The sequence below is a fragment of the Nicotiana sylvestris genome, chromosome 7 (genome assembly GCF_000393655.2).
Source record: "Nicotiana sylvestris chromosome 7, ASM39365v2, whole genome shotgun sequence".
NCBI lineage: Eukaryota > Viridiplantae > Streptophyta > Magnoliopsida > Solanales > Solanaceae > Nicotiana > Nicotiana sylvestris.
In genome coordinates, this window is record NC_091063.1 from 5,321,629 (window position 1) to 5,389,135 (window position 67,507).

The 67,507-nt window shown below is 37.5% G+C and overlaps 3 protein-coding genes and 2 non-coding genes across 5 annotated transcripts in view; 4 read left to right on the forward strand and 1 right to left on the reverse strand.

The window, feature by feature from the left end:
• Positions 1–22,901: 22,901 nt before the first annotated feature.
• Positions 22,902–26,708, forward strand: LOC104233719 (uncharacterized). Its single transcript, XM_009787157.2, has 6 exons — positions 22,902–23,079; positions 24,276–24,365; positions 24,695–24,808; positions 25,626–25,752; positions 25,843–25,960; positions 26,356–26,708. Exons 2-6 carry the CDS (start codon positions 24,356–24,358, stop codon positions 26,410–26,412), a joined length of 426 nt encoding a protein of 141 aa, XP_009785459.1. The 5' UTR covers positions 22,902–23,079; positions 24,276–24,355; the 3' UTR covers positions 26,413–26,708.
• LOC138874280 (U2 spliceosomal RNA) lies at positions 24,822–25,014 on the forward strand. The gene has a single exon (XR_011401321.1). It is a non-coding gene; the product is annotated as a U2 spliceosomal RNA (small nuclear RNA).
• A 2,879-nt stretch (positions 26,709–29,587) lies between the features above and the next one.
• On the reverse strand, positions 29,588–33,331 carry LOC104233718 (UBP1-associated proteins 1C). Its single transcript, XM_009787156.2, has 6 exons — positions 33,037–33,331; positions 32,846–32,920; positions 31,375–31,505; positions 30,468–30,936; positions 30,180–30,293; positions 29,588–30,073 (listed from the first exon to the last, which is right to left on the reverse strand). The coding sequence occupies exons 1-6, from the start codon at positions 33,121–33,123 to the stop codon at positions 30,008–30,010; spliced, it is 942 nt and encodes a 313-aa protein (XP_009785458.1). The 5' UTR covers positions 33,124–33,331; the 3' UTR covers positions 29,588–30,007.
• A 23,067-nt stretch (positions 33,332–56,398) lies between these two features.
• On the forward strand, positions 56,399–58,315 carry LOC104233716 (formin-like protein 7). Its single transcript, XM_009787155.2, has one exon. The coding sequence runs from the start codon at positions 56,399–56,401 to the stop codon at positions 58,313–58,315; it is 1,917 nt and encodes a 638-aa protein (XP_009785457.1).
• Positions 58,316–66,587: 8,272 nt separating this feature from the next.
• Positions 66,588–67,507, forward strand: part of LOC138874297 (28S ribosomal RNA) — a 3,371-nt gene continuing 2,451 nt past the window's right edge. The window contains exon 1 of the ribosomal RNA XR_011401337.1: positions 66,588–67,507. This exon is cut by the window's right edge and continues 2,451 nt beyond it. This is a non-coding gene — a ribosomal RNA (28S ribosomal RNA).

Below are 67,507 nucleotides of genomic sequence, written 5' to 3' on the forward strand. Positions count from 1 at the left end.
TTAGACGCATTATTTCTTCATTTTTCAAACTCTCTCAAATCCTAAGCTCTCTTGGGCGATTTTCTAAAGAAAAGTTCATCTCCAAATCAATTGTAAGTCATTTCTAACTCATTTTCTTCAATCTATAACATCTTTTCACATGATTTCAATTCAAAATCAAGGGTTTTCATGGGGGAAATTGGGTGTTTTGGGTAGAACTTAGGATTTTTAAATTTTAAGGATTTGGACCTCGATTTGAGGTCCGATTTAAAAAAAACAAATTATATATTTGAGTTCATGGGTGAATGGGTAATTGGGTTTTGATTCGAACCTCGGGTTTTGACCATATGGGCCCAGGGTCAATTTTTGACTTTTTGGGGAAATCTTTAGAAAATCTATTTTCATGCATTAGAATTGATTTATTTAGCATTTATTGATATCGTTAAGTAAATTGTGGCTAGATACAAGCGAATTGGTGGTGGAAACAAGAGTAAAGTGATAGTTGAGGCTTGAATTGTGTTCGTGGCATTGAAGTAAGTGTTTGGTCTAACCTTAGCTTGAGGGATTAGGAGTTGTGTCCTATTTGCTATGTGTTAATTGTTGAGTACGACGTATAGGTGTGGTGACGAGTATCTATACGTTAGTGTCAAGCATGCCCGTGAGTCTTATACTAGGATTAATGTGACTCTGTTTCGTATTGTTCATGTTTTATATGATGATTTCTATTGTTGAACAAGGCTTGTGGAAGTATTATTGGTAATTGAACATTGTAGAGCGTTGTCTCAAGTTGAGAATTGAGTTGTGAAGTAATTGTGGAAAAGAAAAGAGGTCTATGATATTGTCTCCCTTGCCGGGATGTTTTTGCTTTTGATATTATCTCCCTTACCGGGATGTTGTTACTCATGATATTGTTTCCCTCGCCGAGATATTGTTGTTATGCTATTGTTCCCTTGCCGGGATTTTATTGTGATACTATTGATTCCCTTGCCAAAATTGCTTTGTGATTGTTGCTTGGGTGAGGAAGAGTGTAAAGCACGACGATTGATGTCGTGCATGATTTTGAGAGTGTTAATGCACAAAGGGTGATGTCGTGCCGATATTGTGAGGTAAAAGCACGACGGGTGATGTCGTATCGCACGATGTACAATGTCGTGCCATGATATGAGTGATAATTCATGAAGGATAATTTCGTGCCATGATTTATGTGAGGTAAAAGCATGAAGAGTGATGTCGTGCCGATTCTATTGATTTTTATGGTGAGGATGAGAGTAAAAGCATGAAGGGTGATGCCGTGCACATGTTATTGAGTTCTTGATTCTTGCTGATAATTGAATTATGGTTTTCTTTACATTCTTCTATTGGTTTTCTGTTGTTACCTGATATTCCCCGTAGCATGTTTTCCCCCTCCTATCTTTAATTGTAAATTTCTGGCTTTATTTTTCCGTTGTATATGATTTAACTGCACAGGTTTATTTGGTAGTCTTGTCCTAGCCTCGTCACTACTTCGCCGAGGTTAGGCTAGGCACTTAGTAGCACATAGGGTCGGTTGTGTTGATACTACACTCTGCACTGTGTGCAGATCCCGGTGCTGCAGCTTTTGAACCACAGTGAGGTTGCTGCCTTCAGTGCATCAGGCGACCCGAGGTAGTCCTACAGGCGTCCGCAGGCCTTGTCGTCCCCTTCCTATCTAATTTTTCTTCTGTTCTTTATTATATCAGAGACAACCATGTATCTATTTTGTTCGGACCCTATTTGTAGTATTCTTAGATAGTCTGTGAGATTGTGACCCCAGTTCTAGGTAGCTTATGTTTATGGATTGGTATCGGTATTATTATTAAATTGTTACATTTTATTCTTCCGCTTTATTACTTCCACTATTTATATAATGTTAATTTACAACTGTTAAAGGATTAAAAATGGAAAAGGTAAAATATTTGGAATGATTGGCTTGCCTAGCTTTCACTAGTAGGCGCCATCATAACTCCTGAGGGTAGGAAATCCGGGTCGTGACATCAAGTAATTCTTGTAATTGTTCCTTCAACTCTTTCAACTCAGGAGGAGTCATATGATATGGAGAAATAAAGATGGGCTAAGTGCCGGCAACAAATCAATACCAAAGTCAATATCTTTGTCGGGCGGCATGCCCGGAAGATCAGCTAGAAATACATCAGAGAAATCCCTCACTACTGGGACTGACTCAACTGTAAGGGTATCAATATTGACATCTCTCACATAAGCTAGATACGCGTCACACCCCTTCTCAACCATTCATTGAGCTTTAAGAAATGAAATAATTCTGCCGGGAGTGTAATCTAAGGTACCCCTCCACTCTAATCACGGTAAGTATGGCATAGACAGCATCACGGTCTTGGCGTGACAATCAAGATAATGGGGCGATAGCCAATCCATGCCCAAGATAATATCAAAATCTACCATACGGAGCAATAATAAATTGGTTCTGGTCTCAAAACCATTAATAACAACCAAACACGATTGATACACACGGTCAACGATAATAGAATCTCCCACGGGTGTAGACACATAAATAGGAGAACTCATAGAATCACGGGATACGCCCAAATACGAAGCAAAATAAGATGACACATAATAATAAGTGGAGCCTAATCAAATAAAACCGACGCATCTCAATGATAGACCGGAACAATACCTATAATGATAGAGTCAGAAGCAACTGCCTCTGTACGAGCAGGAAGAGCATAGTATCTATCTTGGCCTCCCCCTCTAGGATGACCTCTACCTCCCTGACTCCTATCTCGAGCTGGCTGAGCAGGTGGAGTGGTAGTCGGTGCTATGATCATAGCCTGAGAACTCGGTGGAGCACGTAGTTCCTGAGAAGTCTGTGGAGGTGCACCCCTCCTAAGTCTAGGGCAATCCTTCACCATATGGCGAGTGTCGCCACACTCAAAACAAGCTCTCGGAGGGTGTGGCTATTGTGGCTAACTCGGTCCAGGTCTAGTGGACTGACCGCTAAAAGCATCTCATGTAGGAGGTACACTATATATTGGCAGTGCATAATAAGGCTCTTGGAGACTAGGAGTAGTCGAAATACCACTGGCGGCTGGAAGAGCTGAATGAACAGGGCAACTTACATAGCCCCTACCATGTCAAATTGTAGCTGGGGAACGAGTACTAATATAGGTTCCAGACTCTCGAGACCTCTTGGCCTCCCTCTCCTCTCTCTCCCGAGCAAGCATGCCCTCCACTCTCCTAGTTATACTCACAACCTGCAGATACGAGATATCCATCTCCAACTCCCGGTCCATGTTAATCCTGATGCTGGGATAGAATCTCTCGATAAACCGACGGACCCTCTCTCAAACTGTAGCAACCAATACCAGTGCATGTCTAGCCAAATCACTGAAATGAATTGCATACTCGGATGCAATCATAGCACCCTAGCACAATTTCTCAAACTCGGCACGCCATGCATCTCTGAGGCTCTAGGGAATATACTGCCTCAAAAACATATCTGAGAACTGAGTCCATGTAAGTAAAGTTGTCTCAGCTAGACTGTACAACTCATAAGCACGACACCACTGATAGGCTGCTCCTCTAAGCTGGACTGCAGTGAAAAAAAACCCCACTCGACTCCGCCACACCCGTAGTACGGAGGGTACAATAGCACTCCTCAAGAAAACCCTGTCTGTTGCCAAACCACTGAAAGTAGGAGGGTGGTACTTTTTGTACCTCTCAAGCCTACGCTGCTCCTCCTCAGAAACAGCTACCCTACCCTCGAACTGAACTGGGGCTACAAGTGGTACCGGTATAACCTCTAGAATCTAATAGACCTAAACCCGCTGCTCTAGGGTGCGAGAGGCGGGAATCTAAGCTTCTCTCCCAGCCTGATATGTGGCAGAAGCAAGGGGAATCAACCCTGCCTGAGCTAGAGTATCGAACATTCTCAGGAACTGTGCAAGGGTCTCTTGATGAGCTGGTGTAGTAGTAAGCGTCTTAGGTGCCTGCTCTCCGATTGGAGCTACTGGTGGATCCTTTGTGGCAGCTCGCGCGGGTGTTCTAGCTGCACCCGTGGACGTCCTCGGCCTCTACCCCGGCCCCAACCTATGGCGGCTCTAGCAGGGGCACGTATGCCTGGTCATCTGATCCGGCTGTACGTGTCTTTACCATCTATGAGAGAATAGAAGATAGGAGTTTAGAATTTCGAAGTCAACAATTTCACACGACAAAGAATCAAAAGAAGTGAAATTTTCCTAACAGTTCCATAGCCTTCCGAAGATAAGTATGAATGTCTCCGTACCGATCCGCGAGACGCTACTAAATCTGTTTGTGACTCATGACACCTATAAACCTAGAACTCTAAGACCAACTTGTCACGACCCAATCCCCCCTCTGTGGGATGTCGTGACGACGCCTAGTCTCTACGACTAAGTAAGCCTAATATTTGCAAAAATAACCAAAAATAAAAGCAAACCTTAACAAATATCAGTAGCAGATATTTAAATAACTGAAAGAAATGCCGCTCGGCATGTACAATAATAAACTGTCAAAATATATACAAAATCTTCCCGATTCCGACCACCATAAGTCACAAGCTTCTAAATTTTTTGTCTAACTGTTTCTATACATCAATAACTAGAACAAGTAAAGAGGAACAACATAAAGGGATAAAGGGGGACTCCGAGGTCTGCAAACACAGGCAGAAGTACCTTGAAGTCTCCGGAGCAGCAACAAATATGCAACTATAAGTAAGGCTGGTAGGAGGTACCTGGATCTGCACACGAAAACATGTGCAGAAGAGTAGCATGAGTACACCACAAGGGTACCCAGTAAGTGTCAAGCCTAACCTCGGTCAAGTAGCGATAAGGTCGGGTCAGGGCCCTACTAGTACATATAAATTAAATAAGGCAGAATAAAAATATCACAGTATAATAAGAGACTGAAATTTAACAAAAAAAAAACTAATAGAAGAATAACAGCACAGTACCATTCTTCTTCTTCACAAATATAGTCGATGCACATCCGCATAATACCATTCTTCTTCTTCACAAATAGAACCAGTGCACCCCAAGGCGACACACTAGGCCTAATAAACCCCTTATCAAGAAGTTCCTAAAGCTTCTCTTTCAGTTCCTTCAACTCAGCTGGTGCCATATGATACAGAGGAATAGAAATGGGCTTGGTGCCCGACATCAAGTAAATACCAAAGTCAATATCCATGTCAGGCGGCATGCACGACAGGTTTGTAGGAAACACATCTAGAAAGTCTCGCACTACTGGAACAAAATCAGTAGTAGGGGAATCAGCACCAACATCCCTCACAAAGGACAAATAAGATAAATAACCCTTCCCAACCATCCATTGGTCCTTCAAATATGAAATCACTCTGCTAGGAACATAGTCTAGAGAACCTCTCCACTCGATCCTTGGCAAACTTGGCATCACCAACGTCACGGTCTTAGCATGATAATACAGCATAGCATGACATGGAGACAACCAATACATACCAAAGATCACATCGAAATCAACCATACTAAGTAGTAAAAGTTGAACTCTAGTCTCTAATCCCCCAATAGTCACTACACATGACCGAATATACACGGTCTACAATAATAGTAGCGCCCAATGACGTAGATACATGAATAGATGAAACTAACGACTTACAAGGAATATCCAAATAATGAGGAAAATACGATGATACATACGAATAAGTGGAACCATGGTCAAATAATATAGAAGCATCCCGGTGGCACACTGAGACAATACTTGTGATCACTACATTTGAAGCAACAACATCTAGCCTGGCAGGAATAGCATAGAATCAGGCCTAACCATCACCTAATTGGCCTCCCTCTCTAGGGCGACTTCTAGCTTCCAGGGCCCCACCCCGAGCTGGTTGGGCGGGTGGTAAAGTAACTGGTGCGGAAGTAGTAGCTTGACTCCTCTGCTACACTGGACCTCCCGGGCAACGAGGATACTACCTCTACATATGCCCAAACTCCACGCACTCGAAGCAACTCCTCGGTGATGGTGGTGGGGACTGAAGGGGGGTCCGAGTACCAGGATAACTACTAGAAGGACCTGCCATAGATGAACCCTAAACCGATGGGGCATGGGACAAACTCTGAGCTGGAAGGGCACTGAGAGATGACTGACCCTAACGAGTACTGTATGAACTATGACTGGATGATGCACCAAGGTGAACTGGGCGAGTCATCTGAGTTGGCCTATAAGGACGACCCCTGCTGTGGTAGGACTTCCCTCTATAAGGAACACCATCGAAACCACCTGAACCTCGAAGCCTCTTGGCCTCCCTCTCCTCACGCTCCTAACTATGGACCATCTCTATCTGTCGAGAAGAATAACAGCACAGTACACAGGAATAACAGCAGGGGATCTCCTGAGATAATGTCTTCCCAAAAGTAAATGTGCTGGGGGATCTCCCATGATGCCGTCCTGTATTCCCAAAGTAAATATGCAGGGGGGTCTCCCGGGATACCGTCCCATAGTCCAAAAGTATATATGCATGGGGGATCTCCCGTAATTCTGTTCCGTAGTCCCAAAATAAATACGCAACTCTAACAATGGAAATGACAGTTACAACAAGAAATCCTACAGTTTAAACAAAGTACAAGTCAAGGAAGAGGCAGGAATCCACTAAGCATGCTGCATAGAGTTCAGATAAGCATTTAAGATACGTATACATGCTATTCTAGGCTAAGCATGATAACTACACATGCTAGTATAACTCAATTAAGAAGAAAGAGGTTATTACTCAGTAAAAATCGGATTTTACAACAAATAGCTCGTGTACGCACTCGTCACCTCACGTACACGGCACTCACATATCACAACAGTAGCAAATCCTAAGAGGAGTTACCCCACACAAGATTAGGCAAGTCACTTACCTCGAACCAAGGTCAATCAATCGGTAACAATTTCTTTTCCTCGATTATCCGACTCCCTATGGCCCAAATCTAGTCAAACACAATTGCATATCATAAATACAACTATAATAAACTAATCTAATTAATGAAATCAAGACTTTAACAAGAAATTCGAAATCGCCCTAAAAAGCCTCCCTGGGACCACGTCTCGGAATTGTGTAAAAGTCATAAAATACGAACAATCATTCACTCACGAATCCAACCATACAAGAATTACTCGAATCTGATCTCAAATCGCCTTTCAAAACTCAAAAATTTAATCTAGGAAGTTTCTACCATTTTCTCTCAAATTTCCAACTCAAATCCATTATCATATGATGAAACTAGTAATAGATTCATGAAATATAGTCCAATCTGGGTTAGAATCACCTACCCCAACAATTTCCTTGAATAACCCTCGAAAAATTGCCTTACACCGATATCTCGAAGTCCCAAAATTAAAAATGGGATAAAGCCCTTGAAATTCTCTTTTTCTTCCCAGGATCATTGCTTTTGTGAGGAATCCACCGCTTCTGCGGTGCCACACCTGCGGAAAAACCATCGCAGGTGCGTACTTAACTTAAGTCCTCAAAAATCGCTTCTGCAATCAAGGGTCGCTTATGCGCGTCCGCTACTGCGAGTTCGCTTCTACGAAACTCTGATTGCTTCTACGATCCCAGCTGGGTAGACCCAAAATCACATATGCGGCTTGATGTTCACTTCTGCGACATCACGCCTGCGGCCCAAAGTGCGCAGGTGCGATTACACCAGGAGCAGCAACTTCAGCCATTCTCCCAAAATCAAATTTGATCCGTTAACCATCCAAAATCAACCCGAGGCCCCCCAGACCTCAACACAAACATACCAACAAGTCCTAAAATAACATACAAACTTAGTCAAGCCCTCAAATCACATCAAATAACGCTAAAAATATGAGTCACCCTCTAATCCAAACTTAATGAACTTTGAAACTCCAAACTTCTACAACCGATATCGAAACCTATCAAACCATGTTCGATTGACCTCAAATTTTGCATGCAAGTCATATTCAACATTACGAACCTACTCAAACTTTCGGAATTAAAATCTGACCCTGATATAAAAAGTCCTCTTCCGATCAAACTTTCTAAAAATTTGACTTTCGCCATTTCAAGGTTAATTTAGCTACAGATCTCCAAAATACAATCCGGACACGTCTCTAAGTCAAAAATCACCCAACAAAGCTAACAAAATCGATGAAACTCCATTCCGGAGTCGTCTTCATACAATTCCGACTACGGTCAAAATCTTAGGACTTAAACTTCCATTAAGGACTAAGTATCCCAAAACACTCCGAAATCAAAAACAAAACCTCTCGGAAAGTCACATGTTCAGAAATGGATACGGGAAAAGCAGTAAATAGGGGATCAGGGCTATTACTCTCAAAACGACTGGCCGGATCGTTATAAGTTATGTAATATAAATTTATATGGACTTCTAATCTTAATCAAGTTCCAACCTTTTAGCTATTTGGAATATTGTGTCCTACATATTATTGACAATTCTAAAACCAAACCAATTCTACAAGGATGAAAGCAATTTGGACCACCTATGTAGAGTTATATTTACTTTGAACACATACGGTAGAAAATTGTGTAGGGAGTAAATTCTTCGGGTTTTAATCCTTCAAATATATTCTATATATCTTGTACTAATAATTAATTTAATTAATATTTGAATCTTTGAAATTTAATTTTAATTTTGTCTCTTGTCTGTTCCTAATCTCGATGGAATCTTTTTTATTATTTATTGCTGTCCAATTGAAGTCATCCCTTCTAATGAATTCGACTAAGATTAAAAGAAATTCAGAAACTTATGCAGACTATATTTACTCTATCCTAATTATACCCTCTCCCCCCTCCCCCATTTTTAGTTGTCCACTTTTGACTTTGCACGCCCTTTAAAAAAGTATGTATTTTATAATTTTAGCCATAATAATAATGGCATTTTCAAAAGTCTTGAAAAATGGTTTGGGGAATGAGTGGTTAATGATAAAGGTAAAACATAAAAAGAAAAAAAGAAGAAGATGTTTTTCTCTTGATTTAGTATAATAGTCAAGTAAAAGTGAATTTATTTTTAGTATAGTGAACAAGTAAAAGTGAATGGGAGAGAGTAGTTAACAAGTTCTAATGAGTAACAAATGATAAAATAGCTTACCAATAGTTTTTTCTTTTCAAAAGATAATTTCGTATAGGAAAAACTAATTAAATTTTGCCATAATTTATATTGGATTAAACTATAAATATAATTTATATTTAAACTTTAGATGAACTAATTGAATGACAAAAATATCCTAAAAATATTAACCAACTTTTATTCCTTTTTTTGTGAACTGGTATATATATATATATTAGAGCAAAAGGGAATTACAGCATTGTTTGGGAGCTGGTGCTCCCTAATGTAGCGTTACCAAAAGTCTTGACCTACATAATTGTTTATTCTTACATTACGGACAAATACAGTTTCTAGGATGTCTGCCCACAATGCTTTATTTACAAACACCGGAGGAACTGTCAAAACTACTATCCTATCAAAAGCCTTTTTCTCTTCTCCTTCCTTTGCGAGGAGGTCCGCCACTTGATTGTGTTCCCTATATTCATACTCCAGTGTTGTATTCCTAGCTGCTCCATCAAGGACCTACATTCATGAATGATAGAGTTAAAATGCAAATTACCTTCATTTAACAATCCGGTAACTTGTGCAGGGTCAGTGGAGATTATTAGTGGTGTTAGCTTGAGCTGGAGTGCTAAAGTTAGTCCCTGGTAAAGTGCCTGGATTTTAGCCTCGAGGGCTGTGGTATGGGGTAAGCCTTTCAAGTAGCCCATAACCCAGTCACCCCTACTATTCCTTACAACTCCCCCAATTCCCCTTACTCGTGATATTGGACATGTTGCCCCATCAATATTGAGCTTATATGTTCCATTAGGGGGTGACTTCCATTTAGTATGGATCCTCTGTGTATCAGTCTAAACCTTAAGATTCACCGCCACATGAGAGTATTATGTGACCCTAGCAATGGTCTGTTTGACAGGGACATTGTTCCTTTTATTATCAAAAAGGTTGTTATTCCTAGTTATCCATGTTCCCTAGAAGCAGAATGGTAGCAGAGATTTCCAAATGATAGCACTGTTGAAATGCATGTTGTTGATTCTGTGCCAAGTGTCCTCCCATTGAGACATTGAGAAGTTAAGGTAAGTGTTGGAGGATACATTGGTACATTCCTTAGATAGGAAGTTCCAGAACGTCTCAGCATTTTTGGATTCGAAGAAGATGTGGTTGATATCCTCCACTGTAGAGGCACATAGGTGGCACTAGGGTTGACATTTAAACCTATGTTATTCAAGAGCAATGCAGTAGGGAGTCTATTATGCTGCATCAACCAAGTGAAGAATTTGATCTTGTTAGGGACTCCTAGTTTCCAGATCTAGCTAAATGTATCTTCTTGGTTAGAATTGGGGGTAATTTCTGAACTAATCAGATTGTAAGCTAATTTTTAGCTGAAAAGCCCATTGTTAGTGAGGTTCCAGATGAGCTGGTCCTCAGAGTTGGAGGATAAAGGAATGAAGATGGATTGAAGTACCTACTTGATGTCCATGGGAATGGGGTATTGAATGGCATCAAAATTTCATTCCCCATTGCTTAGGATAGAATTTATCTTGATGGTAAGATCATTATTCTGCCAAGGCCCTGGATGATTCTATTGAGGGGTTGCATATTAGGGATCCAGTTGTTGAAGAGAATGTTGACCCTATCCCCTTTGTGGACAATTGATCTAGAATCTTTAAGGCAAACCTTCCATCCTTCTTGGATACACTGCCAAGTCCTAGTTTTTGGTTTGGCTCTACTTTGGTTTCCACTATAGTGTTTACCAATTAGGACTCTAGCCCACAAGGTGCCAGTGTTGTTATAGAGCCTTCAGCTAGACTGGTCATGTTAGCTTTGTTCTTGATGTGGGTTTGTTGGATTCTCAGGCCCCCACAGCTTTTGGGCTTGGTAATGGTATCCCATTTGATCATATAAAGCTTCCTTTTTTCAATAGTTGTTCCCTAGATAAAATTCCTGTGGATTCTATCTATCAGGTTAGAGATGTGGGATTTCAGCTTTATGTAGCTTATGACATGGATGGGAATGCTGACAAGGCTTGATTTAGCCAAAGTTGTACACCCAGCCATGTTCAGCATTTTGGTTTTCCAGCTTTCTAGCTTGGAGTTCATACTGTCAAGAATAAATTGGAAGTCTTTGTTGGTGGGTCTTTTATGGAAGATTGGGAATCCTAGGTACATACCAAAATCTTTGATTTTCCTAATTTCTAACAATGAGTTGCATGTGTTAGCCCAGTCCTCATGGCAGTTTTTTGAGAAGATAACCTTAGATTTCTGGAAATTGACCTTTTGGCCTGATGCATTATTAAATTCTTCTAAGGTAGTCAGGATAGTTTCACTGTTCTTTTTTGTAGCTCTTCAAAACAGTGTGAGGTCATCAGCAAAAAAAAGTGAGAGATTTTAGGGCTATTCCTACTGATGGTAATTGGGAGCCATTCCTTTCTTTGAACAGTCTGGTCAATGTTTCAGGAAAGCCTTCCCATGCAAATGATGAATAGGTATGGGGAGATTGGGTCTCCCTACCTAATGCCTCTTGTAGGGTTGAAAGGTTCAGTTTGACCACTATTGACTAGGATTGATATGGAAGAGGTGGAAATACAAGAGAGGATCAAATTTGTTAGCTTGAGTGGGAAGTTGAAGAAAATGAGTGAATCACTAATGAAAGACAAGTCTGTCAAATTTTTTTTGAAGATCAATTTTGAGGATCATGTTTGCATTCTTTCCTTTCATCTTTTGTAAATGGGTGGTGTATTCCTGAACAATAATGGCATTATCTGAAGCTCTCCTGTTAGAGAGGAAATTTGCTTGAGATGAACCTATAATAGTAAGCATAGGTTTGATCCTTTTAACTATTATTTTAGTTATCAGTTTGTACATAGTGTTGTACAACCCTATGGGTTTAAATCTCTTCAGAAGGGTAGCATTTTGGTATTTAGGAATCAAGCATAGTAGAGTTCCGTTAACCTCAGAAGGCATGGTTGAGGTGGTAAATACTTTGTGGCAGAAATGGCTAACTTGGGTTGATAGGATAGACCAGTATTTTTGGTAGAAGAAAGGATGCAGCCCATCAGGACCAGGTGCCTTGAGAGGTTTGAAGGAGTTCATGGCTATTTTAATTTCAGAGGTTCTAAGTGGTTGATCTAGGGCCTCTCTCATGCTGTCAGAAAGAATTAGAGAAGAATTCTCACTAAGAACTATCTTATGGGATGTGGTGAAGAGACTCTGAAAAAGGATCTGGTAGCCTTTTTGATGTGCTTAGGGTCTGTGATTTGGTTACCCACCTCATCAGTCAATCTAAGGATCATATTCCCCCTCCTTCTATTAAGAGTGGTGGGGTGGAAGAATTTGGTGTTTGAATCACCTTGACAAAGCCAATCAGCTCTGGATTTCAGCTTCCAAAAGTCTTCCTCATTTTGAAGGATTGCTGAGTATTCAGCTTGAAGATTGGATTCTAGGTTTTGCAACAAGGAGCTGAAAGGGTAAGCACTAGCTTTCTGTATGCCATTCAATCTAGCTAGAATGTGGCCTCTTTTTATGGAATATGTTACCAAACACTAATTGGTTCCATGCGGTGCATTAAACTTAAAAGTGTTGGTAGCTTCCAATAAGTCATTTGAGGAGGTGAAGCTGGTTTGAATTATGTTTTAAAAGTCAGGGTGACCACACCACATTGACTCTAGCCTAAATGATCTACACCGATCATTGTGTTGGGTATTAGAGATACTTAAAAGAAGAGGGCAGTGGTCAGAGTGGGTCCTAGGGAGGTGGGTGACTGAGGCTTCTGGAAAAGACTTAATCCAATCCACAGTGGCAAGGCACCTATCCAAACTTTCAAGGATAAGGTCCTTCCTGTTGGTGTACCTCTTATTGGACCACGTATATTTTGAGACTTTGAAATAACGCTGGCAAGTGGGTCGATCCAGGACCGGAACCAGCTCAGGTCCGCGGACAATGTGGGTAGTGGGCCTAATCGGTCCTAACCATTTAAGATCGGGACCTGGATAGGTGGGCCTAGCAAGTGGGCCGGTCTGTTGCTTGAGGCCCGCAAGACTGGACCGTTTGAGACCGAGACCAGACCAGTCCTAGCGGGCCTAAACGATCCCAACAACCATTTTTTTTTAAAAAAACTGTCCGTTAGGGCATTTAAATTATAGTCATTTCCTCTACCAAAATAGTTGTTGGCTATTTACAAAACAACCATTTAACTCCCCTCCCTCCCCCCCCCCAAACTTTGATTTAACCCCAAACTTTTATAATCACACTTTTTTCCTATTTTCAATTATAAATACCCCCTCATTCTTTCATTGTTCTCACAAAATCATAAATCTCTCTCTAATTTTCTTTTATAATTGCTTATTTTATTGTTACAATTTGTGAAAAATTGTGAAGTTGGTGAATTGAAGTCTTCAAGTCTTCAGCGATAATTAATTTTCAACAAGTTGTTCGTCAATTCGGTAAACTCGTTCCAGCTCTTAAGTTTTAATATTATAGTTTTATTTGTTTGATTTACTTTTTATTGCTTGATTAATTAAGATGGCTTATTCCTTAAAAAAATATTTAGTAAAAATAAGGAAAATTCTTAGAGTGGTGAATCTAGTAGGCAATTTATTCCTCTTCCATTTCCCCCGGCTCCCCAACCTAAACCCCATAACCGTCCTACACTTGTTATTCTTGATAGTGATAATAGTTTATTACAATTTACTAAGAGTCAATTTTTGCATAATGTTGGAGCTGGTGAATAAATAAACCATGAATATATGAATGCTCTTTATAGTAATCCAACTAATGATGAAAATGATGATGAAGAAATAGATTTTGATGAAACGCAACCGGATGACGATATACTCACAGTCTTGTTCCTGAAGTTAACCCAACTAATAATAATCCAAATGATGTCCCGTCTGACCCTTCTGTTAATACCCCTACTTTTTCTAGACAACCTTCTAAACGGACAGAAACATCTGTTGTTTGGCCATTTTTTACTCAACTAAGAGGAAAAAAATAAGTCTAAGTGTAAAACTTATGGCAAAGAGTTGGCTTTTAAATATGTTAGAGGTCGGGGGGAAGAGTTTGACTAGACACATATTGTTACACCCTCAAGGTAAAGTTAGATATCTTCATATGAAATCTTTGGCAGAGAGGACAAGTGTACCTAGTCAGACTGACCTTAGTACCGGGTCAAATCAATTTTAACTGGAAATTAACACAGTTACCGATGGTATTTTATATTATGATACAAAAAAAGATCGGGAAGAATTGGCAAAAATAGTTACTGTTATGTGCTTACCCTATAGTTTTCCTTATAACCCTCATTTTATGCATTATATTAGAAAAGTTTGGAATCCTACTTATAAAGGTTTTCCTCGCACAACCGTAAAGAGCGATATTTATAAATATAAACATGAATATAAACAATATTTGCGCTATTTATTTACTCATATAAATTATCGTGTTGCTATTACAATTGATATTGGTAGAAGTGGTAATGACTGTGATTACCTTACTGTTACCAGCCATTGGATTGATGAGGAATGGATAATGCAAAAGCACATTATTACTTATAGAATAATTAATTCATGTCACACAGGGCAGTTTATTGTTGGCACAGTTATAGATATTTGTAGATATTTTTATATTATTGATAAAATCATGTCAGTTTCAATGGATAATACTACTAGTAACACAAATGATGTAGCCTTGCTTACCACTACATTAAGTCCTGCATTTAGTAACATTTTTCATGTTAGATGCATTTGTCATATTTACAATTTAATTGTGGGTGGTGGTATGAGAATTTTAAATATTGAAATTGAAAAGGTTAAAATGGCTCTTAACTGGCTTTTTTATTCAAACCGTAGAAGTAGACTTAGAGAATATTTTAAAAGATGCGATGAATTTGGCCTAAGAGAAAGAAAGCTTCCTAAAGCTTGTCCAACTAGATGGAATTACATGTATGAAAGTTTAGTGTTGCATATGAATATAGAAACCTCATAAACTCAACGTTTAATGCTCATGTAAGTGATGATGATGAGCACCTTACAAATGCAGATTGGGTTAATGTTAAAATGCTTGTAGATTTTTTAGAAAAATTTCTTATTGCTACAAATAAATTTTCTGGGCAATATTATCCTACTATTTTTAACTGTTTAGTTTATATTGTAGAACTTGTAAATTTGTCTGCTCATTTTTTAGAGGGTGGGAAAATTTATAAACTTGTTATTGATTCTATGAGAAAAACTTTTAAAAATATTTTTTCCCTATTCCCCCTATTTATGGTGTTGATTCCTTGTTAAATCATACTATGAAATTAGGAGGTGCTCAATTTTTGTATGAAACTATTTATAATGGTTTAACACTTGAAAAAGAGGAGTTGTCTAAACTTTCGGAAGCAATAGCCTTAATTAAAATAAATGTTCAAACTATTTATAATGCTTATCAAGTTGCATTAGATCAGGCTAGACCAAATATTCCAACTCCTTCTTCTTCTGATTCTCAATCATCTAAAAGAACTGCGGGAGTAAGAGCACTTAGTGCTTGGGTCGGTTCAAGGGTTCTCAAGGTTCTTAGTACTAGTGATTTTTCACAACTAAATGAGCTTGAAATTTATTTGTCCATGGAATTGAGGAAGTGAATCCCGGCGGCTCCTTTAATATTTTGGAATGGTGGAAAGACAAAGAAAAATACTTTCCAATTCTTTCAAAGATGCCCGAGACATTTTAACTATTCAAGCTTCAACAGTGGCATCAGAGTTAGTCAAGCAAGACTTCAACTCGGTGATTATAGAGCATTTATGAGGGAGAGCTTGGAAAAATCAGTACTTTTCAGAGATTGGATCCATTCGGAAAGAAGAAATTTTGGACTTGTTGAATCACAATCAGAGGTAGACGAAGCTTACGAAGAAATGCTAGCTGAACTTGTGGAGGATTTTGCTTCGTCCGAAGCGGTGATGACCAAGTTTTTTTTCTGCCACCACCAATGGAAATTCATCCGGACCTTAATGGATTTATGAAGTTTGTAAGAGATACCATGTAAATTAATATGTAACTTGTATTTTGGCACATCTTGATTAGTTTCTTTTTCTTCTCAATGGTGGTATTAACACCTTGTTGTGCTCATTCCATAGGGTGGAGGAAGACTAAGAAAGATATTGCGATGTTTTGTTAATGCTATAATAAAATTATAACGCATTGTTTTGAATATCTTTTTACAATATTTTTGTCTTTAAATTTGAATTAAAAATTTAGGTCAAAGTTCAATAATATAATTTACAAGGAATTGCCTTAGATATTTTTATTACCATCTTTTTTTTCTAACTTCTATAAAATTTAAAAAAAATAGAAAGTATCTGTTGGGACCACTTAGCCCGAGACCATTAGTTCATGGTCTCGGGCTAGTTTCTACAAAAAACCCGCGAATCCTAGGCCCATTTAGGATCGGCCCCCGAAGCCCGAGCGCACTTAGGATCGACCTACTTAGGATCATCCCCCGAATCCCACTTAAGCCCAAGACATGCCCACATGCTAGCCTTACTTTGAAGCCCATGTCAGCTAATCTATAGTGGTTCAGGCAGCTCCAGAAACGGTTACTTCTATTAGTACTAATGTTATTACCCTTATGTTTATCTTTGGTTTTAGGACTTCATGGAACTCCCCTTCTACAAGCCAACTACCTTATAGATAGAGGCCATATCCTCAAGGGATTGCCATAACCTAATTCTATCATGTAAATGCGGGCTAGCATAGATAGCAGAGAAAAGCCACTTAGGTTGATTGGTGATTACCTTGATCATCGCATGCACACCCTGGGGAGTGGTACAGACCTCCTTGAGCATAACTAGGTATTTTTTCCATATCACTACAATTCCACCTGATTGGCCCACAACAGGGGATGGAAATTATGCTAAGAATTGAAGCTCAGCAGTTAAGTGTGTGTGATCAGCCATTCTTGTCTCCAGGAGGACAAGGACTGCAGGCTTATGCAATTTCACCATGGAGGTGCAGTGTCTACGGAATTCAGCACTATTGGCCCTTTCTAGCATTCCATATTAAGAAGTTCATCAGCAACTGATTTTGAGTTGGGGTCTTCCTCTTGAGTCCCTTCCCCTTTCCCACCAGGGTTGGTTTCACTCTTCCCATTACAGGGCTTATTGAAACTGCTGAGTTCCCTAAGCTTGGAGATGATAGAGGTTGGAGATTTAGCTTGCAACTTACAAGCTTTCTGAGGCAGAGAGCAATAAGCATTTCTCTGCACTGCTCTTTGAACTCGATCATCATTGCCTCCTGCATGAGGAGGACTAATGTTTTTGGGATTCCTAGATTTTTCAAGATGCTTTCTAGGTTTGCGTTAAATTCTTTTAGATAGCTCGTGGTTTGGTTCTTCTCCTTTATTAACAGGTCCATGGTTGCATTCTGATTTGTTGGGGGAATATTTTGTGGGTTCACTGTTGTGGGAGTGGGTTGGTTCACCTAGGGCCACAATGTGAATGCTGGTGATGGGAGGCGACTGCTCAGATCCATCAGAGGAAAGAAAGTCATTATTTGGTATAGATGGTCCATGAGGGAGTTGAGCTCCTCCACTAAGAGGGGTTGTTGAGAAATCATGTACTGGGCTTGGAGAAGTGTGGATTGCCATAGCTGGTGTCCAAAGTTGGACAGACCTTGATGCAGTAGGAGGTTTGCTAGTCGTTCCAAATAATAGGGGTCTTGAATTGTGATGGAGATGGGTACTGGACCCATCATCATGTGTAGGGTCTGAGAGTAGCCTTGCAGGGCCATCTCCATCCATGACTCTGGCATAGAGTTGGGTGGTATGGGAATGATGAACAAGGTCAGAGTGTGGTTGTACGGTGGAGGGTTTGGGTTGTTCGGAGTCGACATTTGGAGGTGAATTTTAGGGAGGTTCTCCGGTTGAGCTTTGGGAAGAAGGAATCTCTTCAGTTGCCTTTGTATAAACCGTTTTGGGGGCTGTTGGGATTGTGAATTGTCGATTGAGATCTTTGATCAATCTTGGGGGAATGACAACCAGTGTCACTTTACGGATGGGCAAATGAGAACGATTTCCCCTAGGCAATGTATTTCCTCTATTGAGAGGTGTACAACCTGTGAGGGTTTTATCAGCATTTGAGTGTGGGTATGGGAGAGAGAGTGTTTGGGTAGCTGGTCTAGAAGGGTGGCCCACTGTAGAGTGATTATTAAGGGGCTTTGATGTCAGGGTATAATTACCCAAATCTGGGTTAAAATGGAGATCAGAGATGCTACTCGATTTGGGAGGGGGGGCATTAGCCAAATTGCAGGTGGGCTATATCTCCTCCCCTTGATTCTAACCCACCTTTTCCCCTTTACCATTACACGCGCCTTTAATCCCAAGGAAGGGATCTTTGGTCAATGTTGTATTGGCATAGAAGTGCCTTTTTAGCCCAGAGATTCGAGAGCTTGCACTGGTGTGTGTTTGGCTTGTGGGTTGTAGATGATGGGCCACTGTGGATCATGCCCAAATTTTGTGGCCTCTGAAGTCCAGATTTGGCATCATTGTAAGAGTGCCCAGTGGGCCCCATGGAATCTGTAATTTGAGCTTTGTGGAGTTGCTTTCTTGGGCCCCATGGCATCTACTGAATAATTATGTTTAGGATTCCGGTTACCGGAATCTAAGTCTGAAAAACTTTTTGGGTCGAGGAACTTACCTAAGGAGGCATCAAACCTCTTTACCTGGGGGTTGCTTAGGGTGTCCTTATGGGTTTGGCGTCTGTGTTTTGAGAAGGTGACTGTGCGCCATTCAGAGATCTGCTCCTTTGGGTTGTCCTTACCGTTGGTGCCGCCGGTGAGCTTTCCTTGAGTGACTGGTGTTAGGAATTCGCAGCTTCTCAGGGTATGGCCAATTCTCCCACACCCTGTACACAGAACCCCTTCCCCTTCATAAACTAGTGCCTGGTTGTGGGTGCTGATAATGACTTTTGTTGTCACCGGGATATCAAGAGGAACCTGGACACAAATTCTGGCATATCTTCCTCTTAGGGTGGAGGAAGTGCAGGTATCAATCTTCAGGAGTTTGCCCACTTTATTGTCTGCTTGTTCCAGAATGGTTGTGTCATAGAATTTCGTTGGCAGTTGTGAGTGTTTGATCCATACTGCCATTATGGCAAGCTTGGATGCTGCCGGAACAAAATTTGGCTCCCATCTACGGATTGACAGGAAGTGCCCTGCTACATACCAAGGTCCCTCACTTAGAACCTTACTCGTGCTCTTCTCTGTATTGAATTTTGCGATGAACAACTCCCATCCTAGATCAATTAGGGTAAGGGGTTCTTCTAGTTTCCATAGACCGGAGAGCTTGGCCTTGAATAGGTGGTGTGAGATTTTTTCCCCAAACAATTTGATGATCAAGGAGTCTTTCAAGGTTTATAGAGTCTAATTTTATCCTCGATAGATAGAGGGATTGGTATGTTTCCCAGATTTAGTTCGAAAGCTTGCGTAAGACCACTGGATTGTGGCAGGTCATAGCTTGTTGAGGACGCAAGATTCTTGTCCAGTAGGACTTCTTTGAAGGAGATTAGTTCTGATTTGTCTTCCTCCATAACATTGGTTGACAGCATTTGTGGTATATTTGGAAGTTCCGGTGACTTTCCGATGGAGGGGGTCGCTGGAGGGGTAGGGATATGGCCATGCCTGGTTGGCTAAGGGTTAGTGTTTAGTTAGAAAGATGTTGGTCTTTCTCTTTCTTAAGTAGTTTTGGAGTGCTGGATACCTAACCTGATAAACGTAAAGATATTATCTCTACCAACTTTTATACCTTCCAAAACATAAATTAGTGTTCATATAGACAATTCTAAGATGCATAAAATTGTAAAATCGAAGACTTTGCCTATTCACTAAGTTAACTTTTAGTAGAATACACAATTAAGAATTATAGGAAAGATAGGAGTTACTAGAAAAAGGTAAAGTTAAGTAGGAAAAAGAATTTAAATTGAACTTAACGATTTTATATTGGATAATAAAAATAAAATTCAAAAGTATACAAACTAAAGAAGGCCAGACTTTATTTGAGAATAGAATCGTTTCAAAAAATTTGTAAGTAGTTCTATCTTTGAAACCTAAAGATATTTGTACATTGCACGAATATAGAGACTAGTAATTTAATCAATAATGTATGTTAAAATATTGTTATGTACTCACTAAAAGTATTTGCACACTACAATCAAGTAATAGGTGGTAGTATGCAAACTGTGAAATCTTTTGTCTATAACTTAAAATTAATATATACAAACGTCTCTATAACAACATCCCTATATAACTCTTTATTATAAAAGTCAAACTTTTCCGGAATTAAATTTTATATTATGTTATAATATATGTTCTATATAACAAAACAAAACTGTTATAGAAAGGTTTGACTAGCACAATCATCTCTTTTACATTTTTCTTTCGTTCATATTCTAAAAAGAGCCGCACTTCAAATTAATTAAAGAAGGAATTTTGGAAAGGATTTGGTTATTTGTGGGACACTCGGCAATAAATATTCACAAAAAATAAATTACAAGAGTCGAAAAGGAGAATTGAATGTATTAGAAAAGAAAAGCTCCATTCATATCATTTTTGAACTCTACCTAAGTACGTCGAATTCTTACTTAGTACTATATAAATAAAAACCAATTTATGATTTATTTATTTTTTAATACAAAAATGCAACTCGTGGAGCTCATTGACTGATACATAATACATGTTGATTGGATGATAAAAGTAAATATATCTGAGTTGAGAAAAGACGTAAGTCCATAAAGTTTTTAGGTACTTAAATATATTAAAACTTTTAATTTAATAAAAGTGAACATTACTTCAAGCTAACACAAGGAAAAGAATGACAAGTGTTTTTGCAATAGAGGGATTAGGAGTATAATATGGTAAAGCTAGACCAATACTTTTGGCTGAATAATTACAAGAAAAGAAAAAAGAATAAAAGAAAGTAGACTAGTCTCTTCGACTCTAAAAAAACTCTTAAACTTTACAGGGTGTAAAAAAAAGGAAAGAGTAGATTATAGTATCATTCTTGTATTCTCTTATCTAATAATTGTAATAATATTATTGTCGTATATTCTTATCCTTTAGATTTTTATTACGACTTATTGTTTCTCTTGTTTTGATTTTCTTAATATTTTATTATTGTTACTGTTATTTTTTTCATGACTTCTTGACTACTATAATTTATTTTGATTAGTGTTGAGTTTATGCTTTCCTTGAGCTGAATGTCTATCGAAAACATCATCTCTATCTGCACAAGGTAGAGATAAGATCTGCATACATACTATACTTTCATACTCCACTTGTGAAATTACATAAGGTTTGCTGTTGTTGTTACTTACTTTCTTTTTATGTATGTTATTTATTTATCCTTAATTACACTATTTTATATGAATGATATGTCCAATATGGTTTTTCCTTTTTATTCTACTTATTAAGATTTCTTTATTCTTAGTTTAACTCTAGGGCCCCACCTCTTCTTCCTCTCTTTTATTATTATGCCTTACTTTATGAGCAACTTTTTTTGTTAGGTAACTTAAATTGATTTTACTTAGCATATAAATTCTCTCTTTTTAATGACACGAAATTTATTTCTATATTGGAGTATAATTTGAACAATATCTTCTAGTATTGGATTTTTTTAAAAAATAAACTGGCTTGATTTATAGTTGTTTTGAGTTTCTTATCATAGATTAAACATTAAAGGTTTTGCGTTGAAAATAATTGTCTAATAATACGACAATTAACGTTGAAATATTAACCCAAGAATAATAAAGGTAAATTAATTTAGTAAAACTAAGAATATATAGTAATTAAGCTACTATTTAAGCAATTTTTTTAGTTGGAGGCGCTCTTTCATGAAACTTTATTTTTGTTTGCAATTTTTGTAGAATATATTTAAAATTTGCTTTGTGAGTGAAAGAGCTAATTCGAATTAACCATAAACTAAATGAATCGACCAATCTTTCCTATTCGGTGTAGCTAGTAGTAGGTATATTATATGCATAAAATAGTGGTACTTGCAACCTTCAAATTCCGAATCCGTCTCTGTATATAAAAGTAACCATTCAAGGAGAGTCAACATATATTACATATCGATATATAAAAAAAATTACCTACCTACACAATGCATTTTTCCTGCGAAGGGTGTCAGTTCTATAAGGTGGCTCCGCCACGGGATATGTCTAATATAACATATTTAAGAGTATTTTTAATATATTTTACATATCTTCAATTAAAACCTATAAAATTTTATATTTCTTAATTTTATGCTAAATAAATTAAGATATATAAAATAAAACAAATAGAATACATATCTTAAATGAATATTAAGAGGGGAAAAAAAGGATAACAACAAGTCATAGTTTACTTGCAACTCAATGCGGGAGGAAGGCGCAGACGTACGAGACGGCTTTTGGAATATGCTATCCATCAAATCATTATCATATTCATATATTCACCCATCACCTACTTCCATTGTATTTAATTTTTTGTTTTTGTTTTCCATTTAAATTTTTTATTATTCTGCGATTACGGGTTAAGCCATAGAATCAACAATTGATGTTTGTATTAAGGTAGAATTGATTACATTACATCGCTAGAGATACGATCCTTCTCCTCTGAATACTGTATTGACGCGAAATACTTTATGTATGCGGCTGTCCGTTCTTCATTTGAAATTCCATATTCTCAAAATAATATATATATATATATATATATATATATATATATATATATATATATATATATATATATGTTATATATAAAAATTATACAAATTTTATATAATTTTTCGGCTACAAAATATATTTTTTCTGACTCGGCTAGAAGAGATAAAACCCCTAAAAACTGGTTATTTTATTTCTTCAAAACATATGGATAGTTTTGGCTACTTTTCCAAATAATTCATTTCTAATTAAAACCCAAACACACTCCTATTTTTTTCATCTCCTTCTGCTCTACCGCTTACTTTTCCTCTTTGGAAAGGAAAAGACTCAAAAATTCTAAAATCTCAAGCTTAGCAGACTCAAATTTCGTAATTCAGCTGTAAGTTGCTATTTCATATTTTTGTTTGAATTTTACTCTTTTGCCTTTTATAGAATATAGTAGCTCATACATCAATATCAGGTTATGTATATCGTCTAGTATTTTTTTTTTTCTCTGGGTTTATATCGTTTATTCATTGTATAAGCAACAACTTTAGCTGTGGGTATTGTTCTTCTCCTTTTCTTTGAATTTTAGAGTAGTAATTTTAGGGATCTTCTTCTGTTTCTTCTTTTTTTGCGATCTCTCTACAAGAATAAAGGGAATTTCTCTCTTTTCTAGGCAATCCTTTTTCAAGAGTAAAGAGAGTTTTTTTTTTGGGTGGGCTAATCCTCTGTATAATTCTGGTAGTTGATATTTGTCAAATTTTTAGCTTTGTTCATCAGCTTAATTATAATATGAATATATTTTAGATAATTAAGCAAAAAGCTTATTAGAAGGTTATGCTGTAATCCTCATGTTCCACTTTTATGTGCTTAAATTTGACTGCTTTGTCCATTATTTGAGCTAAACTTCAATTGGAAAATCAACAACTGTTTAAATAATTTCTTGTTACACTTAAAATGATATCAAAATTATGGGCTAAATATGCTTGAATTGATTTAAAGATGGCTTCTAGTATTAGAATTCTCCCCCGAGGCTTTGTCTAGTGGTAAGAGTGCTAACTCGTGATGTGTGGGTTAGACACACGTCACGGGTTCAAATCCGACAGTAGATAAAAGCCTAATATTTAAGTGGAGAAGGGCTCGTTACCCACTGAGTTTAAAACCGTGTGCCACTAGCCGATAGAGATTTCTCGGTTATAAAAATAAAATTGGATTAGAATGTGGTGAGTTAAACCTCAGGTCAAGGCATGGGAATTTCTCAATGCTGAACTATGCATGGAATTTATTGGTTCAGAAATTACTCATTTTTATTATACGATGTGTGTATATAGGGAGGCTTATGATCATGTTGTTGTTTAGTTGCATGTTTATTTACGAGGAATTGATTAGTAGAGTAAAGATGGACCTTTCAGGGATATTGACATGATAAACGCTCAATTGGGGTAGAGTATTACCTAGCCTTCCTTCCTCAATTAATGAGATAAATTAGCGGCTAATTCCTTTTCCTATTTGCCAGCATTACTAAATGAGCTGAATGCTGATCACATGGTAAATTATTAAGGTTGAAGTCCTTTATTTGTTCGCGAAAAGCAGGTATTTATTAAAGGTCTAGCAGAGGGGATAACTCAAAAAACATAAGGCAGAAGCCATCAGCTTGAAAGAACGAACTACACATGGAAAAGAGTAAGCACTAGTCTACCTATATCTAACTCGCTATCTCATTTTTCAGATTTCAGACAGAGTTTTTAATGTGATTACAATGATTGTCGTATATGTTTGTTCGTTGGTGACATATTCTGAGATCAAGATAGTCAAGAAATCGTTACTGAGCGATGAAATGTTCCTGGATTGAATTTTGTACAGTTGTTTGCAATTTTGCGTCATGATTGTTTTTTAGGATATGTACGTTTTAAGGAAAATTTTGTATTTACCGTCCAAATTCTTGTGAACATAGAATTTCACGGTGAAGGATATTTTGTAGTCATAATTAATTGGGCATCTGGGTCTGGCAGGTGCTACTCTTGAAAGCGGAGAGGGCAGAAATAGCGTTGAACTCGTGAAATCGGTCTCTGACAAACAGCTTGACCTTTTGAGGCCATCAGCTCGGTATTATTCAGTATCTAAAGGTAACCATTTTCTATACCTTTCTCGGCCTTTTGCCTAAGATCAAATTTAGTATCTGTTTTTATGGGTTAAAGGTAACCATTTTCTTTACCTTTTGGGAGAACATGACTATTTTAGCTTCTTTTATCCAAGAGGCAGCATTTGCGTTTAGCTCACAGATTGAGTGCTCATTTTCTAAATGCATGACCCGTATGTTAGGATCATTTTCTTATAAAATTTTGCCGTGGAGTGAAACTTATTTATTCTAGATTCGGAAATAAGAACAACAAAAAGGTATTGATGCTGTTTTCTCACACTCCCCAGCAAATAAATGCGGAAATGCTTTAGGACATTTTGATGGACGTTAGAATACATCTTAATCTTTTCCTGTCACAAGTTTTATCTTCATTCAGTTACTTCTTAGAGGCCTTTTATGTTTCTTTCTTAGTGTAAGGATAAAATATTTTGATACATGTTTCATAAGAAAACTATTCTGATACATGTTTTCCCCTGCTTAAGCTTTTAAGTTTTTTGTTCCGTCTCTCTCTCTCTCTCTCTCTCTCTCTCTCTCTATGTGTGTGTGTGTGTGCGCGCGTCCATTAGTATTGTTCATAGGTTTACTTTCCCATTTGTTTGGGCTGTGGGACGGCGTAGAATCTTTTCCAACTGTCCTTAATTCTGTGGTATCTGTTGTAAACAATGAAGGCATCTATTATTGTAAATTCCCTTCAACTTTATTCAGTCTTCGTTACATCTACCAATTATCTGTCCGCACTGGTCACAAAAAGATGAAGTGAGAAAAGCAAACCGAAATTCTGAGTTGGATACTTGTGATTATAGGACAAAGAGGTGATGCAGAAGATCGTGATAAGGGAAAGTATACATTGATTAGAGATGTAGAGGACCTTCAAACAGGGTTCTATGATAAACCTCTTCCTTGCTTTGGTTGTGGAGTCGGATGGTTTTCGTAAGTACTGTTATACGTCTCGTTTACTATCTCTCATTCTCTTTCCTCTTCTTCCTTTAGATCTGATTGTTTATAATTGTTTACCAATAGATTTCTACTGGGATTTCTATGCCCGTTGTTGTGGTATTATGCTACAATACTGTATTTCGGAAACTACTACCGCAAGGATCCTAGAGAACGTGCCGGACTTGCTGCATCTGCTATTGCTGTAAGTTGATTCCCACCCCCTCCCCTCCCCCCCTGCTAAAACGTCAAAACAGTGGATCAATCAAAAGACGGGAAAAGGAAACGCATTACATTGCATTTCTCTACCTTTCTGGTTTTCTGTGACGGAAGGGAGCCTTGGCGTAACTAATAAAGTTACTGTCTGGTCACGTGTTCGAGCCGTGGAAACAGCCTCTTGCAGAAGTGCAGGGTAAGGCTACGTCCAATATACCCTTGTGGTCCAGCCCTTCCCGGGACCCCGCGCATAGCAAGAGCTTAGTGCACCGGGCTGTCTTTTTTCTGGTTTTCTGTGACAATTCAAAAGTCGTTTGCTTCTTTTTATATTATTTAACAGTGTTAACAGTCCTAACAACGTTTAGAATTTACATTCTTATGCAGGCGATGGCGTGTTCTGTTGTGTTGCTAATAATCATAGCAGTAAAACTCTTCTTGTAGCTTCCGTTATGCTAGCTCCATACGAGCTGTATCTATTGTGACCAAGATGTCAGAATTTGCTGTTGCTTGTTTTGTAGTCAAGTGAAAAGACACATCTCGAGTCTAAATTCTCCAATTGTAAATGCTCTACGAGAAGAAAAAACATCTTATACAGAACTATATACGTGAAAATGTATACCTGCTTAGGTATTCCATCAAGATTATTATTGAAATTCCTCTTGTTTGTATACATGTTTTTCCATGTTAAGAGTGCAACAATAATATTATGGATTTATGTGCAGGACAAGTTAAACAGACTTCTAATTGTGTCTGTTTTTTAGAAAAGAAAGAGGTTATCCATATTGCTGCAGTGTCTCATACATTAGGACCTCTGAATTGGCTCTAAATTGCTACCACTATGTTACTCGCATTGTTTATATTTTGTTCGACCAAGTTCTAAAATCTGGTTCTTTTAGGTTTTATATAAGCTGTAAGTAGGGGTGTTCATAAAAATCCGAAAACCCGAACCAAGCCGAAAACCAAACCAAACCGACCAAAAAAACCGATACTTTTTTGGTTTGGTTTGGTTTTGGTTTTGAAATTTAAAAACTGATCAAATTTGGTTTGGATTTGGTTTTAATTAAAAAAAATCGAACCAAATCGAATATAGGAGTAGCTATTTTAAATTTATTATTACACTTATATATATGTATACCTTTATACAAAGTTATAAAAAATTTATAGTAAATATTAACCGTTTGAACATTTAGTACAGTTCTTTACCTTTACATTCTAGTTTAATTGGTAGTTTTCTTTTGTTAAATGTAAGAATCTATTTCATGTTAAAAATAATACTCCCTCCGTTTTAATTTATCGAACCTATTTCTTTTTTAGTCCGTGCCAAAAAGAATGACCCCTTTCCTTATTTAGAAACAATTTACCTTTATACAATGATTTATTGCCACACAAAACATATGTGCCTCATTTTACACCACAAGATCAAAAGTCTTCTCTCTTTTCTTAAACTCCGTGCCCAGTCAAATGAGTTCACATAAATTGAAACGGATGGAGTATATTTTTAATTGAGTCCTTAAATTATTCATCACTATTTGATTCAATTATCATCAATATATCTTGGTAAATAATAGATTTCTCAAAGGGCAATTGATTTGATAGTGTTACGTTGAAAATGTGGTCACCGAAATGTGTGTTTGGTAGTGTATGTCTTATATTTAAGAAAAAATCGACAAATAACCGACAAAAACGAAAAACCGACATAAACCGAATCGAGAAAAAATCGACTTAAATGATTTGGTTTGGTTCTAATATTTAAAAACCGACTTACTTGGTTTGATTTCTTTTTAGGGAAAAATCGATCCAAACCGAACCATGAACACTCCTAGCTGTAAGCAGTTTATGTTTAGTCAATCATTTCAAAAATGAGTTTCAATGTCAAATTATGACAAATGGACACTTAAAAATCTCTTTTTATAAAATTAGTATTCTTTGAATTGATATTTTTTGATGAGTGATTAATTTCATTTAATCAAAATGTAAAAGAAAATAACAAAATAGAGGTCAGGATTACAATACTTCGGTCGTGGATGTGTTGATAATGCAAGAATGTAATCTTGTCGGCACTTGAGAATGGCTCGGTAGATATAGAACTTTTTGTAGTGGTATTTTATAAAAATTGCACACTTATTTAACTTATACCCATTTTTTTTAAAAGTTTTAATTTGTACCCACTTTTTAAATAACTTCAGTCCCCTTTCTCCTCCTCCTTCGTTTTCTTCTTCTTCTTCTTCTTCTTCTGTTGTTGTTGGTGCTGCTATGAAACTTCAGTTCATGGGATGATTGTCATAAGTATTTTTATCAGATTATTTAAAAATAAATTATAAATAATTACGTAAGTTAGTAGACAATAATTTGTGAATATTTTCACGTACGGGAAGTTTAAGGTCACACTCAGTGATTCTTTTCATGATAATTCTGTTATTTTCACATTTATTGTTTCCAAAATTTATGATTTAGATACTGTTGGCAACTGATTATTTATCTAGTATGTTAGAAAGCTTTTTCAAAAACTTCAGCTTATATAGTGCTAAAGTTTTACAAATGAACTAATAACTTCAGCATCTTCTACTGAAGTTTTTGAAAAAGTTTTATGACAAAATTAATGAATACAGGACAAAAAAACTTCAGATTATTTAGTGCTGAAGTTTTTACAAATGAACTAAATAACTTCAGCATCTTCTGCTAAAGTTTTTGAAAAAGCTTATCCAGGACAAAAAAAACTTCAGCTTATATAGTGCTGAAGTTTTTATAAATGAACTAAATAACTTCAGCATCTTCTGCTAAAGTTTTTGAAAAAGCTTAATGACAAAACTAATGAATCCAGGACAAAAAAAACTTTAGCTTATTTAGTGTAATTACAAACAAAAACTTCAGCAAATAGATAACAAAACTTCAGCTACTATGCTTAAGTTCGGCAATTACAAACAAAAACTTCAGCAAATAGAGAACAAACGTCAGCTACCACTTGGTTCAGCACACTTGCTACTTCATGCTCGTCTACTAGAATGCTGAAGTTTTGCGTGATTGTCTTTGCTACTTCAGCCCCGTATGCTAAAGTTACGTGAAAAAGTGGGTACGCTTGCAATTTTTTTTGCAAAGCGGGCACAGGTTAAAACGTGACACAAAAAGTAAGTATAGATGCAAATGGCCCTGGTATTTTGTCCTGAAAAGTCTCTGAGATGTTTCCCTGCAGCAGAAAATAGTTTCAGCAACTACACAAAAATAGATTACTTATTTTTTCATAAACTTGACCAAATACTTTAAGCTCCCGTTTGGCCATATATTTGGCTACTTTTTTCTACAAAATAAAAAAATTAAAAACAATATTTGTTCATAGAATATATTCAGTTATCGAAAAAAATTTAAAATTTCCCAAAAAACTAGTTTAGAGCAATTTTTGGACGAAGAATTCTTCCACTCACAAAATTTCAACTCTTTTCTTTAAATAAAATGCATGTTCAAACACAATTTTAACTTTTAAAAATTATTTTTTAACACAACTTCAAAATCTCTTTCTCCAAGTTTTAATTAAATTTATGTCCAAAAGCTAGCTAAGTCTTAACGCAAGTACTTAGAAATATAACTTCGAATTTCCCAAAAACTTCACCACACATGTTAATATCTTTGAAGATAACTTCTAATTTCCCAAAAACTTCACCAAACATGTCTTTGGCAATTAATTGCAGCTAATTGTGCGCTACGAAATATGGAAAATGAGATCGATGATGATAACAACTTAACGATCCTCCTGAGAGTGAACACGCAAATGTAGCTGATAAAGACTTAAAAAGAAAGTCCCTCTCGCATAAAAATCCTCAACAGTTTTCTTACAAGATATAAAGTATCTATTTAATATCTAAAACTTCAATAGCACGGACAAAACTTGGGAATAGACTCCCTTCAGATTGAGGTAGTGAGGTCGATGGTATGGATCACAGTGAAACTTGTTTTATGTCTTCGGCTCTGGAATGTTTTCTTTTCCCCAATAAATTGCCGAAACATTTGGTGTAGAAAATTTAAAGCTTCCAAAATGAAATTCTCAGGAACTTTTCGCTGCCAGTCGCACATATTTGCCATCAACAACGAATTTAGAACTTGAATTTATCTGCACAAAATAGGAACAAAAAATCGCATCAGCACCCTTACACGTTTGGTTAAAGGATCAGTCATGAAGAAACTAGCATAGATGCGGTTTGATTGGACTGGCTGACCTTATGCTCAATTGTGTCGCTGACTTGGCTATCGTCTTTTACCATGCCAGACTCATTCACAGACTTTAGAACAATCTTTTTAAGTTTCTTCAACTTTAGAACGCCATCAGAATTCTGTCCCAAATGCGACGAGAGTAAGAGAGATAACAGAGAATGCATATGATCATAAAAATAGTCTCTAAGATGTGACATATAAAAACTCTTGTGTCAAAGAGGAAGAGATGCTAATGAAATATAAATGAAAAATAAGAAGTTGCAAACTAATGATGAGATGGAAAGAACACATACAGATTTCAAAGCTGATGTGATCAGTTTCTTCCACTTTATCTTCTTCTTGCTGTCGTTTCCATTAGAACCATCCACGACAGCTTTATCTTCTTTCACTGTTTCTTTTTTGGCTTTCTTCTTATGCTTAGTTTCCAGTTCTTTTTCAACCTGGATTACTTCGCCATTATCTAATTCACCAGATGGCTTGGCGTCACCATTTTCAGATTCCCTGTCTTTTCTTTTCTTCTTTGAGTGAGAATTACCATTTTCTGTGTCCTTCGAGTTTTGCTCCTTTAATTCCTCATCCGCTTTGTTCTCAGGAATCTCACTCTTATGATTGTTGTCACTCGAGACCTCCACACCATGGTCCGCTGGTTCAGTCTGCTTAGGCTGCTGCTTAGCATGGAAAGCTCGTGCCTTTGCTCTGTGCTTCTTACCATCAGCATGGAGTAGTAGTGTCTGCTTACTTGTTGCCTTGGTATTACACAAACTGCAGATACATCACTTTGAGGTCAAATAAGGATGAATTATATCAAAACAGAAAAGGGAAAAGGCAGAAAAGAAAAGCAGAAGGAACAAATGATGCAACCCATTAATACAAGCCAAAAGAGAAGGAGGAAAAAAGTTAAGAACATCTAGGTAGGGGAAATAAGCCACTAGTGAAGCAGTTATAAGGCTTTGAATGGATTGTATGGGGGAATCGATGATTATCAACCATGAATGGTGGATGACACACAAACTCATGAGCTGCAAAAAATATTCCCATCTTGCAGCAACAGCAAGACAAAAATATTTAATTGGACCAAGGATAATACTGGTTTGTTTTACGAAAATGTCATCTCATTTCTAGCAAATATCCATAACTTTTTCATTCTTAGAAAGCTAATCAAAAACAAGAAGAGAAAGATAAAAAGAAAGTTCAACAGACCTACAAAACCAAGGTGGATGGTCTGATAATCCAACATTGATATCTACATCAGGCTTCTGCTTTGAATCATTGCTGGCTTTCGCAGGAGTTCCATTTGAAGCTTTTCCTTGGCCCTTTGGCCCGTATTTCTCCTGAAGGACTTACAGAGAATAATTAGAAAACACAAAATCTGGTTATCAAAACACCACTCAGTTAAGACGCACCAGTTTGGGAAGCAAATACTATATGAAAGTAAATACTTGCAAGAGAAAGTAGCATGATGGATAAATGATACAGTATTTTTTTGTCCCAGTGCAGATTAGGATCCCATTTGAGAGTGCTTTTTTGTTTTTGTTTTTTGAGAAATAAGTATTTTTAGCATGAAAAGTACTTTTCAAGCATTTAGTAAATTTTCAAAATGAAATCCGGCAAAAGCTCAAATTTGGAGATTTTGTAACAGATTTTGGGCATAAGATTCATACATTATTTCAAGTAACAATTTGTTCTCATAAAATTGGATTGTATCATTTTATTTGAAATTAATTTTTGTATATGGCACAAAAGTGCCTAATAAATGGTACTACTCTTAAAGTGTTGTCCTTCTAAAAGAAGCCATAGGAAAACTGCTTCAAAAGTGCTTGCCATACTCCAAAACAGACATATCACTAACTTCGGAATAGAGGAAAATGTTTTCCGAGGAAAATGTTTTCCGTGGAAAATGTATTACCTTGTGATGTTTGGAAAAGAAAATGACTTCTGCCTACAAATGAGGAAGTCATGGTTTCCCTTTTGGTGGAACTTTTTTTCTTTGGAAAATATTCTAGTTAACCAATCATTGGAAAATGATTTCATTACTGAGAAAAAGAAAAACATTTTTTCAGTAGCCAGACACGAGCAAATAGCATCTTCACCCAGAAATAGGAAAATATTTCTTACAATATCGAACACACCCAAATGAAATTATACATAAAGCTTTTAGCAACCAAAAATTGAAACAATACAAAGTTTTTGCAATAGAAAGTGAGAGTGTTAGCGGGGTACTTAGTAGTCATTTTGTCGATAAGCACACAGTCAGTAACTTAGAAAGATAAGGATGGACTAAGGGCCATGATCTCAGCGATATTTGATTGCACAGGGTAGAAAACTTACTAATCTACAAGTCAGTTAACGAGAACGGCAATTGCAATGAAGTGTTAAATGGAAATGTATATGTATGTGTGCGAGCACGCTATCTGTCATTCCTGTAATTGAACATTTTCCAGCTACAAATATATATAGTACAGAGCTGAAGCTGAAGCATCAGAATTTTGCTGGGACTAGTTGCGGAAAAAAACCTTAACTCGAGATATGTTACAAGTAATGCCACAACTAACTTGTTGAAATAGAAAACTAAAGCCATAAATTGCATTGCTCAGGTAAAATTCAAAAAATAATACCAGATCATTATCCAAACGGTGAAAATATGTAAAACATAAAAAGATAGAGACTATACCGCTTCAGTAATGCATTGGGTGTGGCTTTCCACTGTTTGGCGACTAAAAATCTCTCCGCAGTCAATGCAAGATAGCTAGAACAACAAATAGAAGCAATAAGTGATCAAATCATACTTAAATAAATGACATTCAAAATCTAAGTGAAGGAAAAATAAACAAAAAATGAAAAAAAAAAAACGAAATCTAAAACCTTATAAGCAGAACAAATTCGGAAATGGCCGGGCAATTTAGGTTTCTTAAGGTTGTCTCCACAGTCTTCACACTGAAACCAAACCATCTTTTCCCTCTCTTTCTCTCCTTCTCTTTATGTTAAGCGACGGAGAGAAAGTTCTAGAAACTTTGAGGAGCTATACGAAGCCTGCAACAATAAATTATTTTAACGAATTTAGGAAGTGAAGAAGAAGAAGGGGTTTTAGGGTTTAGGAATTGAGCAGAAAACACAAGTTGATTATGGTGTTAAATGGAAAAATCAAAATGAACACAGCGGAAAGGGTGATGTCGTGGGCCACTTTTTCTGTAGAAACTCATGGGCCCAAATATTACAAGCCCAAATTACTTTGGACCAAACTGAATCCATAACGTGACTTTTACCTAGTTATACTATATTAGAAGGAATTTTTATCTTCTATAGCAAAGGTTAACATCTTATTTATTTTAAATAAATACTATTTAAAAAAATTATATTCTATAGATACCTTTTAATGTTTATAGCAAAATATTTAATTTTGGTTACCTCTTACCCCTGAACCACTAAATACGCTATTCGATTACACTATTTTCTTTCTCTCTCTACTTTGATACGCTATTCAATAATAAAAGCAGTAAGTTTCCTCTTTATCAATTCTTCATTGAAGGCTTGAAGTGTTTGACGTTGTTTCTTCTGTTAATTCGTCATTGAAGGATATAAGTTAATTCATCTTTATCAATCAATTCGTCATTGAAGGATATAAATTTATGTGATTTCTACATTTTTTGAGATATGGCATTGAAGGCTTTGACGTTGTTTTTTTCCATTGTGGCGGTCTTACCAGTGGTTGCTTCTGCTCAGGAAGTGACCTCGGCTCCGGCACCATCGCCGGACCAAGGCGGGCGCGTTTTCCCTACCGGCTTTCAGTGAAATGCATATTCGCCGGAAATTAGGGTTTGTTCTTGACCAAAGTCGACGGAGTTTGGGGCTGAGCAACTTGATTTTCTGTTAATATATTTCAATGTACTTTCATGTATTTAATTGACTTTTTTTCATTGTAATTCAATGTATTTCATTGTATTCCGTGTATTTCATTGTATTCACTGTCTTTTTTTTCATTGTATTTCAATGTATCCTGATGTATTTCATTGTATTCACTGTCTCGCTATATGCCATGAATGCATTCATATTTTTTTTTAATTAATATAATTTATGTATTCAGATGTATTTTATAATTTCTCTGGAGATTGGTATGTTTTTGGGGTATTTTTCGGTTGAGAATCTTTTTTATAAACGAAAATACAAAATTTGTGTGTTATAACTGAGTTTGTTAAGTTATATTAGATGTCTATTATATTAATTGATTCACTTTCCGTTTTAAAAATAATGTAATCCCCTATTTCACACCGTGAATACAGTCGAATACTATCGAATGCAATAATCTGTCCAGCTGTAATCCCATGTTTCACTCCCGGATACAATCGAATACACTCGAATACAACAACTGGTTAGCCGGACTTCTCTGTTTCACACTTATTTTTGCTATTGTATTCATGAATACAATAGCTTAAATACATCAAATACATCTTATACCCACAGAAAAGGTATCTATAATCCTTAATATAGCAAATGGTATCTATAGATGACTAATTACTGTTAAAAGATAGTGCTTTATGAAAATTTCTCATATTAGAAAGGGAAACTTACACAAATGTCCCAAATAAATCTCAACTTACCAACCTCGAGCCATTAATCATAGACTTGTCAAAACTAGCCAACAAAAATTGAAAAACCAAATAATATGGTTCTTTCTCTCAAATAATCACATGCAAAAATCACCTTCCATATTTTTAAGCGTAATTAACAACACTAGATACAAGACAGAAAGGAAATTTTATGGATGGGGTAGCAAATAAGGTTATAAAATGCAAAAAATATATACAATATTCCAAAAATTTAAACAAAAAAGAAACTTTTTCAATGGATATAGTTGAAATTCATTGAAAATATATAGATAAGTCAATATACAAAATTTGAGAAAGATTGGAGGTGATTTGGACTGGTTTTGTATCAAAATTCATAATTAAATCGAGTTCAAAAAAGTCTTCTGCGACACATGTATCACGCATGTATCTCACACACAGGTATACATGAATATACATGTGATACACAATAGATACAAATATGATATATATGTAATACACAAATGATACACAGTGTGATACACATATCATTTTTTTCATGTTCAGTTTTTACCGAATTTTCAATTCAAACCACCTCAAAACTTCACCAAAATATCCTAAAACTGAGACTCAAGCTCCTTAAGTTGTGCCCAGTCTATTCTAATAACATCCACTCAAAAAAGCAAAAAATTGATATTTTTTTACTACGAATAGCTAATTGGTTAATTTGGCTAATATTAGTAATATTTTATCAATTGGCCAATTTTTATAATGAGCTACCTATAAATGGACATAGCTGGTATTTTCCATATTAGAAATTTACTTACCAATGTTCTTTATGTTTTATAGTTTTTAATAAGTATCTAGGTTTTTCTTACAAATTGTGTAGATTACTCCTTAAAAAGCTCTCACCCAATTATTAGTGCCTTCAATTAAGGGATTCAATTATATCCTTTCCTTTTTTTTCTCTTTCCTCTTCTCTCTCCTTTTTTACAATAAAATTCCTAAATTTACGCCCAAAATCTCCATCTTCTCTCTTCCCACCATTGCCGATAATTTTACATTATTAAATCATCAATTGCATCGTTCTTTTACTGGGAGATCAGACAACACTGAAAATGAAGAAATATTCAGGAATTGTATGATAAATATATCATAATTGTATTTAAATTATATCAGATACATCAATACGTAAAACTTAATTGTATCACACTTGTATCATAATTGTATATAACTTGTATATGGTACATTAATATCCAAAATAATACCTGATACAATACTTATAAATTAATATTAATTATCATATATTTGTGATACAATCTGTGAAATTCGTCATGATCTCACAACCACTCATAATTCAAATATAAATTTGACACACTCCTAAAAGAATTCTTACACAATTATGATACAACTTAAAACCGACTCTAAACTTAAACTGATACAATATCGTATTATACTTGTATTAGTACATGTATTGTTTTAGGTACAAATTGTGATACAATTCTAAATTATGATACAACTTTGATCTTCATCCTTTTCAAGTTTCAATTTAAAACATCCACCTAGAACCAACTCTAAACATAAATTATAATACAATACTGTATTTTAATAATATTAGTATTATATCAGAATTGTCTTAGGTATTGATGTATCAAATACAACTCAGATATAATTATGATACCTTTATCATACAATCGTAATACAATTTCGAAACTTCATCTTCATCGAGTTTCATTATGAAATTCAACCTAAAACCAACTTTAATGTAGAGTGAAGCTTACACACAACTTGATTGTAGAGCAAATCTTCAAATTTCTTCTGTATTGTATAAATAAGAAAGAGATTTTGGACGATTAAAGAGAGAAATCATATATCAACAGCTTTGGAAGAGGAAAGAATCTGCAATTTTGGGGGATAACCGTGGAAGATGAGTGAGTAACCGAGATTTTGGATTAGAAAAATTATGGGTATCAATGGGTTTCTTACTGTGAGTAAGTTCAAAGAGAGGTAATGATATTGGGGTTCAGTGGGCTTCTTACGGTGATGATTTTGGGTAAGTACAAAGAGAGGTGATGATGTTGGGTAAGTACAAAGACAGATATAGTTTTCCTTGGAAAAAGGAAAAGTATCTTAAATGTATGAGATTATGTGTAACTGATACCCAATATTTAAGGTATGTTTCAATTCCTCATTTTTATGGTTTTGTATAAAACTAGTAAATATATGTATATAAAGTAATTAATAAGGAATTTAAATAAAGGTGGTAAATAGGTTTTTATTATAGTATAGCTAAGTAAAAATCCCACCCATAACTTAGAGCCCAAAAGCTAAGTTGGCTGATTGCAGGTCCAAATATTACAGGTCTAAATTCTTTTTTGAAACACAGCTAAAAGAATTGGGAGCCTAAATATAAGGTGTATGAATCTCTTAATTGGGTGAGGCCTTTTGGGAAAACCATGCAGACTTGGCCCAAGTCGGACAATGTCATACTATGTTAAGAGTATCTTTGGGTCGATTAAGCCTAACAATTAGTATCATATCTCAGGTTCGACGGAACGAGTAAGGTGATGGTTGAGTGATAATTTGGGGCTTGGTTTGCTTACCATTACAATCTTAGAGATGCACACACAAAAAGAAGCTAGTTGCGAGCTTGAGTTGCCATAAATACTCTGATGATATGGTGGCACAAAATGAATCTCGAAAATTGACCCGTGTATTGTGATAATAGGCCACGTGGAACTTGGTTAAAGGGAGAGACCCGCAGATCGTAGTAGTGGGCCACGTGAAACTTATAGCCCGTTTGGCTAGCTTCTCAACAGGCCAAAAGTGTTTTTTTTTTTCTTTTCAAAAAGCACCTGTTCCCCCTAACTTGGGATGTTTGGCCAAGCTTTTTTGGGGGAAAAGTGCTTTTGGGAAGAAGCAGAAGCAGTTTCTGAGAAGCAGAAAAAAGTAGTTTCTTCCCAAAGGCAGAAGCAAAAACAATTTTGACTTTTCTTCTTACCCAAAATACCCTTAACAAAATATAGTATATACCAAAATAACCGTTAAACATAATTCTTAGGATATTAATGTATAAGTATTTCTTTTTATTTTTAGAATAACTTTCTAATATATAGTGACTTTAGAGGTGAATGATTTTTAATATATTTAACTTATATTAAAAGAATTAAGTATTTTTTAATTTTATTTTTCATATTTTACTTAAATAAAATGAAAAGATTTAATTATTGTCGTTAACTACAAAATTTTGAGATTATTTATTTACTTATAATATTAACTATTAAGTAAATCTATTCATGTCCTTATTCATAATTTGATACTTAAAAAGCACTTTCAGAAAAGCTTGGCCAAACACAAATTATTGTTCAAAAGTGTTTTCCAGAATGACTAGTAAAACACAAACTGTTTCTCTCCAAAAGTACTTTTTCAAAAACACTTTTGAAAAAAGCACTTCTCAAAATAAGCTGATTTCTCCATCTTGGCCAAACAGGCTATTAGTTCGAGTGGGAGATTGTTGGGTGCACGAACAAAGTCCCGCATTGAAAACTGAAAAAAGTGGGAGCCTACATAAGTTATAGGGATCTCTTAATGGAGTGAGATCTTTTAAGAAAAACCTTACGAGCTTGATCCAAAGAGGATAATATAACACTATGTTAAAAGTATCTTTGGTTGATTTATAAAACATTTGGTTACTATTATTTTAAAGTACATCTTTTGAAAATTTTATAAACTGATTACTGATTACATTTTCTCAATCCTCGCTGTTAATCTTTCACGCTGTTGTGCAATCATTGGCAGAAAAAAAAGGTTTTGTTGCTTCTAATTCTAAGTTTCTTCAAATCATTGTAATATTTGACATAATATGAGGAGACAGACACGGTCAACTTGAAGCTATCACCAGTTAAGCATGAATTTTTTAAGATAAACATATTTACAATGTGCTGTCGTCACATAATATGATAATAATATAGCACTATATTAAATTCAGTTTCAAATATTAATTGTTTTGATAAATTAAATTTATTTTAGAATATTTGACGTTTCAAATACAATACTCTTTTTCCACAAATGAAGATGAAAGCTGGTAGTATTAATTATTGGGGTTTGATAATTCTCTTAAATTCTGCACCAAAATATGCAGCTTCTTGTTAACGAGTTCAACGTAGATTCAGGCATTCAGCTTTCTTCCAACTCAAGTTCCTTGACTTTATGTACAAATGGTGATCATTGATTCAAACAAATTGCTAGAACCCGACAAAGAAAAAAAAAATTAATCTTCAATATCTATGTTTTTTGTTTTTTCTCTTCATTTTTTTATTCTGTTCTTTTTACAAAATACTAAAATATTGATGGAGTAAGTTATATATATATAGATATATATGATAGAAATTATTTTTTGTGGTAAATGTTTACTGATCCACGAGAAAACTATTGTCTAGTACACCGTAAGGGGTGCTAGTTTATTATAAGGCTCATTAGTCAGTATAACCTTGAACACGGTACACTCTACATCGTCTAGAAAACGGTTAGGGTAAGCAAAATGGTTAAAATAAAATAATTAACCATTTATATTATTCATTAAAAAATGAGTTGGATAATGAGCTTTTTAAAAACGGGTCAAATATAGATAAAAACCATATTATCCTTTTAGAAATAACAAATGGATAACCAATGAGTCTAACTTTTATATTTGTAAAGTCTCAAATTTGGGGCTCCTCAAGTTAGGGAGACTCAGTATTCTCCCAAAAGTGATCATATGCAAGAAGTCATGGATAATATGGTTATCCATATTATCCGCAACCCGTTTTTTATCCGTATTAAATATGGGTCGGACCAGATAATTTATCCGTTTTTTCGTTACCCGTTTTCGACCCGAACCATATCTGACCCGCCCTGCCCGTTTGCTACTCCTAAAAACGGCCAAGGTTAGATATTTCTGTATTATTGAGGGGCTTTAGGTTGTAAAAAAAAGGGAGTCCATTCCTCTTGTGAGGATTCTTGACGACAATGATACAAATCGTGGTTCCTACAGATTCGCTTCTACTATAGAGAAACTCGTAAGGGGTTGTTTAGTTGGAAAGAATTTATCCCAGGATTAATTATTCCATTTTTTTATGGGTGTAAAAAAACACTACAATCCCGAGATAACTAATTCTGGGATTAATTATTCCACAATTTTCTACCAATCAAATATAGGATAAACTCTTCTTAAATTTAATCTCGAGATTAATTATTCCTTATCCCTTGTACTAAACAAGCCCTAAGTCTTTTAAGATAGTAGTATTTATGGGTTAAAATACATTAATTTGAATATAAAAAATTAAACCCAAAAGAAAGAAATATTTGCTCATGTTGAATTGAACTCTTCAACCTAATAATGGATCTTCCTTGAAATGGTGAAACAAATGATTGAACAGCCAGCCATTGTCCTCACAAAATAAGTATAAAATTATATTTTTAAAATCAAAGATAGCTGGAATCCCATAACAGGTTGGTGAAAGTGTACTTCGTGGGTACTTCCTCTCCAAAGGAAAGAAGAAAGATGCATGTTTTGATTTGGATTTTGGATGGTGTTGATATATATAGTCCAACCAGAAAAGAAGAATTGGACATGTACAGTTCAGCAATAAAATAGTACTATAAAAGGCTAAATACCCTGCAATAGAATGTTCAATTATCAAAAGTACTATTTTTTTTTTCTTTTGGTTTCACAATCCGGTATTCGTATTAGAGCGTAGTTAAATCCGAATCTGCATCGAAAAGTTTCACATTGAAGATAAAATATTCCATAATAAAGATAATTCCATATCTCAAATTCAAACTCGACACGATTAAAGATGAAGGAATACTTATGACTCCATCATGACTCATATTAGTCATATACTATCATATACTCAAATAGGGTGGCAAACGAGCAAATCGGGTCGGATATGAATATGCTAAAAACAATTAATGCAAAATCTGATAAAATATTCGGCTTGATCCATATTTAATGTGGATAATAAATGAGTTAACCGGCGGATAATTTTGGATATTCATATTATCTGTGGCTTCTTGAGAAAATTTCTAACATGAGGAACCCCTAAGTTGAGTCTTTATAAATATAAAAGCTAAACTCATTGGTTATCCATTTTAAGTGAATACTATGAATTTTATCCATATGGGATCCATTTTTAAAAAGTTCATTATTCAATATATTTTTTGGTAGGTAATATGAATAGATAATTATCTTTTTTATCTATTTTACCACCATTGTACTCAATTGAAGACAAAGATGAAACATATATATATATATATATATATATATATATTCCATATATAAATATTCAATAATTAATTGGGTTGAAAACTACTCAATACTCATGCAACAATTCTATTTCTTCAAGGCTTATAAAATAATCAGACAACTCATTGTTCAAATTAATCATTGACTTACGTGAATGCGTGTCTAGAATTATAAGGAGCATAAGCCAAATAATGATTTATCCAATCACCCAAACAAGTCTTCCTTTGGACCTTGAAATATTTGTTTGGTTTGATCTCCTCCCTACGTGTCCCCCCCCCCCCTCTACCAACCCCAACCACTCAATAGAAAATAATTAATTTCTTCATGTTAGTATTGATCAACATAGACTTCGAAGCGAAAATAATATCACCAACAAAGAGTTTGGTAGGATAATTGAAATCCTTCCTTTTTTGATCAGATTTTCGAGTTTAAACTTTAAAAATAGAAATCTTTCGCTAGAAACATATAGGCCTATATAGGGACTATATGTTATAAATACATGATATGAGCGGATCTACCATACTATATACTGGTTCACATGTATCCAATAATTTTTGTTCAAACAAAGTATATGTGTAAAAAAATTCAGTAAATATCTATAAATATTTGGATATAAATTTACTTAAAATTATCATTGGAACCCAAAAACTTCAAATCCTAAATCCATCTCTACACACAAGGTTATCAATCTTGCATGCTAGTACACATGCAAATGATGATAAATAAGTTGTCTGTTATCAAGCGAACCATTTTTGACTAAGTTACTATGATAAAAACCTCCAATTTAATTTATGGACAAATTAGCGATTGAGTTGCGTGTTTTCATAAAAAAACATGAAGCTATCTATAAAACTGCACTCAACAATCTCAAAACCACAAAGTAATGTTAATGAAATCTTATTAAAATAATAAACATATGGACAATAATCCCTAGCGTAATGATCAAATTATAAAACCAAAGTTTCATAATAGAGTAAGATAAGTATAATTTGTTCAAAAGAAACATTAGAGCCGTAACTAAATGACAAGATAATGAAAGTGAATGATTGAAATGGAAATCGAAGTAGAAAAATCACGTGAGAGAGGAAGACTTATATAAAGCTAATTAAAGGTAACACTAATCAATCAATAAGGGTTGCGGTGAATAGTAACAAAGTTATTTATCCTAACCAGAAATTTTATATTCGAGCCTTGAGTATGGAATAACCTCTATTAAAAAGCGCTTTATCTCTAAGGTAAGATTTTTCAACGCAAATTCGTATTTAATAATTAGGCTCTAATGCAAATATTCAAAATATCGAATAAGAAATTACAACAACAACAACAATAACGATCCAGTAAAATCCCACAAGTGGGGTCTGGGGAGGGTAATGTGTACGCATACCTTACCCCTACCCCTATGAGACAAAGATGTTGTTTCTGATAGACTCTCGGCACGAATAAGAAAAAAAAGAGCAGCCTAGTACACTAAGCTCCCGCTACGTGCGGGGTCCAGGGAAGGGCGGACCACTGAAGTCTATTGTACGCAATCTTACCATGCATCTCTGCAAGAGACTATTTTTACGGCTCGAATGACAACAACTTTACCAGTTACGCTATGACACGAATAAGAAATTAGAAGGAAAAAAAGGACCCCTAAGTAGTCCCCATTGCCACCGTCCAAATGCTGAAAAGCTAAGCTGTTGGAAAAACTTAGAGGACACTTCCCAAAGGCAGAGGAAATAGAAAAGGGATAATTGTCATTTTCCAAGCTGTTCTTATACTTCCCTCAATCCCTCCTAATTTTATGTTTTAAACTTTAAAGAACGAATAAGGAGACCTACTTCAAGTCTTTTCTTCACCCTTCTTCTCCTCCTTTTTCTTTTCTTGGGGTGAGACGCTACTTCAAGTTGTTGCAATAACAAATAAAAAGGTTTCTGCCTTTGAATCCTAGAGATAAGTCGCTTTTGTTAAGAAATTAATTTGAAATTTTGTAGTGCGAATTTAAATTTTATCGGACCCTTATACAAGTATTAAATTGGATGAAAATTAAAAAAGAAATAGCAATACAAAAAATATTTTTTTTGACTAATGGAAATTTATATAAGAGAAAATAATTTTACAAAGATCTCATATATATTTTATTTGTCGATTAGTTGAAACACTACCCATTGTTTTGTGTTGTGCGCTCAATAATTAAATGATACAACACATCTCCTTCTCGCTTCGTAATGTTGCTTTTTGCAAGTCAAATTATATATACATTTGAGTTTAACTTTTGTATCTGAAAAATTACTATCAAGTCATATAAAAAATAGTTAGATGCAATTGTTATTAATAATTGAGATTGGTAATGTAAAAGTAAAGCATACATATTTGTCGACAGTGGTGGTATTGTGTTCAGAGGAGGTTGTGGCGGCCAGGGTTATTGAAGCCATCAGATGATAACAAATGCGAGAAATCAACACACAAGGCTACCTCATTAAACAATAGCAACAACACGTGGAATGATCAAAGCCTTTGTTCATTAAGTGATGTGTTTTGTTCTCAACCGTAGAATCTATATCTAGAAGCTTCTTGTGTGAAGACTCAACATAACTTATTTATACACATGTGGGAATATAAGTGAACACGTGATAGTCAGTTAGGTTAATTGATGCGTGTATATAATATGACACTCATTTTGAGCAGAATGAAACTAATTTTCTTCTTCCCCAAGTTTTATATCGTATAAGCAAGTCAATTTCACCAGATCCATTTTCGACTTCGACAGAAACTTCTAGAAATCTCAAATGTTCTTTGATTTTTTTGGTTGAATATGGTCTTGACTGAGGATTCTGCTTCCAGTGAATCTGCTGCGTCTGTTCCTCCTCTAATGGCGAAAATCGATCATCTTCATCCTTACTATCTCCATGCATCAGACTCGACATGTATGACTTTAGTATTTTCTGCTTTTGACGGCACTAGATATGGATCATGGAGGAAAGCTTGGTTTCGTCGATGGGACCTAGGTAAAACCAAAGGAAAATTCTAAATTTTTCAATCTATGGACGAGATGTAATGATATGGAATTTGCTTGGCTATTGAATTCTCTCACCAAAGAAATTAGATGCAGTGTAATTCACTCCAAATCTGCATATGATTTGTGAAAATAGCTTGAGAAAAGATATGGACAGTCTAACCTAGCACAATTATTTGAACTATAAAAGCAAATAATGGAAACTGTACAAGGATGAAACAATATCGCGACATATTTTAATAACATGAAAGCTATATGGGATGAAATTGATCTACTCGATGCTAGGGCAGTATGCAACTGTGTTGATTGTAAGTGTGGAGTTGTGGAGAAAAACAGTGCACTTGAGAACAGACAAAAATTAGTGCAATTTTTTATGGGACTCAATGAACATATACTGCTTTCAGAGGTAACATAATAATGATGAATTCCTCATTAGACATTGATCGAGCATACTTTCTGTTACTACAAGAGGAGAGGTAAATGAGTATACCACCTATGGGGAATTTACCTACAAAGTCTAGTTCTTTCTCTGTTGTTAGACAATCATCCATCCTAGGGCAAGGAAATCAGAGGTTCAATCTGCAGCAAGGGGCATCTAACAACACCTCAAAGCCAAACTCCTATCAGGGCTACAAGAGAAACAATTCTAGTTGCAAGTATTACAAAAGGCCAGGACATACTATGGAAAAATATTTCAAACTCCATGGTTATCCCACAAATTTTCAATAAGGAGGTTTTAAGAACAAAAACCAAGGCAGAATACACAGTCAATATTCTATAATTCAGCACGTAGTAATAGGGCTGTGCACGGATCGGATTGGATCGGATTTAGCCTATTTCGGATTCGGATTTCGGATTCTGAAAAGGGCAATCCGAATCCGATCTGAATTAACATTGGATTGGATCGGATTTTAAACTTTGGATCGGATAATTTTTCGGATTGTCGGATCGGATTGTCACAAAAAATTTCAACAATTTAAAGTTCATTCGGTGTCTCTATCTCATCTTCCATCTACCAAAACAAACAAAAAAATCAAAATAAAATCAAAAGTTGAAGAATAGAACATGAAATAGACATAAAAGACAGAAGAGAAGAGAAGAGAGGCGGAAGAAAGAGACATAAAATCAAAGTAAAATCGGAAGTTTGAGTCATTGAGACTCTTTTAGTCTTCACTTAAAGAGAAGAGAGGTGCAAGAGAGGCGGAAAAATCTAAGTGAGTGAGGGGGTGTGTGAAAAATGAATAAGCATAACCCTAAAATTTTAGTGTGTATTTATATAGGTACATATAATTTCGGATATCGGATCGGATCGGATTAAAATCATACCAATCCGAATCCAATCCGAAAATCCGAAATTTCATAAAACACAATCCGTATCCAATCCGAAAATCCGAAATTTGAAATCCGAAAATCCGAAATAGAGTGGATCGGATCGGATTTCGGATATCCGATCCAAATGCACAGCCCTACGTAGTAATACAATAAATACTCAAGCAGAACTACTCAGTCTCCAAGCACTGATGTTAGTATTGAATTGAATCAGGAGAAAATTTCCGAGTTGATGGAGATACTACACCAGGTTAAAATTGGACAACAAGGCACATCTAGTTCTGAAACAAATGTGATAGTTAACTATGCTGGTATTACTTCCTTTACTATCTTAACTATTCCTAAAAACTCTATCTATCATTTTTGGATACTTGACTCTGGGGCTTCAGAACATATCATATTTGATGAGTCCATTTTATTCAACATTAAGCCCTTACAACAGCCTGTTTTTGTAAATCTACCTAACTCTTTTAGGATTAAAGTCACTCATGCAGGTTAATCTTGTATTCATCCTAAATTAACTCTAAACAAAGTCCTTTTAGTTCTTAGTTTCAAATTCAACCTATTATCAGTTCAGAAATTATGTTCAAAATTTAACAACTTGCTTACCTTCTCTGCTACTTCTTCTTTCTTATAGGGCCCTTCCTTGAGGAGGTCTCTGGATCCTGGTAGAGTGAAAGATGTGCTCTATCTGATGCAAACTTTTCACCCAATTTTATCACATGCACACAAATAAGACAAACTTATCATCTATAAATAATTGTTATCAGTCTGTTTGCACTTTATTATCTAGCTAAAATTTCATGTGGTAATCTATGGTGATAGAATATAAGGGTCCACCAAACTCTATAGAGAATCAGGTCACGCACACTGCAGTAAATAAATGACAAGAGGAATTTTACGTGGAAAATTTTCAGCTCAACGGGATTAAAAACCACGACCTATCCTTGTAGGATTTCAACTTCACTACCGAGCATCTTTTAGATTACAACCCATGCAACCTAGGAATTAACCTCTTAATCCCTCACTAACTTGTAACACTATATTACATGCTACTTTGTAACAACTCTATTACAAAGACTTTATAACTTGACTAACTCTATCCAAGACTCAAACACACGGGTTTAAGGTTTACAAAGGGTTTCCTACAGAATGCTTCTAAACAAGCTAGGTAGGAATTACACTTGAAGAACTATTACAAAGTTATAGCTCAACTAAGGACATACAATAACTTAATGTGGGAATTGGTCCGTAGTTGTTTTGTTCTTTGTTCTTGATGCACTTGAGAATTACTTCCTGGATGATCATGTGAGAGAGCTTAAGTAAAAACTCTAAGTGTTCAAGTGAATGTGTTTTACCTCCCTTGATGTTAATAATATATGTGTGACCTCACATACAATGATGTAAGTAAGGTAGGTAAAAAGTCTTCCTCAGAAAGTTGATTGATACACTGTTCCTGTACTGTAGCGTGTGCAAGCAGCAACTTTCCAACTGGAGAGTTGGCTTCGTACAATCTCTCCGGGAACTGGTAGGGACCTATTCCCTCAGTTGTTCCTTCTACTTTAAAATTTTCCGTATCACAAGCTGGAACCTTGTGATCTTAAGGTCTTGTAAATGTGTAACATGTTCCTTATCTGGTACTGGATAGTAAGTTTGTTAGATAATCAAAACATAAAATAAAGTACTTATGACCAAGGTACTTGTAACCTATCAATTTTTTCCTTTTTGATAATGACAAACTCATAATTGAAAATCCCATAAAGAGCCACATAGAACCAGATAGCGAACCTGAAAGACTTTAAGTTTTCCCCTTAATCTATACCTGAACCTTAGTGAGTTTCCCCTGAGTCTGTATTTCTCCCCCTTCGGATTATTATTCGTTTATGCTCTTTATTATTCAATTTAATATTCCTCCTTTTGGCATTATAAAAAGCACAGAACAAGTAAGCAGCATAAAGAAGTCTAGCGTGATTAACTCATGCCATTTGTGTGCACACAACATGATAGAAAACAGAGACAAAAGAGTTGTAGCATAAACAACAAAAGAAAACCACTTGCATTAACCAAATTTGGATTTTTACAGGCGGGAGCAGAATCATTGTAATCATCCATAATTTTAAAACAAATAAAAACAATTACCAGAAATAATTACAACTAAGAAGATGGACACTGAAAACTTGACACTAAGGGGACATCCTTTAGGGGACACTGGAGGAAGGGGGCTTTGAAGAGGAAGCAAGGGTTTAGAGGACAAGATCCATGCGAGCATTTGCGGACATTTGCTCATTGAGCAGTCTTTCTTTCAGGTCCTCCATCTATTTTTTGAGTTCAGCATTCTCCTTTATTAGGCGTGCAACCTCTGAACTATGAGAACTACTAGAACTAGGTGCCTCTTGTAACTGACTAAGCTGACTCTCAAGAATCGTGTTCCTAGCCTTCAACTTTCAGATCTCCTCTGTGGCAATATTCTGAGCATTTATCAGCTGAGAGATAGTGGAAGTGCTTCCAACTCCTCCGACCTTGTCAATGCACTCACACTTCTCAAAAGTATTTTTTGAAAAGGATTACTCTTTAGTGCCCATTTTGGCCTGTCCCAGAGGTACTTTGAAGAACTCAAAGACCTTTGTGAGAAGAAAACCATAAAGTAACTCAGGATTCCCATCCTTAAGATTTGTCACCTTCTGCATATGCTCAATCATTATGCCAGGCAGATTGATGGTGGTAAGATTTTCCAAGGCTTCCATAAGGAACATGTCAACTTTAGATGCAATAAATCTTCTCTCAGCGTGGGGAAGCAACACTTTATTAACCATCTCAAAGAGCAACTGATATACTGGAATGAATGCCTTCTTATAAACCTATGATGGTTTTAAGTACTTCCTTACTATAGTTGATAATTTTAGTAGGGGTACTTGGACCTATCTTTTAAGCACCAAAGGAAATGCTTTTAGTGTTCTCAAATCTTTTATTGCTATGGTAGTAAGGTAATTTGTCACCAAAATTAAAGTCATTAGATATGATAATACCTTAGAGTTGGGGAGTGGTTCTGATGCTACCATCTATTTTCAATCCAAATGTAATCTTTACCAAACTAGTTGTGTGACCACCCCTCAACAAAATAGTATTGTTGAAAGGAAACACAAACACTTGCTTGAAACTTGTAGACTTTGCTATTTTAATCTAAAGTTCCTACTATATACTAGGGGTGAGTGTCTCTTGACAACCACTTTCCTTATCAACAGATATCCTACTAAATTGCTTCTTGCAAAACACCATATGAGATTCTTTTTGGAAAATCTCCTAATTATAATTTTCTTAAATGTTTTGGTTGCCTATGTTTGCATCTACTCTGTCCTATCACATAGGAAAACTTGATTCTTGGGCTACTGCTTGTATTTTTCTTGGTTACCCCTATGGCAAGAAATGTTACAAGTTATTGAAGTTGCAAACTAACCATATCTTTATTTATAGGAATGTTGTTTTCCACGAATCTATATTTCCCTTCTCTATTCTGCCTTCTATTTCTCCTCTACTATTTTCTGATTCCCCTACTGTACCTTTTTCTTCCTATCCTCTCTCTATACCTTCCTCATCTCCTACTTCTGCCCCTACTTCTAGTTCTCCACATGTTGTTGATTCATCTTTTAGGTCTTCCTCTTCTCCTCTCCTTCCTTCTAATTCTTCCTCTCCTCTTCCTATATCCAGGTCATCCTCTACCCCATCATCTTTTGGTTCTGCACCTTCACCTTTCTCAACCACTATCCTTTCTCCTCTTTCACCTATTCATCATTCACCTTCTCCTATTCCTTCTGAAACCCCTTTGCGCAGGCCCTTAAGAGAACATAAGACACCTTCCTACCTTTCAGATTTTACCTGATTTTACCTGTGGTGTTGTACATCTTACAAATGTCTCTACTCCACATTTTCTTTCATATATATATATCTCCTAATGTTCTTCCTTCTGTCCTTTCTTCTTCCAATCGACAACTTGTTAATTCTATCTCCTATATTCAGGAACCTAGCTCATTTTCTCAGGTTGTTACCCATCTTGCCTGGCAAGAAGCCATGGCTAAGGAACTAGATGCTTTATTGGCCAATGAGACTTGGGAAGTAGTATCTCTACTGCCTAGGAGAAAGGCTTAGCTCTGTAAATGGCTTTACAAGGTGAAACTTAAATTTGATGGCAGTGTACGTTGATGATATCCTTTTCACTGGCAATAATGAGCAAGAATTGAACAAATTGAAACAGTTTCTAGATGTTGAATTTGAAATCAAAGATTTGGGGCACTTATCTTTTTTTCTGGGTATGGAGATTTTGCGGGAGCCCACTGGTTTGGTCATTAGCCAACACAAGTTTTCCCTTGAGTTGCTCACTGAATTTTCTTGTCTGGACCTTTCTCCGGTAAATTCACCTTTGGCTCCAAATCATAAGTTGTTTGCCGGGGTTAGCCCTCATCTTTCTAATCCTTCTTTTTACCGTCAGCTTCTTTGTAAGCTCAATTTCTTGACTCACACTAGGTCGAATCTTTCCTTTGTTGTTCAATACCTTTCCCAATTTATGAAAGATTGTCGTTCTCCCCATATGGATGCTGCCATGCATTGCCTTCGCTATCTTCTCAATGACCCTGGTCTTGGACTTTTCGTGACCTCTTCCCCTTCTTTTGATTTCTTACTTTTTGTGACTCCGATTAGGGGAATTAACTTGTCCTAATTCCGTCACTCCGTCAGTGGTTTCTTTATCAGTTTGGGTGGTTGTCCCATTTTTTGGAAATCCAATAAACAACCTTCAGTTTCTTTGTCTATTGCAAAGGCAGAGTACAGATTTATGCGCCGTGTAGTTGCAAATTTAACCTGGTTGTCTTACCTCCTTACATATCTCTTTGTACCTTCCACTTTGCCTATTCCTCTTCATTCTGATAGCCAAGCTGCGATTTACATTGCAAAAAACCCTATATTTCACGAGCGAACGAAACACATCGAACTTGTTTGCCATTTCGTCCGTCAGCAGTTTCAATCTGGCCTCATTTCTCTCTTTTTTTTCTTCCCACTCGTTCTCAGTTAGCGGACATCTTTACTAACCTCTTTCTGGGTCTTCTTATCGTGAGCTTCTGAGCAAGTTGGGGGTTCATTCTTCCCTCGCCAACTTGAAGGGGGAGGGGGGGGGGTGTTGACAGTGGTGGTATTGTGTTCATAGAAGGTTGTGGTGGCTTGGGTTATTAAAGATATCAGATGATAACAAAATGAGTGAAATCAACACACAAGGCTGCCTCATTAAACAATAGCAGGGACACATGGAATGGTCAAAGCCTTTGTTCATTAAGTGATGTGTTTTGTTCTCAACCGTAGAATCTGTATCTAAAAGCTTCTTGTATAAAGACTCACCATAGCTTATTTATACACACAAGTGGGAATATAAGTGAACACCTGATGATAGACAGTTAGGTTTGTTGATGCGTGTATATAATAAGATACTGTATAGACATTTCATTTTGAGCAGAATGAAATTAATTTTCTTCTTCCCCAAGTTTTACAATATTGTTAATGTAAAATTCACAAGTTAAATTAACTCATGCAGTTTGATTAGGCCCAGTAAAATGGATTCATTCATGTAAAAGCTCTTTTCAATTTTCTATATTAAGTTCTATAAAACACTTCTCGAAAACCATCAAAATGCTATAGGTGTGGCCTTTCAACAATAAATATGGAAATTTTGGGCTTTTGAACGAAGGTGAATCTTAGAGCAACAATAAATTTTTCTTCGTGTGACCTATAGTTAGGTCACGAGTTTGAGCCGTGAAAGCGGCTACTAATACTCGCATTAGAATAGACTGTCTATCACACCCTTAGGGGTGTGGCCCTTCCCCAACACTGTGTGAACTTCAAAGGCTTTTAAAAAAAACTATAACATGACATATGATTTTGTACATTCCACGAGGGTTTCATAATATTTTCTCTTTTTCATTGCCAATTTTTCCTTCTTGCGCATGATTTTCAGGATCAACAACTGTTATGCACGAGGCCACATGCATTTTATTAGTACATATATGCATGCAAAAAATGGAACCAGGTAACATCTTTTAAGTGGTACTTCTTTTTTTTTTTAAAAAATAAAATCTTTTAAGTACGCTTTATAAAGTTAAAATTCTGGTTTTTCAAATATGGTGGAAATACTTTATTAAGGAAAACGCCGAAAAAATGTGCATGAACATTGCTGCACTAACTTGAAAAGGTGGAATTGTAAAAATTCTATCTATATATAAAAGCAAAAGTGCAAATCTTTAAAGGGGAAAAAAAGTACTTTGGCAGTTCTTTGATGAGTTGCATTTCTATACAGCATTAAAAGCAGAATTAAATGGTAAAACACTTAATTTCAAGTTGCGTTACAAGTTCCCACCCACTGAAAAAGATTTTTGTCCCTCACAGGTATCAATCAAAGACCAAGTTATTGAAATTAAAGAAGAGTCGTCGCGTCAGTTGAACAATTTTTAATGTATTATCAGAAAAAAGTGAATCTTGTAAGATTTAACCTAAGTACTAAAACTGGACTTGTAAACGCCTCAAGAGCAATGACGAAGCGAGAAATTTTTTCAAAAGTGTTCAGACTTATAAGAATTAAAAAAATAATATCGACAAAAGGTGTTCAATATATGTTTTATATATCTAAAATTAATATTTTACTTATACACACAATGTAATTTTTCGTCATATTTCGACGAAGGATGATCAACTGATTATAAAGATGGCTTCGCCGCAGCTCAAGAGTCAATCTTATATTGGATTACAGTATTACACTTTACATTCATCATGCTCTAGTTTTGATACATGAATGATTGCAATTTATTTTACTCCCTCTATCTCAGTATATGTTATATTTGATTTAGCAAAAGTTTAAGAAATAAAAGAAAACTTTTGATATATAAGAAGACTTTTGGCATTACAAAGTATCAAAATTGCCCATACAACCAATAATTCTTCACAATTAAATAAAGAGTGGTGAGAGTTTCACATAATCGGTTTATTTTCTCTCATACTAAAAGAATAATTTTTTAATTATATCAAGTGAGTTCAAACAAATAACAACACCAACAAATTCAGTGTGCATAATCCCACAAGTGTAATCTGGAAGGGTAGTGTGTACGCAGACCTTATTCTTACCTTGTGAAGATAGAGAATGTTATTTCCGGTAGACCCTGGACTCAAGAACATAAGAAAAATAAGCATTAATAATAGCAAAATATGGTGGTAAGACAATTATTATTTTTTGGCACAATTAAAATGAAAAATGTGTCACATAAAATAACGAAGTATATTATATGATCTACCATGCAATGGATTTAAAACGGTTCATAAAACTAGAATAGTTGAAAAAATAGGCTGCATGGGAGGATAAAATGCCGAGTAAGATGGAAAAAGTAAAAGGAGGAATTATATATATGCCAAACATTTCGGCCAGTAACTTTTGTCCAAATTCTATATTTGTCTTAAAATATTTTTTAAATATGCACAAGTTATTAATTTAAAACTCAGTAACTTAAAATAACTAAAATCTTTAAACTCATAATCTTTAAATATGGTCTCCCCCTCTATGCATAGTAAGATAGAAAGTAAAAGGAAGAACATTTTAAAGTGTAATGTGCCGAGGCAATGGTAGAAATATGAAGAGATGGGTAAAAGTGAAGAGGGGACCAAAAGGGGTGTCCTTTTCTTCATTATTTAGACAAAGTTCGAGCAGATCAATTACTTGATTTAAAGGTGTCCTTTGGTATTTTTCATGTTAAAAAGTTTTGGAACTTCAATCATTATAGCCACGCTCCATTCTCAAACTATTCCTCACCTCAACTGTCTATTACGAGAAGTTTTATTTTGTGTCTCGTATAACTGACACGGATTGTATGAGACTTCTTTTTGTCTCATAATTTGTGGACCCCAATCTTACACTTCTGGATCCACAGAAATCTGAGTACACAAAACTAAAACTGTGAGACAAAAAAATTGCCTCGTACAACTAGTGTTATAAGACACAACATAAAATTTTCCGCCAATTTCTGTTTCTTCACTGTAATAAGAGTACCACATACGTATTCCTCCCGGGAATAAGGGCTCCCACTGACCAATTGTTTGCCATCTCGGGTTTTTTGTTTTTAAAAAAATATTGGTGGAGCTAACACATCCCACTAGGGCCAGGGCGGATTCGGGACGGAAGGGATTTCACCCGAACTCCCAGCGCAAGCGAAATCTATTTTGTATCTTTATATATTATATTTTGAATCTCCTTAAACATAGCCCAAAAGCATAGCTTAGTGGTCAAGGGGGTTCAAAATCTTTGTGAGGTGACTGATTCAATCAATTTCCACTCGTCATTGTCTCTTTTAATTTTTTAATATTTTCTTTTTTGAACCTCCTTAATGGAAATCCTACCTCCGCATTGGATCCCGCTAATTAAATTTGTGTTGTGTTCGACTCGGTTAGAGGGGAGACGCCTCTTATCAAAACTTTCTTCATTCGCAACTCAAGATCTCTCGCTAAGGGTGGAAGAATTTCATTCATTCCATCTGTAACAACGCTAGAAATTTAAAAAGAAGATTCATTTTTTTTAAATATCACGTTTGAGATTTCAACTTGCATATCTATGATATTATATCGGAAAAGGCCAAAAATGTCCTTGAACTATTTGAAATAGCTCAAAAATACCTTCCGTTTGTTTTTGGTGCCAAAAATATCTTTGTCGTCTATGTTTTGGACCACAAATGCCCCTTAAACTGTTAGTCGTGCCATTGAAGCTGACATGACAGTCCAATTGAGTTACATTTGCTTACCTGACCATTCACCTAAGCAATCCTGCATGACAAAAAGTTTATTCTTTGTTCTTGAATCCTAATCTCAAAAAAAGAAATTAGAAAATTTAAAAAATACCAAAATTTTCTGATTTTTTTTTTTTTTTTTTTGCGATTAGGATTCAAGAACAAAGAATAAATTTTTTGCCATGCTGGATTGCTTAGGTGAATGACCATGTAAGCAAATCTAACTTAATTGGACTGCCATGTCAACTTCAATGGCAAGACTAATAGTTTAAGGGGCATTTGTGGTCCAAAACATAGACGGCAGGGATATTTTTGATACCAAAATAAACGGAAGGTACTTTTGAGCTATTTCAAATAGTTCAAGGATATTTTGGGTCTTTTTCTTGATGTTATATTAATGGGATTCAAAATTTATACATGCTTAAAAATCTATTTTTATCATATTAACAATAATTTTTCAAATGAAGGAAATTCAATTGATTCTTCTTCCTTGTATGTGGCTCTGCCGCTGCATCCTACAACATGTCTTGATGGTGAACATTTATGCATAATATTTGAGCAAAAAGTTAAGTTTTTTTTTTTCTTTTCTTTTGCTAGAATTTAGTTTAATGTAGATTGCAAGGGACATTAGGTATAGGCTGCATGCTTAAACAGATTATCAGGTAACCTACCGAAGCTTTAAAGTTTAAACCAACCCCCCTTCAACAAAGGACATATGGAATGGTCATTTTCTTTCTATATGATTAGACCCCTTGGCGCAAACTCCACCAAATATTTGTTTAATACAACAATAATAATGACAAGTCCAATGTAATTTTATAAGTAGATTTTTTGCAAAGGACAATGTGTACGCAAACCAAATTAATAGTCCCTTTGGCCAAATTGCAAAAATCAGCTTATTTTGAAAAATGCTTTTTTTTAAAAGTACTTTTGGTAAAAAGCAGTTTATGTTTGACTAATTAGTTTGAAAAGCACTTCTGAGCAGCAATTAGTGTTTGACCAAACTTTAAAAAACTGCTTCTAAGTGTATTTTTCTCAAAAGTGCTTCTCAAAAAAGTGCTTTTGGAGAGAAGCTACTTTTTTTTGCTCCTGTTTCTCCTCAAAAGCACTTTTTTTCCTTCCAAAAGCTTGGCCAAATACCGCAATTTTTGGCCAAAAGTACTTTTGGCCCAAAAAAGCACTTTTGGCTAAAAAGAAACTTGGCCAAACAGGCTATAAATCTCTACTTTAAGAAGGTAAAGAGATTGTCTCCGATAGATTCTCCAAGTCTTTTTTATTTAATGAGCTGCGAAATATAATGGAGATGAAACTATGTTTTGATGTGCATTACTAAACTAAATTGTAGTCTTCCTTGGTTCGTTGTAATAATACGTAGTCATCAACATCAATTATGCAAACTTAATTATGATATACAATGTAGTCGCATTACAAAAGTTTATGTTCAATGTTACATATGTGTTTCAAAATTATGTGATTCGGGTAAAAATATAGAAAAGCGCTTGTAGATCATTTGTTCACCGTTCATAAAAGTTATTGTTTTATGAAAACAGTAATGTTTCAATCAATTTACGAACACCTTTACCATTTCACTGAATATACTTAGGACCCATAGATTTTGACTTTTTCTTTTTTCAAAAAAACTTTGATAACATTGTTTGTTCATAGAATTTGATCAGTTTTTTGAAGAAAAAAAATTGAAAAGTTTTGTCAAGTTCCCAAAAATTGGTTTATGATAATTTTTGGCTGAAATTTTCTCCTGCTCACAAACTTTAACTTTTTTTTAAATAAAATGCATGTTCAAACACAACTTCGAAAATTATTTTTAACACAACTTCAAAAATTCTTTCTCAAGTTTCAATCAATTTTATGTTCAAATGCTAGCTTAGCTGCTACCTCCCGCCAACACATTAAAAGGAAAAAGAACATCTAGCTTGCATTCCATTTATAAATAAATTTTACTACTTAGAGAATACAACTCAAATTCTTAACTTTTGTAGTATTATTTTATTTAAATTATCCAAAACTTAGCTAGTACTTATTTGTTTTTTGAAAAAACAAATAATTATGCAAATGATTAATAAAGGCTCCAAGCACTTCTGCACACAGCCAAGATATCAAAGCAAATGAGTTCAATAAATATATTCAATTAACCCAAAACATTAATCTATAAATTCTGCTCATCAATCATCATTAATGAAGGCCACCCTCTCCCTCCCAAAAAGCCTTTAAAGCCTTCTCTTCTGCCCCTCTAAAGCAAAAAATAATAACTATGGAATTGGATGGAGACTCTCCACCTTACTGGTCCCAACCCTCCACCACCACACTCCTCCGTCAACGCCGCCGACAACCACCCTCTCCTCCTATTATCAACCCCGTTATTCTAATTCTACTTCTACCCATTCTTACTATTCTCATCTTGTTCTTTTTGGTTCCTCCTTTCCTTTCACACACTACTCAAATTCTTCGGCCTAATTCTGTGAAAAAAGGATGGGATTCGTTTAATATCTTGCTTGTTGTTTTTGCTATTCTTTGCGGCGTTTTTGCCCGCAAAAATGATGACAATTCAGCTGATAACAGTACTGTTTCTACCAATCAAAGAAATAGAATTGTTTCAACAAGTGAAACTTCAGCTGATGATAGGCGGCAGTCTATTTCTAATGATCAATGGTTTGAGCAGAGTGTTGAGAAAGCTTACAATTTTGCTCCAATTGGGTTACATGAAACTGGTGTTAACCGGTTAAGAAGAAGCAGTAGCTCGTATCCTGATCTGAGACAAGTGCCGCAATGGGAAACCGGTGAGAACCATTCCAGGTTTTTTGATGATTTTGGAGTGAATTTTTCCCGTTCTACGGCAGCTGCGGAGTATGAGAGTCACCGTCCACGGCGGAGCGAGAGTCAGAGGGAAGAATCTGATATTAAGGTAATTCCTGTGGATACATTTGAAACTCGTTCATCTCCACCAGAACAGAGTCCGTCGCCGGAAAAACCTACGGTGTCGTCATCGAAGCCACCGCCGGCAAATTTGAAACGGAGAAGATCATTTCATAGTGTTCCGCGCAAGGACAAGGTTCAAATGCAGAGTAATGAAGCTGATGTAAAGCTCAACGAAAAACAAGAGCCTTCACCACCGACATCATTGCCGTCATCGCCGCCGCTAACCGAGCAGCCATCACCTCCGGTGGAAAAGCCTCAAAAGCTTCAGAGGAGAAAGAGTGGTACAAAGGAATTAGCCACAGCTATTGCCTCATTGTACAATCAGAGTAAGAAGAAAAAGAAGAGAACAAAGAAGAGAGATATTTTTGAGAGCGTCTCTGATTCTCCACCTTCAAAATCAGTCCTGCCACCACCAACACCGCCACCGCCACCTCCTCCACCACCTCTGCCGCCGTCTAAAGTTTTCCAAAACCTGTTCAAGAAAAATAGGAAAAGTAAACGTGTACATTCCGATCCTTCCACTGCAGCAACAGCAGCACCGCCTCCTCCACCTCCGCCGCCGCCTCCAAATTCAATTTTCAACAATTTGTTCAAAACCGGCAGCAAAAGCAAACGATTTCACAAAACATCATCATCAACTCCTCCACCGCCTCCTCCTCCTCCGCCGCCACCTTCTTCAATTCTCAACAATTTGTTCAAACACGGAACCACAAGCAGGCGATTCAAATCAACTCCTCCACCTCCTCCTCCACCTCCACCGCAAGCACACGTGTCATCAAGGCGGAGAAAAACTTCAACACATTCTCAACCACCAATGCAACAACCGGAACCTCCACGTCGACGTTCATCATATTCCAGCAAACCTCCATTGCCAACAAGACCAGTCACCAGTTACTATGACGATAACTTGAACAATGGGTCACAATCGCCGTTAATACCAATGCCGCCTCCGCCTCCTCCTCCGCTATTCAAAATGCGGGAGATGAAGTTCGTTCCTTCCAGTGATTTTTTCAGGATACGGAGCGAGCACAGCTCTCGCTGCAGCTCGCCGGAAATTGAAGATGTTGACGTTGATGATGTGTCCGTCAGATCGTCCTCGGAGGCAATCGACGGTGAAGATTTAACCGGGCCGTCGGTTATTTGCCCGAGCCCGGATGTTAACGCGAAAGCGGACTCTTTCATTGCCCGGCTACGAGATGAGTGGCGATTAGAGAAAATGAATTCATATCGGGAAAAGGGAAACTTGGGCTGAGGCCCCAGGCCCAATATGAAGATTCCTAGTTATGGCTCATCCATTGATTTTACCCATAATTTTAGTTTATATATATCATTTATACAAAATAATATATAAATAACATAATAATAGATTATATAGAGATCTTATAGAGGAAAATACGATTTGGGAGTTGGCTCTGGTTGTTTTTTGTTTTCAATTGGAGCCTTGTAAAATACGATTTGTTTTTTGTTTTCAATACGATTTGTGTTTTTTGTTTTCAATTAGTGGTGTTTATATCCATCAAATTACCACTATTACATTCTAAATTTTGTCTTTCAAATGTAATTTATAAAATGCATGTCCATACAACTTTTGGCAAACATTGGAGGAACTATCAAAAGAGGTTTAGAGGCCGTTTGGATTTGCTTAAAAACAATAAAAAAATTTTATCAAAAATAGTTTTTAAATTAAAAAGTAATAAGTTGGGATTTGCCAACTTGTTGCTTTTGGCTTGTTTAAGCAGTTTTAAACTTATTGTAAGAATTTTTTAATTTTGCTAAATACTAAAAAAACTAAAAAGAGTTTAAAAGCTGATTGACCAACTTAAAAGCTAATCCAAACACCCCCTTAGACTTTAAAAACAAACTTTTGTTAGCACCTTCCTTTGAAGTTTGAACCCCTGCATGTAACAATTTAGTTGGTGTTTCAACTTACAAATTAGTGTGTATATAAGCTTTATGAAGCGTTTCTTGACAAAATCTAATTTGCAACGACTGGCTTTCGAGGTTGTGGTTTAAATGTGCCTTTCAAAGAATATATTTTTTTATTCAAAACACATGAAGTTTTTATTTTTTTGAAAAGGTTACAACTATCCGATTACATTTTTGATTCCAAAAGGAAACTCCAATCCAAATTTTGTTTAACGGCTATTGGAAAATGTATGGGTCAAAATCTAACCACAAGTGAGTCATCATTAAAAAGAATGGTAAGGGGTCAACCAAGTCATAGTCGTACTCACGAAGCGTAATAGCGACAAGTATCTCGGCCACTGTCGAGATAGAGCCATCAAAAGGCTTACACGATAGAACATATGTTGTAATACTCGAGCGAGTAAGGAAGAGTATAGTCAAGAGAGGGTATGTTGGTTAAAGATCGATGGATAAAGAGGAAAATTTGTAATATATATCCTGTCTGGGCATGTTCAGGACATCTAAGTCCTGTGATGCCCTTAGATGTTCTGGGCATGAGTCAGGACGTGTCAGGACGTCGCAGGACATGGCAGGACACGTCCTGACACGTGCCATGGCCATGTCCTGCGACGTCCTGACACGTGCCATGGCCATGTCCTGACACGTGCCATGGCCATGTCCTGACACGTGCCATGGCCATGTCCTGCTATGTCCTGACACGTGCCATGGCCATGTCCTGCGCCGTCCTGACACGTCCTGACATGTGCCATGGCCATGTCTTGCCATGTCCTGACTCGTGCCATGCCCATGTCCTGCGCCGTCCTGACACGTCCTGAAATGTGTCATGGCCATGTCTTGCGACGTCCTGGCACGTCCTAACTCGTGCCATGGCCATGTCCTGCGCCGTCCTGACACGTGCCATGGCCATGTCCTGAGACGTCCTGACTCGTGCCATGGCCATGTCCTGCGCCGTCCTGACACGTCCTGACTGTTACGCGGTGCCTTCCTGAGATTCCTTAGAAGGGCGACGTAAGGCTAAGCAACTGATGTCAGTGTAGTTACTGTCCGCCAACTGAGGTCCCCTCCTTACGCTTAGACTAGATTGTCAGTGCCGTACGGGAAAACCAATGTCGAGAGCAATTGAGAGAACAGAAAAGCTTGATTGCATTAATGAAATCTATTACAGAAAAGCAACGCGGTGTCGAAAGGGAGAGACACCAGTACAGAGAATTGTTTTCTTGCTAGAAAGTTTGATTGCTTGACCCCCCCTAACAATACTTAAAAAAAATAAACCAAAGCTACAAGACTAGACTTGATTAAGCTTAGAGAAACATAATGGAAGTACATGGAATAAAACTACTCATTATTTACAATGAAAAGGACTTAGTTTTCTACAAGGCAGAAACAGGTCCGTTGTCAGCAGCATAGTTTTTGGCATCAGGGTCTGCGCGCGCGGCGCTGTTGGCATCCGCTTGCGGTTGGGCGCTGGCCAGGGATATCGGTGGGGCGACAGAGGCACATGCGCGCTTGTCACTTGGCGCGGCCAAGACCACGGGGCTGTCCGTGGCGCTAGGCATTGGGAGGCTTGCTAGGACGCCACGGGGTGCGCCCAAGGGGTCATGGGGCACGGCTGGAAGGCCGCCCATGACATTCTCCGCCACCTGAGTTGGCAATGTCCTCGGCGCCTTACTTGCAAGATAATCTTCAATTAGGCTCTTGTAGGCTTTGAGGTTTGTTCCCCTCTCCCAAGTGTTCTTCTCTACATCACAGCGCTGCCATTTTACCAAGAATCTTGGTCATCTTTCCTTGAGGCATGAATCACTCTATCATCAAGGATAGCTTCAATACACCTTTTTTCGGTTGAATTGGGCCCTCGAATACTGGGTATTGTGAGCTGGCTCCATTAAGGATCCTCCATGTCTTCCCGAAAAGGTTTCAGGAGGCTGACATGGAAGACAGAATGAATTTTCCACCAAGCTGGGGTATCCACCCGGTATGCAACTTTACCAATGCGCCTTTCAGTGGACAAGGGTTCAATGTATTTTTGCAATAGGCGAGGATCATGGACCCCCGCAAATAAGTACCGCTTTGGAAATTTGACCATCACTTTGTCTCCTACTTGGTATTCAACAAAGCGACGATTTTGATCAGCATGCCTCTTCATCCGCTTTTTAGCCTTGACAAGATAGCTCCGCACTATCTCCAAATTTCGCTTCCACTCTTTTGAGAAGCTAGCAGCTCGAGGAGATTTAGATATATTTGGGGCATTGACTGTGTGTGGGAGTAGCGGTTGCTGTCCAGTAATAATTTCAAAAGCGCTTTTGTTTGTACTAGAGCTTTTATGAATGAACACAGTTGAGCAGCATCTAGAAGCTTCACCCAATTCTTCTACGATCCGGTTACAAAGTGACGAAGATATTCCTCCAATATACCATTGAACCGCTCCGTCTGGCCATCAGATTGCGGATGAAAACTTGAGCTGTGACTCAGCTTTGACCAAGGCACATAAAGAGTTGGGTCCAAAGGTTACTAGTGAAGCGTGAGTCGCGATCACTAACAATGTCTTTGGGCAGGCCCCAATATTTGACGACATGAGAGAAGAAGAGTCGAGTTGTATCTTCTGCTGATATATATTATGGGGCAGCAATAAAGGTAGCATACTTGGGAAACCGATCTACCACAACCAAGATAGTTGTGAGATCTCCGACCTTGGGCAATCCGGTGATGAAATCCAGGGAAACGCTTTCCCAAGGTCTCTTTGGGACAGCTAGTGGTTCCAAGAGTTTCGCTTATGTTAAGCGGTCCGACTTGTCCTTCTGGCATACTAGACAAGTCTTCACATACTGAGCAACGTCATCAGCCATTTGAGGCTAATAATATGCACGGCGAAGTAACGCCATGGTTCGTTCCTCACTGGGATGTACGGCCCACAGAGTATCATGGCATTCAGCCAGAAGTGTCCTTCGTAGATCTCCTCCTTTAGGAACATAAAGTCAGTTCCCTTTTATTTCAAGAAACCCTCTTCCATGTAGAACTGGCGAGTCTTGCCCTGTCCTACCAAATCAACCAAATACTGTGTTGTAGGATCCTTGATGAGTAAATCCTGTATCTGGTCCTTGATGGAGGTGGCTATTTCGCTCCCCCTTAGGGTGGCGAGTAGGCACACCGATGCTAGATCAGTTCTCCGACTGAGCGCATCAGCAACATGATTGGTTTTCCCACTTCGGTACTCCAGGTTGAAGTGAAATTCAGCTAGGAGTTCCTGCCACTTGGCCTGTCGACCACTCAACTTCGGCTGGGCCATTAAATGGCTAACAACTGTGTTGTCTGTCTTGACCACGAACGGGGTCCCCAGCAGATAGTGCCTCTAGAGGCGCAAGTAGTAGATGACAACCAATAATTCTTTCTCATGGGCGACATAGCGCCGCTCTGCATCTTTTAGCTTCCGACTCTCGTACGCTATAAGATGCCCTTCTTGTAGCAAGACTCCACTGAGGGCATAGTCAGATGCATCTGTTTGTACTTCGAATGGCTTGGCCAGATCAGGAAGGGCCAAGACGGGGCTACTAGACATAGCCGCTTTCAATGCGTTGAAGGCCTCCGCTCGCTTGGGTCCCCATTCCCAAGGCGTGACCTTCTTGAGGAGTTCTGTCAATGGTACTGCAATGAGGGAGTAGTTTTTCACAAATCGCCGATAGAAATTGCATAGACCAAGGAACGCCCTCAAGGCGTAGATATCCTTAGACAGCGGCCAATCTGTGATTGTCCGAATCTTCTGCTGGTCCATCTTAATCCGCCCTTCCTCGATGACATGTCTAGGAAGTCAATTTGTTTTTGAGAAAATGAGCACTTAGATAGCTTCACATATAGTTCATGCTCCCGCAATCGAGTTAGGACCTTCCGCAAGTGCTTCAGGTGTTCCTCCAATGTTTGGCTATATACCACAATGTCATCCAAGTAGACCACCACAAATTCATCAATGTACTCTCGGAAGACTTGGTTCATCAAAGTGCAAAACGTAGCTGGGGCGTTAGTCAAGCCGAATGGCATAACCAGGAAGTCGTACGACCCATATCTTGTCACACAAGTCGTCTTGTGTTCATCACCCTCTGCAATCCGAACTTGCCAATAACCTATTTTCAGGTTTATTTTGGTGAACACCGTCGCACCACCCAGTCTATCGAACAAGTCTGCCATTAGCGGAATAAGGTACTTGTTCTTCACAGTAATTTTGTTTAGAGCCAGATAGTCCACACAGGGTCGTAGGCTGCCATTATGTTTCTTTTGGAATAGCACAGGGGACCCGTAAGGGGATTTGGAGAGCACGATGATCCCTGTGTCTAGCATTTCCGTCAATTGTCTCCGAAGCTCGGTGAGTTCGGGTTGTGACATTCTGTAAGGCACCCGGGTGGGTGGCTTCGTGCCCGACACTAGCTTAATTTCATGGTCCACAGTGCGCCTAGGCGGTAGTCGCTTTGGCATGTCTTGTGGCATGACATCTTCAAACTCTAGTAGTAGCTCCTTCGCGGGCTCAGGAATGGGACCCGAGGAGCGTTCTACATCTTCAATGCAGAGGGTTGCCAGGAACGTAGGTTCATGTCTTTTGACCCCCTTCTTCAACTGCAAGGCCGAGATGTTTTCAATGGCCATCTTCATGGGCATGCACGGGATAATGCAGGGCTTGGTCCCGTTTGTTCCCATCATCATTAACATGTCAGCATACGGTACATGCATGGTGTTGGTTTGCCTCAGGAATTTCAATCCAACTATCAACTCGAAGTCATCTATGATCACCACGCGCAGGTTGAATTTTCCTTCGTAAAGGCCAAGCTTCACTGGTACCTCTTTGGCTATCCCACCCACTGGCTGAGAAGGTTAGTTGATAGCCTTAACACTACCTCTGCCTTTTCCTACAACTAGACCAAGGCGCTCCACCTGAGTCGAGGCTAAGTAGTTGTGGGTAGCACCCGTGTCTATCATCGCCCGAATGGGCTTGCCATTTACCTTCATCTCAACGAACATTAAGGTCCTCTCTTGTTTAGGAGGATTCCTCTCATCCGCATTCTTTTTCCCTTTCTTGATGCTTGGGCAGGGGTCCTTCTTCTTAAGGATGCCAGCACTGGTTCCCGCTAAGGCCTCAGAAATGGAGCCAACAATTGCATTGAAGGCACCTACTGGCTTGGTCTAGTCTGTATCATCTATGCCGTCATCTGTCCCATCATCAAAGGCTTGATGGGCGTTCATCTGTGCATGTGGACACTCATTATTCCAATGTGGTCTGCCGCAATGACGGCATCCCTAATGAGGCTTTCTCCCCGGTTATTGTTGTTTGACATAGCACTATTCCTGCCTGAGAAGGGAGCCTTAGATTTGGTTGCACTCCGATCTCCCCCACTTCTACTAGAGCCACCATTACTAGGTTGTCCCCCTTTGAATCTCGCTCGGACAGGCGGCTGAGGTCGATCCTTCCGAGCTTCCACTTGATAGTCCCCAAGGCATTCAGCTGCTTGGATCGCCTTGGGTAAGGTATCTACCCTTTGTCTTTGCAGTTCCATGCGGGCATAAGGTTTCAACCCTTCTAGGAAGGTGAAGAGCTTGTCTTTGTCCCCCATGTCACGTATGTTTAGCATTAGCACGGAGAATTCCCGCACGTAGTCCCGCACTGACTTGGTCTAGCGGAGCTCCGGTAGCTTTCTCCTTGCATTGTATTCAACATTTTCGGGGAAGAACTATAGGCGTATGGCTGCCTTGAGTTCTTCCCATGTCTCGAGAGCATCTTAACCGGCCTTGATGGCTTCTTACTTCACTCGCCACCAGAGTTTAGCATCACCCTGAAGATACATGGTAGCAATTGCTACCTTCTTAGCTTCTTCTAAGCCTCCAACAACATCAAAGTACTGTTCGATGTCAAAGATGAAGTTTTCCACTTCCTTGGCATTTCTAGCTCCACTGTATGGCTTTGGCTCAGGAATTTTTAGTTTTTGAGTCGCGGAAGCGAGGTTTGCAGCGCCCCTGATTTGGTTTCCACCACCTCGAAGCAAGCCCTGTAAAGCAGCAGTGACAACATTGAGTTTGTCTGTCAAGTCGTCAATAGTTTGTTGCATGGCAGTCACCCTGTCTTCCTCTTGTGTCCTGTAAGCTAAATCCTCGGCACGCTCCTGTTGGAGTCCCTCAAATTTGCTAAAAATTTCGGCTGCCTCTGTGGCTGCCGTTTGCCGATCTCCCTCGGAGTCGCTTGAAACAAAGTGGCACGGTGGCGGAGTATGTCAAAGAATTTTCATCCTTGATGCTGAATGTAAGTAATATGGCAAAGGAAGACAAGCTGCATTAATTCATGAGTGGATTGAAGGGCTGGGCGCAATTGGAGTTGAGAAGGCAGAATGTTCAAAGCCTCTCTACTGCCATTGCTGCGGCAGATGCATTGGCTGACCTGAACATAGGTGATGACCCTGCTGAAACTTTGCATTCAAAGGCTGGCGGGAAGAAAGACAAAGCTAAGGAATGTAAGAAAAGTGGGAAGGGCCAAGCTGCCGAAGATGAGGGATTTGCCAAGAATGTGAGACAGGAGATTCACAAAGGCAAAGAAAGGAGCGGCAAGTTCAAAGGCTGCTTTACTTGTGGGGGACCGCACTTGAAGAAGGACTGTCCAGTGCAGGCTAGGGTGAACGCTATGCTGGCTGCAGAAAAACAGGAACAAGTGGCGGAGGCGAATGCCATTGTGGCACATGGGAATAGAGCATTAGGGGCGGTGTATGTCAACAACCCCTTGGGGCTGCTTCATTGAGTTGGCTCGACGAGGACGTCGATTTCAAAGGGTGCGGGTGGTTTGTTAGGGCCTGACTCTTTATCATCGGGCGTGGCATGGTTGTGGCAAGGATTTGGGCATGATGGCCTTGTCATTTGGCCTATGTGCGGGCAAAACGATCATGCGGATGACGGACAAGACAATGCATTGAGGGCTGTTGTAGGCGAGTATTGGCTAAGGTCTTGGGACAGGCAAGGAGCGCTTGGCAAAGGCTTGACAAAGTTGCATGGGCAATGTTAGGCCGGCATGGTACGGCATGCGCGCCAAAGTCAGTGGCACGGTACTTTGGGTTGTGGCAGCTAAGTGCGGGCTAAGCTAAGATAAGCCGGAAATGCGGGATAATGGCAAAGGCTTTCAATAGCTAAGGCAAAGCTATGTGAAGGAAAATACAAGCAATGGCACGAGGGAAATTAAGGTTGACATGGGCAAGGCAGAAACTCGACCAAGGCAGTGTGCGGGCGGCAGCGGCGTTGGGCATGTGCGGCAAAATCATAGGCAGCGGATTGCGGGCAAGGCATTGGTGCAGAGCAATGTCAAGATGAGCCAAGGCTGGGCGCAATGCCAGCCTTGGGCGTGAATTAGCTGGCCAAGTGAAGATGGCACATGCAATGCACATGAAAAGTAGTTGGCGGTCACCTTGTCATAACCCCTTTTGTCCCATGATCTGATTATGCTTGTATCATGACCCCATTTCGTGTATATTGTGTCCTAAGTAGTTGGGGATGTCAACTACATGTTAGTAACAAATTTGTCTTAGCCCGACAAGTGGAAAAAGCTGTAGACGACAAGTGTCATGTGCTGTCAAGTCTAAGGGCTGCCTATATTCTATAAATAGGGCCTTTGTGACTTAGGCAGAAGAGTGTGGGTAATTTTGTGTGAAATTACAATGGTAAACAAGAGTGAAACGTGAGGGTTTCAAGTGTTTCAAAAAGGGACTAAGGCTAGGCTTGGGCAGGTCTTAGTGTTGGCCAAGAACGACTTGTGTTCTTCGTCAAAAAGGGGTTGTGAGCGGACTGTGTTCATAGCAAAGTGAGGGGTCCTTTGTATATTTTCCATATTAATGCAAAGGTTAAGATTTTTCCCGTATATGCTTGTGTTCTTATTGAATTGCTGCGAAAATTTCATTTAGGCCAAACTTGCTGAAAATTGGCTAAGTGCTTAGGGAAGGCTGAGTCAAGTGTGCGACTTGACTGCCGCGCGGGTGCAAGTTTTGACTGACCAAAAATGCCCCCATGACACATGCCATGGACATGTCCTGCGACGTCCTAACACGTGCCATGGCCATGTCCTGACACGTCGTGGCACGTGCCATGGCCATGTCCTGACATGTCCTGACACGTCCTGACATGCAGGACATGTTCTGGGCATTTCCTTGATTGTGGTAAGCAGCGAACGCCTCTGGCGTGCTTCGACATCTGCACACTTCGGACGCTGGCCTGTGGGCTCCCTATTCGACCCGTCTTGAAACACAGACGAAGGAGTGTGACATATGTGGGAGTCATCGGGTGAGTAAACCCGTAACGCATAAGGAAGCTGATTGGTGGGATACCCCTAAGGGGTGCACCACCAACCGACCTTGATCTTCTATGAAGGGTTCGAGTGTGAGCATACCTATCAGGACCCGAAAGATGGTGAACTATGCCTTAGCAGGGCGAAGCCAGAGGAAACTCTGGTAGAGGCCCGTAGAGATACTGACGTGTAAATCGTTCATCTGACTTGGGTATAGGGGCGAAA

Excerpts from the sequence above, each read along its gene's own strand:
- LOC104233718 (XM_009787156.2), bottom strand. The coding sequence starts at position 33,123 with ATGGTTTGGTTTCAGTGTGAAGACTGTGGAGACAACCTTAAGAAACCT. Across the intron at positions 32,921-33,036 it reads GAATTTGTTCTGCTTATAAG|CTATCTTGCATTGACTGCGG; the intron begins GTTTTAGATTTC and ends TTGTTGTTCTAG. Across the intron at positions 30,937-31,374 it reads CATCCACCTTGGTTTTGTAG|TTTGTGTAATACCAAGGCAA; the intron begins GTCTGTTGAACT and ends ATGTATCTGCAG.
- LOC104233719 (XM_009787157.2), top strand. Across the intron at positions 24,809-25,625 it reads GTATTATTCAGTATCTAAAG|GACAAAGAGGTGATGCAGAA; the intron begins GTAACCATTTTC and ends TTGTGATTATAG. Across the intron at positions 25,753-25,842 it reads TGTGGAGTCGGATGGTTTTC|ATTTCTACTGGGATTTCTAT; the intron begins GTAAGTACTGTT and ends GTTTACCAATAG.
- LOC104233716 (XM_009787155.2), top strand. The coding sequence starts at position 56,399 with ATGGAATTGGATGGAGACTCTCCACCTTACTGGTCCCAACCCTCCACC.